This window comes from Nicotiana tabacum, chromosome 5, assembly GCF_000715075.1.
Source record: "Nicotiana tabacum cultivar K326 chromosome 5, ASM71507v2, whole genome shotgun sequence".
Lineage (NCBI taxonomy): Eukaryota > Viridiplantae > Streptophyta > Magnoliopsida > Solanales > Solanaceae > Nicotiana > Nicotiana tabacum.
Genome location: NC_134084.1, coordinates 150,803,150 through 150,875,238, shown reverse-complemented (window position 1 = coordinate 150,875,238; position 72,089 = coordinate 150,803,150). Strand labels below are relative to the sequence as shown.

At 37.8% G+C, this 72,089-nt stretch overlaps 1 protein-coding gene across 1 annotated transcript; it reads right to left on the bottom strand.

Annotated features, from left to right (window-relative positions):
* Positions 1–41,869: 41,869 nt before the first annotated feature.
* LOC107784587 (aspartate aminotransferase, mitochondrial-like) lies at positions 41,870–47,589 on the bottom strand. The gene is made up of 10 exons (XM_016605735.2): positions 47,104–47,589; positions 46,900–46,985; positions 45,269–45,475; positions 45,081–45,186; positions 44,033–44,137; positions 43,771–43,943; positions 43,102–43,261; positions 42,928–43,023; positions 42,769–42,863; positions 41,870–42,069 (listed from the first exon to the last, which is right to left on the bottom strand). The coding sequence occupies exons 1-10, from the start codon at positions 47,281–47,283 to the stop codon at positions 42,000–42,002; spliced, it is 1,278 nt and encodes a 425-aa protein (XP_016461221.1). The 5' UTR covers positions 47,284–47,589; the 3' UTR covers positions 41,870–41,999.
* Positions 47,590–72,089: the final 24,500 nt, after the last annotated feature.

Here is a 72,089-nt window from a genome sequence, read left to right as displayed (position 1 = left end):
GTTGCAATCAAAGCATTTTCTTTTTATGAAAATTTGAAAATCCCAAAATATTTTATTTTTTACATTTATCCTCCAGAACTACGCTTGGTCTGATTCATGCGGAGTCATGATACGTAGGCAATCTACATAGGATTCGACCATAACCAAAAGGGAAAAAGAAGAAAAGAAAGGAGAGAGAAAATAAGAAACTGTGGGAAAGAAACAATGGCAAAACAAGATAGAGAAATGAGAGAATAAAAACAAAGAGAAATCAAGCAGAGAAAGGCATGAGTGAAAAAGAAAAAAAAAGAGAAAAGAGATGTTGGAAATGGAAATAAGGAAAAGTCAGGATGACGCAAGCAACCGATCAAATGCATAATAGAAACAGTTAACTGCTTAGGTGCATTCATTTACCAAATGTGTGGTTGCCTATCTGTTAAACCCTGATCACTAACCAGTTTGTTGTTGTCGTCAAGTAACAGGCAGATGGTTAGTTTGTGTGGCATTCTGGAAACTCACCCATACAACACCCATTCCAAAAACAAATTGATCATGGCCAACCAAGAACTTGATGCGAGTGTCATCGATCCGTCGAGAGAGGTGGAAGAGTTGGATGTTAATTTGATGAAAGAAGAGATGTATAAGCTGAAACAGCAGATGGCCGAAATGTACCAGTCATGGGCAAAAGGGCAACCACCGCCAGCTTACCCTACCAACCCTGCCTTCATCCCGCCATTGACTCAGTATCAGGAACTCCTGCTACCGATTCGTCCCCAAGTTTTCCCATTTACCAGCACTACCAGAGTACCACTTCCCAAACACCACCAGCTCCACCACCCAAACCAGTTCCATTCCCTCCTCCACCAGCCACTCCTGTCTTCGTAGCACCCCCACCTGCTACGCTCCACAGATTCTCTAGCGAGCCTTTGTTCCAAGCCCATGATAACCATTATTACCCCCCGGAGCCCACTTTCAAGGCTCCAGAACCCTATTCCTACACTCCTCGTTTTGATCTCCCTGTGAAAACTGAAAAACCATCTAAAAATCCAGAATAGGAGGAGATGTTCAGGAAAGTTAAAAGCCTTGGAATAGTCATTCAGAGACATGCGGGGGTTGGGAGGTCAAGTAAGTGTGGCCTACAAATACCTATGTCTATTTCTAGATGTGCAATTGCCGGTAGGGTTTAAGATGCCCAAGTTTGATTTGTATGATGGGCACGGTGATCTAGTGGCGCATTTGAGAGGTTTTTGCAGTGAAATGAGGGGAGATGGTGGGAAAGACGAGCTGATAATAGCGTATTTCAGTCAGAGTCTGAGTGGTTCAGCGCTGGAATGGTATACTCGGCAGGATCATGGAAGATGGTACACATGGGATGATCTAGCCCAGGCATTTTCTTGTCACTTCTAGTACAATCTCGAGATTATTCCGGATCGTCTGTCTTTGACTAAACTTGAGAAAAATCACAATGAAAGTTTCAGAGAGTATGGTTTTCGTTGGAGAGAGCAAGCAGCGAGGGTTGACCTTCCAATGAAAGAAAGTGAAATGGTGGATTATTTCTGCAGGCTTTAGAGCCTACTTATTACGGACATCTGGTATCGGCTATAGGCAAGTCCTTCAATAAAGTGGTAAAAATGGGCGGTATGGTAGAAGAAGGGCTCAAGACAAACAAAATCATGAGCTATTCGGCGATCAAAGCAACCACCCAGGCCATTCAAAGTGGAACTGGGGGAGTAATTGGAAAGAAGAAGAAAAAGGATGTCGCAACAGTTGAGTCAAGAGCTTGGTTCGGGCCCAGGGGTTCACCTCACCACTACCATCAGCCTCGTCCCCACCACCAAACCTATGCCCATATCCCGTATATTCCACCCCAACACTACTACTCACCACCAGACCCCCATTTTTCTATCCGCCATGCCCAAACATACAGCCAACCTCCGACCCACGCACAATGGCGTGCGCCAGTGCCACAAAATACATAGCCAGCTCCACAAAATGTTTATCCACCCCCAAGAGCCTACCGAAACCCTAATGGATTAGGTTTCTGGCCTAACCAATCATTTAAGAACGAGAGGTTGTAGAAGAAGAAAACATTCACTCCATTGGGAGAATCCTATACCAGTTTGTTCCACAAGTTGCGACAATTGGGTATGCTGAGTCCGATCAAGCCAAAACTGCCAAATCCTCCCCCGAGGAATCTTGATCACTCCGTGAGTTACGAATATTGTTCTGGTACTCAAGGCACGACATAGAGAAATGCTGGGAATTGAAAACAGCTATTCAAGAGCTCATTGATACTAATTGGATTGAGGTCCAAGCTCCGGAGGCGCCCAATATCAACCAGAATCCGTTGTCGGCCCATCATGAGACAAATATGATCGAGATAGTGCATAGGGAGGGGAGCCTAAGAAGCCTTCACAGACCATCATGATGATTCGGTCCAGTGAAGTCAGGCCGGTTGAAAAGCCAACAAGTGAGAAATCAGTGATCAGGTTGAGCGGGGCAAATAGTGAACCATTTGCAGTAGTCAAGAAGGGGACCCCAAGTGATATGGCAGTAAAACAAGAAAGAGCAAAATTGGTTGTGCCAGGAATGGCGAACAAGCCTGTTGTAATTGTGGAGGGTGCCCGTATAGATCCTGTCATTATCAAGCCGGTAACTCAATTACCGATAGTCAACAACAAGGCGGTCCAGTGGAATTATGAACGAGTGACAGTGACTTACAAGGGGAAAGAGGTTAAAGAAGAAGTTTGTGAGACCATGGTTTTACTCGATCGGGGAGATGCTTTGCCCCCGAAGAGTTTAGAAAAGTTAAGATCTCCAAAGATAACCCGGTGCTAGTGAAGAAAGCTGTGACCGAGGAAGAAGCAGAGGAATTATTGAGAAAGATGAAACTGCAGGACTATTCCATTGTGGAGCAGTTAAGGAAGACGTCGGCTCAGATTTCACTATAATCATTATTAATCCATTCATACGAGCACCGACAGGCTTTGATGAAGTCCTGAATGAGGCCTACGTTCCTGACAAAATCTCAGTAAACCATTTGGAAAAGATAGCTAACAAGATATTGGACGTAAACAGAGTCAATTTTTCTGATGATGAGTTACCCGTGGAGGGTATTGAGCACAATAAAGCCCTCTATCTTACAGTGAAATGCGAAGATTCTGTGGTTACTCGGGTACTGGTCGACAATGGTTCTAGTGAGAACATTTGCCCTCTCTCCACTCTGAACAAGTTGAAGGTGGATGATGAAAGAATTCACAAGAACATTATCTGCGTTCGGGGATTCGACGGTGGGGAGAAAGATTCAGTCGGGGACATAGTGCTTGAGCTTATAATAGGGCCAGTTGAATTTACCATGGAGTTACAGGTGCTCGATGTGGTTGTTTCTTACAATCTTCTATTAGGTCGACCCTGGATTCATGCTGCCAAAGCAGTCCCGTCTACTCTGCATCCAATGATCAAGTTTGAATAGGATAGACAGGAGATTGTTGTGCATGGCGAAGATAATTTGTGTGTTCTTAGTGATGCCTTTGTTCCGTTCATAGAGTTTGAAGATGACAAGGGGCCATGGGTTTATCAGGTTTTTGACACGGTATCGGTAGAGAAAACTCCAGAAGGGAAGTGCGTTCCAACTCCTAGGGTAGCTGCTGCATCAGTCATGGTAGCCGTTGAAAGGTTGAAAAATGGTTTTGTACCGGGCAAGGGTTTGGGTGCATCTCTGCAAGGTATCGTACAGCCGGTGTCTCTCCCCAAAAACTTGGATACATTTGGTTTGGGGTTCAATCCCACAGTTGCGGAAATGAAAAGAGCTAGGAAATTGAAACAGAGGGCATGGGTCCTTCCAAAGACCATCCCACGCCTCTCCAGTTCATTTGTCAGGCCTGGAACCAAGAAACGCCTAGTAACAACAGTTCCTAGTTATGTGGTTGGTCCTGATAAAGAGTTTATTGAAAGGTTCGAGAAGTTATTCGACGATGTGAATATGGTGGAAGCTGGAGAGGGTTCTAGCAAGGTGGATGTGCAATTTGTTGGGCCTAGTGCAAAGATTAACAATTGAGAAGCTACTCCTCTCCCCACCAGGAAGGAGTTTTGGTAGTTTGCTTTGATTTTCTTTCAGTTTATCTGGATTATTCCAAGGTTGTAATTCAGATTCTATGTTCCATCCGTTTGGATGTATAAACCTTGTTATCTTTTAATTTCAATGAAATGCAATTTTCTTTTTTCTTCATTCCTGACAGTTTTATGTTTGTTTTCTTTTCTTCCTTGTACAGTTCTTTTTATGCTGGTTTCAATAACATGACATGCATGAGGAATCTTCGGCCCAGTCCTAAAAGCCAATCTAATTCTGAAATAGTAATTCAAGAAATAGAGCGTGATGATGAATCAGAATATGATGAGGATGAGGCCTTTGAAGAGATTAGTAAAGAATTAAGCCATTTTGAAGAAAAACTCAAGCCTAACCTAAGTGATACAGAAGTAATCAATTTAGGGGACCCAGATAATATCAGAGAAACTAAGATAAGTGTCCATCTTGAACCTCAACTCAGGGAGGAGATAATTAAAGCGTTGTTTGAGTACAAAGATATTTTTGCATGGTCATATGATGACATGTCGGGTCTAAGAACTGACTTGGTGGTGCACAAATTGCCCACTGACCCGGTATTCCCTCCTGTCAAGCAGAAGCTGAGGAAATTTAAAACTGATATGAGTGTGAAGATCAAAGAAGAGGTCACCAAGTAGTTCAATGCAAAAGTCATTTGGGTCACTCGGTATCCCACTTGGTTAGCCAATGTAGTACCTGTGCCGAAGAAGAATGGAAAGACCAGGGTATGTGTTGATTACCATGATCTCAACAAGGCGAGTCCCAAGGACAACTTTCCACTGCCAAATATTCACATTCTGATTGACAATTGCGCCAAACATGAGATTGGGTCTTTTGTGGATTGTTATGCGGACTATCATCGCATCCTAATGGATGAGGAAGATGCAGAGAAGACGGCATTCATCATGCCATGAGGAACATACTGCTGCAGGGTCATGCCTTTCGGTCTGAAAAATGCTGGGGCAACTTACATAAGGGCAATGACAACCATATTCCACAACATGATACACAAGGAGATCGAGGTTTATGTGGATGATGTAATCATAAAGTCTAGAAAGCAGTCTGATCATGTCAGAGATTTGAGAAAGTTCTTCCAAAGGCTTCGCAGGTACAATCTTAAGCTCAATCCTGCAAAATGTGCATTTGGTGTGCCATCTGAAAAATTATTGGGATTCATAGTCAACCGTTGAGGTATTGAATTGGACCCATAAAAGATCAAAGCTATACAAGAGTTGCCACCCCCAAGGAACAAAAATAAGGTGATGAGTTTATTAGGGAGGTTGAATTACATCAGTAGGTTTATTACTCAGCTTACGACAACTTGTGAGCCTATTTTCAAACTGTTGAAGAAGGATGCTATGGTCAAGTGGACAAACGAGTGTCAAGAAGCATTTGATAAGATACAAGGGTACTTGTCAAACCCACCTGTGTTGGTCCCACCAGAACCAGAGAGACCTTTGATTCTGTATTTGACGGTTTTGGACAATTCGTTTGGTTATGTGCTAGGTCAGCATGACATCACCGGCAGGAAGGAGCAGGCCATCTATTATCTCAACAAGAAGTTCACATCTTACGAGGTTAAGTACACTTACCTGGAAAGGACATGTTGCGCCCTAACTTGGGTGGCACAAAAGTTGAAGCATTATTTGTCATCTTACACTACTTACCTCATCTCTCATTTGGATCCACTAAAGTATATCTTTCAGAAGCCTATGCCCACAGGAAGGCTCGCAAAGTGGAAGATTTTGCTCACAGAATTTGACATCGTCTATGTGACCCGTACAACAATGAAAGCCCAGGCATTGGCCGACCATTTGGCTGAGAATCCGGTAGATGAAAAATATGAGCTGTTGAAGACTTACTTTCCTGATGAAGAGGTGATGCACATTGATGAGTTGGAACCAGTTGGAGAGCCAGGTTGGAAACATTTCTTTGATGGAGCTGCTAACATGAAAGGCGTCGGGATAGGGGCTATGTTATTTCTAAAACAGGGCATCACTACCCTGTTATGGCTCAGCTTCGTTTCTATTGCACTAACAACATGGCTGAGTACGAGGCATGTATTTTGGGTTTGAGGTTGGCTGCAGACATGGGTGTCCAGGAAGTCTTGGTCTTGGGAGACTCGGACCTTCTGGTGCACCAGATCCAAGGGGAATGAGAAACACGAGATTTAAAACTCATACCGTACCGGCAATGTTTGCATGATCTTTGTCAGCGGTTTCAATCAGTAGAGTTCAGGCATATTCCAAGGATCCATAATGAGGTTGCCGATGCTTTGGCTACTCTGGCATCAATGTTACATCACCCAGATAAGGCTTATGTGGACCCTTTGCATATTCAGGTCCATGATCAACATGCTTACTGTAATGTGGTGGAAGAATAACTTGGTGGTGAGCCTTGGTTTCATGATCTCAAGGAATATATCAGGATGAGGGTGTATCCAGTACAAGCCACAGGTGATCAAAAGAGAAAAATTCGGCGGTTGGCAAGCGAATTTTTCTTCAACGGAGGGGTTTTGTACAAAAGGACTCCAGATCTTGGATTGTTGAGATGCATACATGCTAGACATGCCACAACTATCATGACCGAAGTACATTTTGGAGTCTCTAGACCGCATATGAGTGGGTACGTTCTAGCAAAGAAAATTCTCCGAGCAGGTTATTATTCGCTCACTATGGAGCGAGATTGTATCAGCTTCGTGCGCAAGTGTCATCAATGCCAAGTTCACAGAGATTTGATTCACTCTCCACCATCTGAATTGCACACAATGTCTGTACCATGGCCTTTTGTTACGTGGGGCATGGATGTCATTGGACCAATTGAACCAGCAATATCCAATGGGCACAGGTTCATTCTGGTGGCCATTGATTATTTCACCAAGTGGGTTGAAGCTAAAACTTTCAAGTCCGTGACCAAGAAAGCAGTGGTCGATTTTGTGCACTCAAATATCATTTGCCGGTTCGGGACCCCGAAGGTAATCGTCACAGATAATGGTGCTAATCTCAACAGTCATTTGATGAAAGAGGTATGTCAACAGTTTAAGATTATGTATCGTAATTCCACCCTATATCGCCCCAAGGCGAATGGAGCAGTCGAGGCAGCCAACAAGAATATAAAGAAGATACTTCGGAAAATGGTGAAGGGTTCTAGACAGTGGCATGAAAAGTTGCCTTTTGCATTGCTGGGTTATCACACTACTGTTTGTACTTCATTAGGGGCGACTCCTTATTCACTGGTGTATGTCACTGAAGCAGTAATACTCGCGGACCTTGAAATCTCGTCTCTTCGGATTGTCGCTGAGGCCATAATTGACGATGATGAATGGGTCAAAACCCGCCCGGAACAATTGAGTTTGATCGATAAGAAAAGATTGGCAGTGGTGTGTAATGGTCAGTTGTATCAACAGAGGATGGAAAGAGCATATAACAAGAAGGTGCGTCCACGGAAGTTTGAAGTGGGTCAGAAAGCGTTGAAATGTATCCTTCCACATCAGGCTGAGGCAAAAGACAAGTTCGCCCCAAATTGGCAGGGACCATTCATCGTAACTAGAGTGTTGTCCAATAGTGCTCTGTATTTAACAGATATAGAGGGCAAGTGTGTAGAAATGGCTATCAATTCAGATGCAGTCAAAAGATATTATGTATGATTTCTTTGTTTAAATTGTATTTGTTTGTACTTGGCATATTTTGAAGATTGGAATGATGAAGGCATTTTTTTCTGCTATCTAAACACTTTATCCTTTGTTATCCCCTTGAGCCTTATTTATTTCCTTTCATACCCCTCTTAGAAAGACCTTCCGATCAGTCTTCGAGAAATGCCAAGTTAAGAAAGGAGAGGTAATTCATATCAGGGGCAACACTCTGGTCCAAGTAGAAAAATGTTGAAAATGAGAGAGTCTTATCGGTGAAAACCCTTACGAGCACCATAAGGCGACGGGAGCTGAGAGAAATCAAAAATGAGAGAGTCTTACGGGTGAAAACCCTTACGGGGCACCGTAAGGTGAAAGTGAGTTGAGAGAGGAACAAATGAGAGAGGCTTGTTGGTGAAAACCCTTCAGGGCATCGCTGACCGAACAAGGTCAAGGTTTTGGTGAAGAAACCAGGTCATGGAAATTTCGGGGAAACGAAATATGGCAACTGAAAGTTGATTGGTTGGACAAACTGGACCGATTAATTCAAAATGCATGTCATGATCATTGGTACCAGTTGTTCCACTCAGATAAGTCTCTTTCCCTTTTCCTTTTTAGCAAGTCATCCAGTTTTGGATCTTCTTTATCCTTAACTCTTAGGGTCATTGCATTTCAGTTCTTTTGGGTTTCATTTCTCTAAGATGTTTCAATGTCAATCTTGGTCAAGCAAATAAGAAAGGATTTCAAAGCTCACTACCAACTTCGAAAATTGCAAAACACAGTGTGGCCAGAACATACCAAAGATAGTATGATGTAAAATGGGATATAGAGTGCCAGCGAAAGTTCCATCGGCGGAATGATTTAGTAATTTCATGGGAGATGCATAGGTTCAGATAAAGGGGTCAGAGGTACAAAACAATGGTTCGGGTATAGAACACTCGGGTCATCTGAGGTCATGTGGGTTGAAAGTCAGTTAGAAAGTCAAGCGGTTCAGGGCCAATTCGGGGAAGCCAGTCAAAACAAACCACGGCAGCGGAGAGAACTTCAGCAAGAATGCCATAAACTAACCACCACATTTTAAACTGACAAGTTTTTCTTTGATTGAAACAGGGGCAGAAAGTTTCGTTGTTTCGGAGAAACCCTCCATAAGAAAAGGCAAGCACCAGACAGGTTTGACCGTAAACTCTCAGGACCTTCCTTGATAATGGGATTTAATTTGAAGTTCTCAGGACCCTCCTGGAAAATGGGACCTAGTTTAAAATTCAAAACAACCAATGAGTAGCAAAATCTAGCATAAATGTACCACAAAGAAATATAAGTTGGTTTCAAAGTTCGCATGTTTGAGATATGATTCAATTAGGAGTTTTCAAGACCTTCCTGAATAATGGGACTTAGCTTTAAGATTTCCATTAGATAACAAGATTTAGCGTAAGTTGTGCCGTAGGGTAGTATAATTCAGCCGAAAAGCTGTCACTCTTAAGATAAGACTTGATTTTTGATTTTCAGGACCCTCCTGGATAATGGGGTGTAGTTTAAGATCCTTTTAGATAACAAGATTTAGCGGAAGTCAAGAAGATATAATTCAGATTTAAAATTGTCATTTAACTAGGAGTTATCAGGACCCTCCTGGATAACGAGATCTAGCTTTCAAATTCTTAGTAATATTTGGTAACATGATTCAGTTTAACACTCACAGATGTGCCCAACTACCAAACTGGGGCAGAAATTTTCTTTGTTTGTCTATTTTTGTTGAAATCAGGCGCCTACTTGGAGAACAGGGAGAAGCATATTCAAGTTCAGCAATCAGGCGCCCACCTGGAGAGCACGGAAATACAATTCAAGTTCAGCAATCAGGCGCCCACCTAGAGAAGAGCAGGGGAATACAGTTCAAGTTCAACAATCAGGCGCCCACCTAAAGTGCACAGGAATACAATTCAAGTTCAACAGTCAGGCGCCCACCTGGAGAGCACGGGAATACAATTCAAGTTCAGCAGTCAGGCGCCCACCTGGAGAGCACAGGAATACAGTTCAAGTTTTGGCAATCAGGCATCCACCTGGAGATAAGGAAAGCATCTCAGATTATAATTCGAGTTCAGCAATCAGGCGTCCACCTGAAGAGAAGGGAAAGTGTCTCAGATCACAATTCAAGTCGGTAATAAAGGGATTTCATCTAGAAAATGCAAGTCAACAAAGCAGCATGAATTACAAGATCGAGTTTGAGGACATAGATATGACTTTTGTAATGCATAGATCATAGTTTAGTCTAGCTTCTTTTGTTTTGTCATGGTGTAATAAGGGGTTTAGTAAGCAGTAGCAGCAGCAGCAGCGACAGTGAAATCACAGCTTCATGATAGTCCCAGCTACCATAACTTTCCGAACTATACTGACCTTATTCCTTTATAGCCAAGGATATGTAGGCAACCTCGGAAGCAGGGTACGATCAAATCTTTCAAACAATACTTCCCACGGAGTATTCAAACGGGCAAAAATCGCTCGTATCCGCTCACTTTATCTTTGCACGAAAACTCTTTGTGTTTCCGAGCAAAGAGGAGCAGCTGTGAGCACGTGATTTTTGCCCAATATGAATCCACAAATTCAAAACAAATAATCTTTTCCATTATTTGCAATTTCGTAGATTTTTGTAGCATTTTTTGTTAACTATTTGCATTTGTCTGCGCATGTTTAATTTTGTTTAATTCATGAAACTACAAAAAATATATTGTATTTGCATTTAGGATTGAATTTTTATTTTTAGATTAATTGGTAAATAGTTCGTTTCATAAAAAATGGAAAAATCACAAAAATAACTCATTTCGCATGTTTTTTTTAGTTTTGAGTTTCGAATTTTGTAGTTTTTCTTTTAATTTAGTTTTTTATTAATTGTGGTAATTATTACTTAGAGTAATTAACTTAATTTAGTATAATTTGGGGTAAAGATTTAGTTTAGGTTTTATTTTATTTTATTTTTTTTAAAAAAAGGAATTTTGAAATAATTAGAAAAGCGAAAGAAAAAGGGAAATTTTGGACTTAGAGGTGATTTGGGCCTCAGATTTGCTGAGCCCAAACCCTTCTTCTTCTTTAAAAATTTGCTATCCCAGCTTCTTCACTTAGACCGAAACCACGCCCCAACCCACACCCGCCCGTTTTCCTTAAAACCAACCTGTTCCCAAAACTTTAACAAACAAAAGAGACCTAGAAGCTTAATCTCCAAATCCAAATTGGCGTAGCTACTGTTCACTCACCTTCCTCACCCAAATTAGACCCTAAATCACTAAAAATCTATGGCGAGTGAACACCAATCTCATACCTTGCATTTCCCCCTCTCCTCCTACCATATTACAACCGTTTCTGACAGATTCCCTCTCCCTCATATGCTCTTTTTGATTTATTGCGGATTTTTCACACTTCAGATGAAAATGAGAAAAAATGGGGAGCGTTAGATCAGATTCAAGTTGATCTATTCCCTCCATTTGTCCCATTTGCATCAAAAAAGGGATAAAAATCAGTTTGGGGAGAGGATTTCTTGGCGGGGAAGATTCCTGGAAAAGGGGAGGAGAAGTTTCGAGATCTTTGGGGGAAGTCTATATAAGGTAATACCCTTTTCTTGTAGGGGGATTTTTTGTAAAAAGGGGGGCTAGGGTTCTGAAAGTTCTTCTTCAGTTTTCTATTCTTGAATTTTCGTTGGCATTTTGAGAAAAATAAACAAAAAGGCAAGGGGTATAGTCTGAGTTTCGATTTTTGAGTTTTACTTTCATTTCGAGAAAAATCACAAAAAAAAAAAAAGATTTCTCAGAATTTTTTTTCATGATTCCTTGTTATAAAATGGGGCTCGATTGAAGTTAAGCTGGTATTTGTGTCGAGTGTTGAACCCTGGTGCTGGTTCCAAATTTCTGTCTGGGCTTCATGATTTCTGCTCAATATTGTTGCTGTTTGTTTTGATCTCCGCTGCTAGATTCACTTGTATTAGCGTTCAATTAAAGTTAATCAAAAGTGTTTGCCGATTCAGGTTCATCTTTAATCCTTCTGTTGTTTTCCTTTCGGGTGTTATCAAAGTATTGTAAGAACCATAACCAAATAAAGTATTAAAGTGGGTTGAATACAAATTGTTCTGGTGTTAGTTTTTTGTTCATGTCGTGATACGAGTTTGCTATGGAATTTCTGAGTTTGCTCCTTTGTTGTTGTCATTTTGAGCTTTTGTGGGATTGAATCAGTGAGTTCGAATCTAATTTCTTATTGATTTGTGACTAGCTGAGATTTTGGTAAAGTCTGTTGAGTTATGTCGATTTTCTCTGATGTATTGTAGCTGAAAACTTGGTTCGAGTCTGTTTGTTGCCATTGTTTGGAGTTGAAATTGAAGTTCGAGGTACAGTTGTGTGAAACTGAGTTGACCTTAAATTTCTGAAAATGTAACCAAGTTCAGATTGTTTTTCTTCTAAGAAAACAAAAGGGAAGTCTTGTGATTATTCATGAAAGTTCAAGGTTTCAACTGTTGGAATATAGTCCATGCTCATGTTAACAATGTGCTGTAATTCTGATTTGTTGGTCTAGAGCAAAGTCGTCATTTAGTATTCTATTCCTGGTGTTGTGTTCAGATCATACCATATTGGACATTACAAACTTATAGCTAGGATCTCATGTGACCTATATGTTCATGGACTGCTCTCATGTCGAAGGAATGTCCGTATATTCTCGAGTCATATCATTTTCCTACTTCTGTTGTGATACTAGAACATGAAGGTTTGACCTGATTCTTGTTTATGTTTAACATTTGAAATTAGGAGAACATTAAGTCTAGACTTTGGTATTCCCTGATGTTTACCTTACTCCCTATTTATTGTGTACGAACTGTGATGGAGTTATTGACTTAATGGTTCATCTAGTCCTTGTATGCTCCTTCTGCTGCACCTTGCTTGAGCCGTAAAGTTCAGGGGGTTAGTTAATAGTTCAGTAGACTGCTGTACTGGAAATGTGTAGTCGACCTAGAATGGCTTTCACTGTTAGCCGTAGTGTTCTGTTTGAGGATTCAGCACACAACTAGTCAATGGTTGTGCTAAGGCTGACTTCAAATTGATTTGTTCAAACATCTTAACAGTAATCAGTTTTGCTGGAAGTCCTCTTTGTGCTGATTATAAACTGTAGTTTTGTACATGTTTAGTTTCATTTACAAACAACAAGGGGCTAATATCCATTTGTGTGTGCTTTACTTCATGGCAAATTTAAAGAGGTAAGAGTTTGGGGCATCCCTGTTGGTATTCAGCAGTGATTAACTTATTTCGTGGAAAGATTTCAGTTTACTCTAGGGAAAAGGTCTTTGTTTAAAGGGTATTAGTGGGAATTTCGAATTTTTTGGGGTGTTAACATGAGCTCGTCTGTCTAATACTGGCAGTTAGTTGGATTCACTTGATATGTGGAACTCAATTTGAGCGATCATACTATTTAGGCGATAAGCATGGTATTGGTCTTTTGTTTCTCCGTCCCCCTTGGCTTGATGTTTTTTGTTAAATTGTGAATATTGCTTAGAGCATCATATGGCTCACTCTTGTCAATATAAGGTTCAATAAGCTTATTATACTCATTTCTCAGTAGGTTTAATGGGTCTTCTTTTGCGCCAGCTTAGTGTTAAGTAAGTTCTTGCTATAGCTATTTTATATTTCAGTGGTTTAGTTCATGTATCAAGTTTCATTGACTAAGTTCCTCGACTCTGTTCTGCTTGGTGGCGCTCGTTATTTGTTTCTTGGCACACATTCTGCATGGAAATTCGAGGTGTCCCGTGCCGAAACAAAAACTTAAAATGCATGGCCCTCGCTTAATTAATATTTTAATCCTTAGAAGTCGAGGCGTGCCATTTAGTTGAATTTTCATGGTCCTCGCAAACTTGAAAGTGTGTAGTTGCTTTAAGCGCGTTATTTTAATAATTTATCTTTCTAAACTCGGGTGCGCACTTATGTGATCCAAATCTAAATCTCAACAACGTTAGATAAAATATGTCGAGAGCCGCGAGTGCATTTATGTGACGTGGTTCGAGATGTATTTTAAACGACGTTGTAATTTTTCTTAAAAATAATTAAAGCAGTTATAAAGTTAGAATTGCACCATAGGCTAAAACATGGGTTAAAATCAAGTAAATTAGCCAAATATAACAGTTGAGCGACCGTGCTAGAACCACGAAACTCGGAAATGCCTAACACCTTCTCCCGGGTTAACAGAATTCCTTACCCATTTCTGTGTTCGTGGACTGTAACGCAGAGTCATTCTTTTCCTCGATTCGGGATTCTAAACCGGTGACTTGGGACACTATAAATTATCCCAAGTGGCGACTCTGAATTTGATTAAATAATCCCGTTTCGATTGTCACTTTAAAGTTGGAAAAACTCCTTTATACGCCCTTCCGGGGGTGTAGGTAAAAAAGGAGGTGTGATAAAGTATATATTTCCACACAAGCATTTTCATCTTTCTATAATATGAACCCTACTCCAACCCAAGAAACTAAGTACTGAAGCTAAAAAGCTAGCTCCTAAGTCCCCTAATCTTATCTCTCAGCAACTTCCCAAAATGGTCAGTAGTTGCAGTGACTTTCTCCAGAAATCTTTCCAAATTAAGCAAGATCAAGACACCAAGTTCTTTACCAACAAGCTTCTTTCCAAAGAAAACTCCAAACTAGCTAATGCCATTCCTTCTTTTAGGGTTTACTATGGTGATGTTCCAAGTTCTGTTCCTTTCATTTGGGAGTCTCAACCTGGAACTCCTAAACATTCACTTTCTCAAACTTCTTATAATTTGCCTCCTTTAACTCCTCCTCCTTCTTACTATTCCAATAACAATACAAACAAAAAACCAACTAGAAAAAATTCAAGATCCAAGCTTTTTCATGCATTAATCAAGAAACTAATCAATCCAAAGAAATCCCATTTTCCTCCATCTCCTTCTTCTTCATCATCTTCGTCGTCGTCGTTATCGTGGACGTCTTATTCTTCACATTCTTCACTTTCTGCTCCTGCAACACCTTCCAATAACTTCTATAGACGGCCGAGATTTTGTGGTAGAGGTTCACATTTTGATGAAGAAGTTTCCGGCAAGTTATCGACGGCTACATCAAAGTTGTGTTTTGGTATCAGCCGTAGATCTAGCTAATTAAGGTTCTGTGCTGCTGCTTAATTGCATGTTTACTATTTCTTCGCCTTTTTTTTTTTAAAAAAAAATTATCTTTTTTTGTTGTCGTATTTGCTGGTGTTAGTTTAGCTGTTGTATGCAAAAAATAATTAAATAAATAAAAATATATTCTTCAATAAAATATAAATAAAATTGTATCCAAAATTTGTACCAGTTTTAAGTTTTAACTAATTGGTTGCACAGTTCAATATATATCAAATTAGCAAACATCAATGTCATAAATGTTTATCAAAAGAATTAGTAATTAATTACAAATACTCATAAAAATTCAAACCCGCTCGTGAAGCAGCGTATAGAAGACAAAGTAATTAACAAAATAAAATATATAAAATGACTACTACACAGTTCAATATAATTTAATAACGAAGGTAAACTTATTTACGTTGATTTCGGCTCTCTCTCTTAAATGGTTAATATTCTATTGGTTTTAAAGGAACGAGTAGCGCACTAATCACACGATAAACTGAGGAAGTCGTCACTTTTAGTTGTTTTTTTGCTTTTGTTTCTAGTCCGGCGTACGCTATCCGTATTGGAGTCCGACTAAATTTGGATTCGCGCCAGAAGTCCTACTTTGAGGGGTAAAGCTCTCCTTAATAATAACGACTCCATACCCAAGACTCGAATCGAAGACCTCTGATAAGGATGAATGAGTACTTACCGCTCCACCGTAACAATTCAATTATGATATCATCAAGAGATACTATGTACAACTAAAAGATATTCGAACAAAAAAAAATTCCTCTATAGCTCATCAATTCCTCCATGGTCCTCGCAAAAAAAAAAATCGAGGAATATAATATTATTACTCTATAGCTCATCAATTTGGGTCTTTATTTTAATATGGTAGTGATATCTATTTTTTTCCAATAAAATCAAACAATTCTTAGGGATTCATTGTATCTTAATAAATGACCCTACCAAATTAGTAATAGCTGTCTACTATTTCTTCTATGCAACAAGCAGAAGACAACAGTCATGGATGAGTCAGTCTTTCCCTTTCATATATGATTATTAAATGCAAAGAAGGAGGTTAGTTGGAAGTTTCTATCGAAATAATAAATTTGTTTTTCTCAGATTTGCAAATTGGAATCTTTTAGCTGTGTGTTGTCCTTTTTAATTCTCAACCAATTGAATGTGCACTGTCGTATCAGCTTCTGGTTCCCATATTAGCCAAAATGAAGCTTTGTGTAAAATTTTGGAAGTAGGTGTCAAATTTAGAAGCTAATTGACATTTAAGTGTAGGGGATATTTACCAGAATAAAACTAAGTTTTTTATAAAAGGGTTTTTACACTAGCAATATTATTAGGGAGTGAATGTTGGAAGCAATATTCGGGGGCAGCCAATCACATACAGGGCCTAAAGCTAAAGTTTAATACGAGGCTTAAATTTTTAAACGAAAGTTATAAGATATATTTTTATTTGGAGTCTATTCTTTTAATTTTTGAGATATAAAGTTGTTAATAATTTTTTTTATAATCGATTTTCTCTAATAATTCTTGTTCGATTGATAATATAGCCAACTTATTTAATCTTTCTTAAGATATATTGTTGATCTTAGATAAGATTTTACAAAGCAATAGAAGTATAGAACTATTTGAAGCTTAAAAATAGTGTTGACCACTTGAACTAGTGAAATCTTGGAGAAAGAAATGAGTAAGAATATCAAGGAGAAATATAAAAAATATGTAGGATTTTCTGAAATATGAAGAGATTGGGAAAAAAAGAAAGATTGACTGGACAAATTAAGGAAAGAGAAAGCAAATTTTTTAATGAAGGAGTAAAAAATGAAAAACTAAAAGTTATGAAAACTATTCATCTACACATTTTTAAGTAAGTCAAAATTATTATTTTATTTATATATCTAAAAAAAATTCTTTTCTTTATATTAAAAAATCTAATTTTGTATTAAAAATATTAAATATTATTTTTTAAATATCTATGAACCTATTATTCTTTAAAAATGGGGCCTAAGACACAAACCTTACTCCACATAAGGTTGGAGTCGGCCCTGTCAGTATTTTAAAAAGCGTTTTCGGGGCAAGCTCTAGGGCGAAGGTACTGGCGAGGGGCGAGCTCCAACATTCCGGGCGTTCACCTAAGCGTAAGTCCCAACGTTCTAGGCATTCATTTCGGGTGTAAGTCTCGAGAACTTTTACAAATTTGAATCAGAATTGCTTAATAATATTTTTTAAAAATTTAAATATCCAAAAGTTAACTCATAATAAATTATCAAACTAAAAATCTCAAAAGTTCTTGCATTTCCCTTCTTTATGCTTCATTTTTTTCATGTCTTTCGTTTTATTCTTTTCTAAGTTAATTTTTAGTTTTAGAATTTCTTTTGGTATTGCTCTGTTTAGATATTTTTTTTGAAGACTCTAGGCTATTTGTATTATACAATCAGCATTTGTGATTTGTTTTCCAATTTTTAGATTTTAACAAAATAATTTTATATTATTATCATTTTTATTTTTTGAATTATCAGGAACTAGTATCTTTACGTCTTTTACTTTTTCAAGTAAAAAAAATATTTACATGGTCTGTACATATTAGCATATTTATAATTGATATATATCTATATATATAACATTAAAAATTAAAAGCTCATTACGCTTCACTACGTATTAGATAAAATGCTTTGCCTCTTACCCACACATTTTAAAACATTGATTGGAAGTTTCTATCGAAATAGTACTACTAATTGATAAATAGGTTCTCCTCATCATATCTACATATTAGAAATCATTTAGCTATGTGTAGACTGTAGTCCTTGTTGGTCCTCAGCCCATTGAAGTCGAACGAGGGAAGCTTCTCTCCTTATCAACAATTAATGTACATTATATGCTACGTGATGTGAGGATATATGTACACACAACCACCTTCTGCATATTCAATGCATTCGATCGTCCGTATTTGTATGCATGTGCAATATCATAAATAGAAGGGAAGCTTTTCTCCATAATATCCTCGACTTAAACTTCAAATTCTATTCTCTTTTAATTATCAACCAATTCATGTCCAAATGCTTGTCAATGGTAAATCTTAAAATTACATCATGTGACTTTTGAGTTGAGAGTGAATTTAAAAATATATATATTTGATTCTATTTATACTAATATTTTGCACATATAGATAGGATTTAATCAGAGGCGGACCTACACTTTGAGGGGTCACGGGCACCCAAAAACTTCGATAAAAACTCTATATATACTTGTAAATGTCTTCAAAACTAATCAGATATTAGCATAAGTTCTCGTACCAATCTTTGCGAACAGTAATAAATTTATATTAAATATTATAGTACCCCGCGATTTTCGAATCCTGAGTTCGTCTCCGGATCTAATTCAAAAGCGTTGAGTTTGTCGAACATGTGACCCCATAATCGGATCAATCACTGCTCTATGCTACGTGGTGTGAGTTAATTAATTTACACGTACAACAATCCACAACCTGGATTCAGTTCAGTTGATCTAAGCATGCATGTGAATTCTCATGTCAGCTTCAAGTTGCCTAGCTACCAGGGACGTACAAGGAAACTGACAAACCGCACCAACCAAATAATCTGAGTTAAACCGAGAAAAAAAATCCGATTATGGTTTGGTTTGATTTGGTTTGGTGTTGGAAAAAACAAAACCGGCCATAATTGGTTTGGTTTGATTTTAACTAAAGAAAGTCAAACCGAAACCAAACCAACTCGACATTACATATATAGAAATTTTAAATATATTTAATATATAAATATACTTATTGTGATGTAATTTATAAATATTTCTTAAAAATTTTCATAATTTTATTGTTTAAGGTATTATTTCAAGGTTGGACTTAGAACTTTTAAATGTTCCAATAAGTTTTATAGCCATTAACATTAGTAAATTAAATAATGCTAACAAAAGCTCAAATCAAAATCAAATCAATACTCATGCTAACAAAAGACATTCAATTCAATACTACGAACGGGAATGTATTGAATATCTTTTTTTTTTTTTTGCAATAATTTAGATAAAAATGCATAACCTATTTTTATTTTTCTTTAGCGTTTAGTCATGTAATTAATACTCCCTTATTAGTCTACTTATTTTAGCATGACTTAGTACTTTTAGATTATGTTTATTTTTATTATGGCTTTTTAATTAGAAATATTTATATTACATAATTTTATTGTCTTTATTGTTGAATATTTTAGGATAATGCCACGACACATCTCATATTTTGTATTATTTTCTTGGAAAATACTTTATATAGTTGTATCTTACTCGGATTAAAGAAATATTTTGAGCACAATTTGCATGTTTTGTTCTACGAAGATTTTACCGGGAAAAAAAAAACCGAAAAAATCCGAATAACTCGAAAATTCGAGAAAACCTGAGAAAAATAGAGAGTGAAAAATCCGAGTTTTATTGGTTTGGTTTGGTCTTTAGATTTAATAACCCGACACAATTGGTTTGGTTTGGTAAGTGTAAAATCCGAACCAACCCGGTCTATGTACACCCGTACTAGCTACTAGCCAACTGTAGAGTACTGTGTTTACCTCAAAAATACGAGTAACGATTAAATTTGATTTGTGATTTTAAAGATACGTGATTTAGTTCAATACCAATTAATAATCAAGAAATATAAAGTATAGATGAAGGAAATAAGTGAATCAAACCAATGTTACTTGACCAGTATCGACCTCGAGCTCAGTGACCTCGAGATGAACCAAGAACAATAAAGTAAGGGCAATAAAGATAAAAGACAATTCTGATGAATAATGAGCGAAAAAGTAAGATAGTATATTCTTTGCCAATGATTAGATGATGTTTACAAATGATTGGGGTCCCCTTTATATAGGAGGGGAGCCCTAAATAAGGTACATTTCCATTTACAGTAAAGAATCTTATTGGGACAGTTGTATAACCGCCTGGTACGAATTTGTACTAATTATTACAAATATATTCCGGAATTTACGCCATGATCTTGGGGATGTGGCGAGAATCTTGTCCTTCTATAATAAACTCACAATGGCACTATCTCGGAGTCAGTCATACTTGGCTGTGATATTCCTCGAGCATTTAGATCTTCGAGCCTCTTATTCTGCCTTCGAGCCCGGGCTTAGTCTTTATCGAATTTCTACTCTCGGTGCGACGTCTCGATCCTGCTAAATTGGGGGCACCTGATTTCACCGTATACAGATAGTCCCCGCATTTCTTAAAGTAAAATGATAAGAAACTATTTGATCTTCGATCTTTCGGAGCCTTGGATGATGACGTCATCCTCGTGACTTAGGTACTCAAAGTGACCGAAACGTCCCATCGGTTCGTTTTAACAAAACATTAAATGTGTGCCAGTAATGGTCAGCCACTAGCGTCATTGAACCATCACCGCCCATCTATAAATATAAGGTCTAATCTCTGAGAAAGCTTTATTTCAACCTTCAAACCACCTCTAAACCTCCTCTATACCTCTTCTCTTAATTTGTTTCCTTTTATTATCTACTTCTACCTCCTTCTTAGGGCCGAAAAAGGCCAAGCTCCGCCGTCTTCTGTATCTTGTAATCCAAAATCATGGCGAAAACTTCTAAAATAGTCCCTCAAAAAGAGAAAGCATCGTATTCTTCTACTTCCCGACCGGCCAAACTGGTGGTGCCGCCAGCTCTTCATGAAATCACTCCCGGTCCATGCGTGATAAAGAAGGATTTTAATGTTGAAAATCCTCCCGATATCCCAGGCCGATGCGAACATGTATCTCGATACATCAGTTCAATGTCAAAAAAATACCTCAAAGACATGAAGAAGGACTGCGGCTGGGGAGACGAGGTCGTGGTTTAGATCCCAGGCCCCGAGGAAAGCATTACTACCCACGTGGAATGGTTTTTAAGTGTTTACATTTACCCCTTCACACTAGGTCCCCTCGATCCAGTAGTGATCGATTTTTGCAAACGGTACGAGGTTACCCTCGACTAAATCCATCCCTCTTTTTGGTGCATCGTGATCATGCTACGCTATTTTTTGGTAAAGCCGAGGGATTGGAATTTACTCTCAACAATTTCATTTGGCTGTACTGGCCCCAGCTGTTTTGAGGGCTCATCAAGCAGCAACGTCAAACAAAGAAGGCCTTCTTTGCCAGCAACAATGAAGATAAAGATCGAGGTTGGATGAGCCGGTTTGTCAAAGTAAGGACTTCAGATGTCATCCCTGGGGACAAAATGCCATTCCCGGAGAGATGGAACTTTAACCGTAAGTGAAGTTCTTTTTCAAATACCCATTCATATTCTGCTCCATGCTTTATAATACCTTTACCCTTTCTGCAGCTATTGCTTGGATGCCCACAATATTCCTAACCTCGAGGACAGGGTCCGAAAGTTAGCTGCGACCTTCTCGTGTGATGAGCACAGATGGGGCGATTTAACGAGGGGTAAATGGGAGGCCAAATACCATGGTAAGTTCTCTTTCCAGGTTTTGATACTTTTCTTTTACTGGTGATATCATCTCGTTCATGTTTATTTGTGTAGGCATCAGAGATGTCTCCGAAATGAGGCCAAGCCCGCCTGGAGAAGGGGCCAAGTAACCGATTCCAAAATCGGGGAAAGACAACAAAAGAAAAAGGGCTTCGAAGCCCGAAGATACCCAGGATGAGGCGGCCCCTACTCGAAAGTCAAGGAAGAAGCCTGCCCACGTGGAGTTGGATTTTGGCACCCAATTCCTGGAGGATGAGGAGAATGAGGGTGAAGAGTTGGCGTTGATGGCCCGAACTAGGAAACCAGTCGAGGCCGCCAAACCATCTGAACCTGAAACTTTGCCTCCTGGTGAAGGAACTCCGAAGAAAAACCCGAGTAAAGCCCTCGAGTCCCCCGAGATTAATATCATTCCCCCTCCTTCAATAAATACACTGGAGGGTACAAGCGCTGAGATGGCCGAAGCTAACCAGAGCGCCCTGAGTGAGGAGCTCGGGGCCGCGACATGGGTCACTCACCTCCTCTACCAGCTTACTCCGAAGAGGCAATAAAAGATGTTTGGGCTCTGCCAACGCCCGACCCAAGCAGGGTTCTTGAAGAAAATCCTTTTCGGGATTGTTCACCGGGGTTGACAATGCTGTCGACCTTAATGATGCATCCACCCTCTTCGAAGAGGCTCAACATTTGTTCGCTCAGGTAAACACCAACTTCTATTGTTGTTAATTTCTTTTTCCCCCTTTTTTATGACTGACATATCTTTGTTTGTGTGTAGGCTGTCGTTAAGTTCATGGCCGAGCTGGGCCAGTATAAGGCTGAGCTCAAGAAAGCTTCGAGGGAAGAGAAGGCCCTGAGGCTTCTCTGCAGTCAAAAGGAGGAGGAGCTCAAGGATCTTCGAGGGAAGAGAAGGCCCTGAGGCTTCCCTCATATATTTTAAAATACATATATACTTTCAAAATAGTGCACGAGTATCAACCAGTATTTTTCCATAATTTTTGTAATTTTAAAAGGATTTTAATTAATTTATTCTAGCATTTTATTATCCAAATAATTACTAATTGCATCACAAATGGTTTTATGATAATTTTATTGCTTAATTTTATCATTTATATTTATACTAAGCTTTAATTATTTCATGAATAGCCATATGTACATGTAAGGATTATAATTACAATAACTTTGCAATAATAGTCCATATGTGCATAATTACCTTATTTCATAAAGAAAATAACCTTTTGTATTTTTATAATATTAAGTAATTATTTTAAGTTATTTTCATGCATAAAAATCATTTTTATCATTTAATTAACTATTTTTACAAATTATGTTATCAATTAATTGGGTATTTAACAAAATAGCCTCTTTAATTTTGTTTAATTTCAGACCTTAGCCCAAATTATTACCCCCAGCCCAATTAAAATCACAGCCCAATACCCTGACCCAATTTTTAAACCCACACAACCCCTCAGATCAAATCCTAGCCGTTGATCGTAAAAGATCAACGGTCCAGGATCATTTTCCTTTTCTAATTACCCATAACCCCCTCCCCCTTCCCCAAACCCTAGCCCGCCATCACCTGAACCCCTTTGATATATTGGGTTTCTCTTCGATCTATAGGGTTTCTCTTCGATTTTGGGCCTTATCTGGTCTCTTATCTCTACCGGTTATATGATTTATACGCTGTTTGATGTGAATCTCAAGAGACTCGAACCAAATTTGGTTCAAAGTCTCTCCGCTCTTGATTATTCCGTCTATGTTCACTCTGATACTTGTGAGTATGAGTATCTTCGTATTTTTGGGTTTCAAATCTCTGGTTCAAACCAGATTTGATTTGCTTCTATCCTTTTTATGAACTTAGCTATTTTTCTGGTTGAACCCATCTAGATCTCTTTAGATCTGAAACGATTTCTTGTTTGTTTGGTATTTCTCCTTAAAGATTTTCTATTCTTACTATTGTTATTGACCAATTTCGTTTACTCTAAAAGCTAGGGTTTTGATTTCTGAGAGATTTCTACGAAAAGGTTTTAGGACTTAAATGTTCTCATCTCTGACTTTCTTATTTACTCTTCGACTGATTTTTACTTGATTTAATCCAACTCCATGTATATGTCTTTGTGTTTTTAGGGTTTTGATTATTTGATTGCTTATCCTGCTGTCTTTTGCTCGTTTACCTTTAATCCTTTCAATTAAGTGTTAATTGATTTTATTACCCAAATTAGGGCTTGAATTTAGTACGCATATCCTTATTAAGATTTTACCTATTTACCTTATTTATGTGATTAATTATCCTTGCTACTGACCTGATTTTGTGTTCTGACTTTTAATTAACTTCTGGATATACTACTTACCTTATTTAGATCTCGATCTCGGCTGCTGATTTATTCTGTGTTAATTTAAGTGATACCTCCACGATTCTGCCTATTAATTGATTCCTGTTAAGCCCTAATAGATTGCTTGATTGATCTCTTTGCCTTATTGGTGTACCATTGATTCTCCTACCTTATTTGGTTTTACTCTACTATATGCTATAAAACCCTCCATTATTTTGATTTTCAAAGACACACTCTCAGACTCAGACACCTATACTTACAAGCACACACTGATACACACTTACACATTTACACAATTTAAGTTCTTTGATTTGTTGTACTGTCTAGCCGGCTGAAAGCCAAGGCTGGACTCTTGGATTTTATTCGTCTTCATCTTCCTGTTTGTTATCTCCTTAACTGGTATACCTCCATTTCTGTTATCATATTCTCTTCTATATGCTATGTAGTTAGACTTCAACATGATTATGTTTGCCCTATGCCTTCTTGTTTACTGCTCTCTTAACTAGTATGTCTCAACTTCTGTTACCATGTTCTATTCTATATGCTATGTAGTCAGTCTATTATAGACCTCAACATGTTCCTGTTTGATACATGATTCCTAGTCATCTTGTTCTCAACTGTTATGCCTCATTTATTGATGTTCCATGTGATTATATGATTAGTGTACTTCCAACTGCGATATGTTTCTGTTTGCCATGTGTTTCCTGCTTGCATTCTCCCTAACTAGTATGCCTCAAATCCTGATAATTGTCTTTGTTCTATGTGGTTATGTTATGGGCTTACCTTAGCATGTCTGGCCCTTGATATATGTTTATGGGCTTACATTAGCATGTCTGGCCCTTGATATATGTTTACTTCTTTTTAGACCAGAGAGCTTTAGTTCCTGCTATCATGTGTTATATGTTTGTTTGGTTAGTTATTTCAAACTCCAGCATACTTCTGTTCAATATATGTCTATATGAGTCTATCTAGTGATAGTTAATAAACTAAGTTATGTGAAACCCTATCTAAATCAGTTGTTTGTTCCATGTTCTGAACATGGTTGGATACTGCAAGCATGTAATGTGGCTAACTCTGTCCGTTAATTCAAGTGTCCTTGCTTTTTGTGATCACTGATATAAGTATCCAGTCTAAACAAAGACTAATCTTCCTGAATCATGTGCTGAGTATGAATCCTGTTTGTACGGCTCTGTTTGCAACCCTTGTAGCCTGAATCTATTTGCTTCTAAAATTAAACTATTTTCTAAAACTGTCCCCCTTACCTTCTATGTTCTGGTTTTCAAATTGCTACTCTTAGTCCTTTAGGTTCCTACCACCCCTAGTGTGAGCACTGCCTAGTGTCCCTGAGACTCCTTTGAACTCTAATACATTGGGGCTGGTTTTCTAACCCTTTATGAATTCTGTGTTGAGTACATGGCTCTAGTGTGAGCATTGCCCGGGGTCCTTGAGGTTCTTTGGGAACTTTGACACACTGGAAGTTTGGTTTAATGTACTATGAATGGATCCCTGCTAATGTTTCAAGACTGTTGTGTTGAAGACCTGGCTCTCAGGTTTATATCGGGCTTGCTAAAACTCCCTATAGTATAATGATTCTTATTGTGTAATTTATTCATATTGGCCTGTAATAATCTCTGTAATAAACAGATATGGGGTTATTAGTAAAAGCTGGGGGGTTTATTCTCATATCTTTTATTGAAATTGGGTAGAAATCCTGTCTATAGAACTTAACTATGTTGATTGCACTATGTGGATACTGTACTGTGATCCTGCCTGTAGGATTTTTATGATCGTTTGATTCTGTATTGCACATATGCATGTTAGAAACCCTGCTTATAGGATTTTATGTTTAATTGTGCGCATTAGAAATCCTGCTTATAGGATCTACATGTATTTTCAACTCAACGTGCACTAGTGACCATGTCCATAGGGTTCTGTTTGCTTGATTAACAAATTTTCCTGGCGGCGTGCTTAAGAATTCTGCCCACATGTGATTAATAGAAATCATGCCTATAGGTTTACAATTGTAGATATCATGCCTATAAGATTTCAAAATCAGTTTCTGCACTTAGAAATCATGCATATAAGGTTTTAAAATCAGTTTTCTACAACTTAGATATCATGACTATAGGGAATAAGTATAAAATCAGTCTTGACACTTAGACATCATGCCTATAGGAAGTAAGTGTTCAAAATCAGTTTCTGCACTTAGAAATCATGCCTATAGGAAATAAAGGAATCAATTTCTGCATTTAGAAAGCATGCCTATAGCATTTAAGATAAAATCAGCCTGCTAAAATCAGTAACTGGTTTATAGCTTAGATGCCATGTCTATAGGGTTCTGCCCAACTATTACTTAGGCAAGCTTGCAGGTTAATTAAATTCAGGGTCTAAAAACTATGATTGCTTGTTTGACATATGCCTGGATTCAGAGTATTAACGAAAATCAGTAGGCAACTAATAGGTACTTGTCTGCTCGCTTTAATAAAACTGTTGTATATTCTGTTTGTGCTCATTTAGATATCCTACCTATAGGATCCTAAAACCATTTAAAGTTGTTTGTTTGAACAGCGTGCATTTGTTTGTCTACTTGTGGAGGTTAATATAAACCCACTTAATTGCTCCTTATGTGACAGTCCTACTTGACTTTTGTTTGTCGCTTAGTTTTCTCCTTTTAAACAACATAGGTGAGTCTAAAACTACCTTAAATAGAGGTCTTAAACACCTCCAGGGCTAAAGGTAAGGGACGGGTAGTGCATGCATAAGGTGCGTACTGGATGTTATTAGAACGCTTAGGTAATAATTGAAAAGGGGAGGGTAATTGGGTAGTAAAGGAAATGATGACTTGTGCGCTAATGCTATATGTAGTACTCCAATTTGGGGACGATCATCAAGTATTGCACAGAAGTGATCCTATAGGCTAAAAAACCTAGGACCCCCTTTACTCCTAGTTTTAAAAGTAATATCTATTTTGTTTAAATTGCTTATAAGACTAATTCGCTTAAATTGAGTTTGGTCGGGACCCACTGTTGTGGACCTCGAGGGGTGCCTAACACCTTCCCCTCAAAGTAATTTCAAGCCCTTACCCAATCTCTGGTGATGTAAATTAGTTCATGAGTTATTTGCTCTAGGTGCCAACGCACCTTAATCCGTTAGGTGGCGACTCTTCAAATTTCATATCCAATTCCTAAAAGGAAAAGAGTTGTCCCAAAATGTCGAAACCCGGAATCCGCAAGGAAAAAGGGGGCACAACAGATTGGGCAGCTCTGGGGCGAGGTCGATCAAGTTAAGGTTGATTGCTACCGATGGAAAGAGAACATGGATCGGCTTGCTGCCGATAAGAAAGATGCTACAACCCAATTGGCCTCGGCTGAAACTTAACTCTGAGGCATTAAAGTGAAGAGTCTGGCCTAGGCCAAGAAAATTGAGGAGCTAGAGGTAGAGCTTTCCAAAGCCGGGGCCGAAGCTGCGCAAGCCAAGGCTGAAATTGAAAAAATGAAGGCTATGGTTGATAAGACCATCGTCGTATACTTAAGGGATGCCGAGGCTATTCAAGCGGGGTTGAGGGAGGCCTCCAACTGGGAAAAATAGAGTAATGATTTGGCCAAGTGCCAATCCCGGAGGGAGACTCTTGAAGAAATCCATGCCCAAGGTTTTGACCTTACTAAAGAAATAGCCCAAGCAAAGGCGCTAGAAACCGATGCCAGGTTTCTTGTTTCTTCAGATGATGAAGACGCTGTGAGTGGTTTCGAGGGCGGGGAAGGAGAAGATGGAGTCTCTGAGGAGGAGGTTCCCGAAGATAGAGCCCCCGAGGATACAGTTCCTGAGGATGTTGCTTCCGGGGATGTAGCCCTGAAATAGATTAGGTTATTCTTTGTTTTTGTTTTTGTGTAAGGGCCCCTCGGGGTCGTTATAAATATCTTTTGTAAACACCCCTTATGAATATAAAATGATCTCTTTGCTTCATCTTTGATTTGTATCAAATTCCGTCTTTGTCTTTATTGAAAGAAATTTGATGTTAAAACCTTTATGATTAGTCCGAGTACTGGCCTGAACTCAGAATATAATAAACCCTTAGGTTTTTTATTGATCAATACAATACCTTTTAAGGTTTTTTGTCAATCTTTGAGCTGAGCCTATATTGATTTGATGCGAGCTCGGGATGTCGGGACTCTTGAATCCGAGTTGGGTGAGAACAAGGTCTCGAACCTTATATATTTTGGCCCTTAGGCTCTTTTTATATCGGCCTTTAGGCTCTCTTAGGTGGGCCCTTGGGCTCTTTAAGTTGGGCCGATGTCGTGCCCCCTTTTTCCTTCCTTTTTTGATGGGTAGAGGTCCGGATTTTGACATTCACGGGGTGTAATGACTCATTTCCTTTTGAGAATTGGGTATTTGAAGAGTCACCACCTAACGGATTATGGTGCGTTAGGGCACCTAGAGCGATTAACTCTTGGGTTGGTTTGCATTACCAGAGATTAGGGTAAGGGCTCGAAGTAACCTCAAGAGGAAGGTGTTAGGCACCCCTCTTGGTCCACAACTGTGGGTCCCGACCGAACTTATATTCACAAATTAGTCCATTACAAGTAAACAGTTGAATCAAATAGGTTGCAAGTAAAGTACATTAGAATAACTCAAGTAGTAAGATAAAGGTTGAACAAGTTGCAAAACAAAGGTTTGAATAAAGCAAGAAGTTGGTAAAGAGGGGTCCTAGGTTGGTTATCCTATAGGATCACCCCACAAAATGTCCGGTAAACACTCCTCAATGAGGGGCTACACGTGAAATTAGCGGGTAGTCATCATATCTCATGTCTACCCTTCCCATCCCCTTATTGGTCATGCAAAGCGAGTGTGCGGTCAACGATTCCTATTGCATGCTACTACCCGTCCCTTCTTAATAGTCCCGGAGGGAATTAGGACCTCTACCTATAGGTGGTTCTAGACGTACCCCTAAGGTTTTAAAAGGCGAAAATTCTAAGGCGACAGTCAAAAGCATTTAGGACTTTCAACACATAAAGGGGGCAATTAAGAGGCTCAGAGTTTCCTCCTCAAACGAACACATAAGCATCACGACTCAAGCACAGTTAAGGTCTTTTATTAGACAATGTCCTAAATCAGGATATGTAAGTGAATAAGCAGAAGACAAACAACCTCTCTTAGACTCAGAAGCTATACCCTAGCAGTTGCCTATGGACTCTTTTTTTAAAGCCTATTAGGATCAGAAAACATTAAGCAATAGAGATAGTTTCAGAGATGCAGCTTTTGAAAACGCCCTAAGGGCTTGCCTACACGCGAATTACTGATGTCTATGTTAATGCAGAAACAAAACAAGTTTTGAAGTAGACTCCTTTAATACATATAGGCATGATATCTAATGAGATTGAGGTAGTTTCAAAGAACTTATTTCAGGAAATACTTAATACTTAATAAAACCAATTCAGAAATGAACTAGGCATAATCAAGTTGATTATTAGACTAAATTAGATTAATAGACAGAATTGCGAGCAGGTCTCCCTATAGGCATGATATCTAAGCGTAACACTGATTTTAACGATTAGCAGGTATGGCTACATATATAAATACTCATTGCAACTGAATTTGGATCTGGTCCTATAGGTATGACGTCTATTATTAAACTGATTTTAAGACATGATTGTTTAGAACCTATAAGCATGGTTTCTAAACATGGTAGAATGTAAAACCTTATAGACATGGTTTCTACTTGATTAGCAAACAATCTTAAAAGTGAAGCCCTATGGACATGATCTTTATCAATCAGATTAAAGAGTAGAGTTCTATGAGCATGTTTTCTATTTAGTAGAGCAAACAGACATTAAAAGTAAGGTCCTAGGAGTAGGATTTCTACCCGTATTACCAATAAAGTATGCATCTACTCACCCTTTTTTTTACTAAATATCCCAACATCTGTTTACAAATTATTACAGGCCAATGAATTACATAAGAAAAAATAAAAAATCAAGAAGCTATTCTATATGGAGCTTTCAGTTAGGCCTATGTTTCCCAAAACCTCTAATGGCCTCATATGCCTCAGTTCCATAGACAAATCAGAGTCTAGGTGCATCAAAATTCCCTAAAGATCTCAAGGATCTCGGGCAGTGCTTATACTTAGACTAAGTAACCAAAGATTGAACAAGTGCAGTGTGGAAAGGCCAGCCTCAGTATGCTAGAGTTTAGAGTAGCTAGCTAGACATAGTCACAACATCAGACATAAAGAACAGATTCGCATGCAAGGGTATAGGGATTTGGGAGATCCATGGTAGTAAACAAGTAAGAGATGATTAGTGTAGACATGCTCAGAAACAAACAGAAGGGGAAACATACTGATCTCAAGGGGAGGGGAAGACATGATATCATGATAATAATGTAACCCTTAACTACAAGTTTCACAAAAAAACCATAAATAGAAGCAAACTAGAAACAAGATGAATTAAAACAATAAAAAAATCATATTGTTGTTGGAACTTTGGATTGAAACTTGGACATACCAGTGAAGAGGATAGTAAGCAGAATGAAAGAACAAGAGAACACAAATGGTTAGCCTTGGCTTGCAGCCGGCTAACTTAGAGCAGTAGCAAGTAGCACAAGAGAGAGAGAGAGAGAGAGCAGAGATTTTTTTAAGTATGAGAGATAGTTTTTTGAACCCAAGAGTTTGTGTCCGTGTGTGTTAATGAGAAAGACTATATATAGTCTGAAACTAGGCAGAGTAATAAGGTAAGAATCAAAGTCAAGAAGTAATTATAGAACTAGGTATCAATTAGTATAAAATTAGTAGAAGTACTCCCTTAATTAAGGGAGTTAATTTCAAACGGTAAAGACATATAAGGTAAGAGATCACATAAGACATGGAATATAACACATAAGGAAATAATTTCAGCATAATGCAAGTATAGAACATGCAATTAAGGCCAGGTACATAATATTCCAATTAAGGAAATAACATAAGAGTCAGTCGACAGCATAATCGACCAAAAAATAAGGCAAGAAAAATGACTAAGAGATTGAAAATCAGTATAGAATATCACAAGGGATTACAAGGATATCAATCATAGGGAATCAAAGATTCCGATGGACAATAGTACTGATTTTGGGGAAATTACCATAAATTTCTATGAACAAACAAAATAAACACACAATAGGCAAGAAGAGGTAAAATTAGAAACCCTAATAGCACAGTAGGGTAAAAATCACACAAAATCAAGGATTCGTATAGAACATAGCACTAATTAGAGGAGTTAATAGAATAAACATAGTATAGGCGGGAGAAGCAAAAATTAGAAACCCTAATGGGCATAGTAGGGTAAGAAAATCACACAAAACTCAGGAATTCATGAGAAATAGCAAGCGTAACAAACAAATCATCAACTACAAATTCAGAACCCAGGATTAAGACCAAGAACTAGAGTTTTCACATAGACGAGTTGAAAAAGGAGTATAAACATAGAATCAGTCAAAGGATAGAGGTTTATACATAAAGAAAAATTGGTTTAAACAAGTGTAGAAGAAACTCCGAGAAACCCTAACTTTTAAAGAAAGTAAAAACAACCTAAAGTTGATGATTTTTCAAAAAGGTTTGAGAACAGTGTAGAACATAGAAGGAATAGGCTCGAATCGTTTAAAAATGGCCCAGATCTAAGAGATACAAACGAAAATTAGGGTTTCAAAGGAAACCCAAGTAGAGATAGAAGAACCTGCTTAGAATTACATAGATCGTAACAAATATAGTGTGATTTTGCCCAAAATCACACCGGAGAAGCCATGAAAAGCCAAAACAGCAACCATAGATACAAGTCGGCATGGCCCAGGGCCCTTGAAGGCCTCAGAGAGGATGAGCAAGGCGATGGAGGAACCATTGGAGGCTTGGGTTTGAAAGGTGGTCACCGAAGAAGACCGAAGAAGGAGGCGGCAGTTGAAGAGGGATTAGGGTTAGGTTAAGAGAAGAGAGGAGACGAGAGCATCTGAAGGCGGTGGGCTGTGAAGAATGGCTAGGGTTAGGCTGGTCTTAGGAATTAAATAGGAAAGGGGTCATGTAGACCGTTGATATAGGAGATCAACGGTCAGGATTTGACCGGGTAAATGGGTTTCGGGTTTGGGTAGGTGTTTATAGGGTCTGGATCGGGCTAATTGGGTATGAAATTGGGCTAGGGAATGGGTTCAATTTGGGCTACAATTGAAAGCCAAATCTGGCTATAATTTAAATAGTCACTTTTCCCTATTTAATTTATAATAAATAATAAATAATCTTTAAAAAATAATTCAATGTGCCAAAATGATTTAAAATATATAATTGTCATTTTAAAAATATAGGGACCAATTTTACGCACATAAAATATAATTATACACTAAATGGGCTAACATTGCAATTATATGCAATTTAGCTCGAAAAATACCAAATGCAATTATAAAAAATGCATAAAAATATATCAATCATATTTTGGCATAAATATAGAGATTAAATTAATAAATCATAATAAAAATAATTTGGAAAATAATTATTGGGGATTTTATGAATAAAAGGGAAGAAAATAAATCAATTTAAATCCTTACAAGTATGGAAAAATTATAAAAATATTGTGCATGCTTATATATGAATATATATGCTATTTGAAGGTATTTATGCATATTTAAAAATATATAGGAAAAAATTGGGTATCAACAGCCTATTCTGCCTCTAAAGCGGCTTAAAAAATTTCCCTCTTTTCGGTTAAAAGACTTAGTGAAATTTTTCTATGCCTTAAAATGTGTTTTTTGTACCCGTTGGGTTTTTTGAAGGTCCTACCGACCAGGACCTTATTTGTAATTCGTTTGTATAATGATAATCGAATACCTCTTGAGGTTTTTTCGAAGGCTGATGTTTATCGAAGTCTTTTATTCGAGGGCTGATTTTATCGAAGCCCCTTTATTTTTTGATTTTGCTGAGGGTTGCCTAATTTAACTGGTTTTTCAAAGTATTTGAAGGCCTATAATTTATGGCGGAAGTAGGAAGTCTCCGAGCCACATTATTTCGGTCGTAGCCTTTATATGACTGTAGTCTTTAATATGGTCGTAGCCTTCGGGTATGTCTCTTGGACTTGATTCCCGATAACCTTTCGAGCTTGTTCGAAAGATTAGTCCCCGAGTATGATGGCCTCGGCCTTTATATCGAGGGTATACCTCTTTGAGGTCTTATGAGTTCGAGTTTTGATGACTCGGATGTGTTGACTGTCGATGATAGTCCTCGGGTATTCGGGGTGTATATGTGTTTTGGCCCTTGGATAGTTTCTCGTAGAATTATAAGTGTAGATCCCGTATAATAGTAGACTTCTTTGAGAAACAATAGTGTTTTGACATAGAAAGAATGCTTCATTGAATAATGCGTACATGTTTTGTCGTCGGGGCTCGAATATACTATATGGACACGGTTCATCTGACCGTTTGACCCATTACAAAGTTCTCCTATTGAGGCCCTCTTTGGCGTAAAGTATTTTCCTCGAAAATATAACCTCCACGGGTGATGCCCCCAGTATTCGAGGTTGATTGAAAAGAAGCCTTAGATATTATTGCGTTCTCCTTAGGTAGAACATAGTTGTTGCCTCGTTAAAAACCTCGCCGGTAAAATCCATTCGGGACAAAATTTGATCTAAGGGAAAAAGAGTGCAACGCATGATTTAAAACCTAAGGCCTTCATGTAAAAAGGTGCCTTTTATACCTTTGATCAACCACCTGCAATGGGTTAGTTTCAAATTTAAATAGACAAAAAGAAAAATCATACCTTAGCAATAGTATCGTTTGAGTAGTGATACATTCCAATTGTTTGACAATTGCTCGCCTTCCATCGTGCCAAGTTTGTAAGATCCTTTGCTGACAACTCCGAGGACTCGGTACGGTCCTTCCCAATTCGGGCCTAGTTTTCCTTCATTCGGGTCTCGAGTATTGAGGGTGACTTTTCGTAGAACTAAGTTCCCGACTCCAAAGTATCAAAGGTCGGACCTTCTATTGTAGTATCTCTTGATTCTATGCTTTTGCGCAGCCATCCGAACAAGTGTTGCCTCTCGTTTTTCATCTAATAGCTCGAGACTAGTATTCATAGCCTCGTGATTTGACTCCTCCGATACATGTCGAAACCCGGCGCTGGGTTCTCCGACCTTGACAAGGATAAGGGCCTTGGAGCCATAAACTAAAGAGAACGGAGTAGCCCCTGTGCTAGACTTTGATGGTGTTCGATATTCCCAAAGGACCTCGTGTAGAACTTTTATCCATTTTCCCTTTGCATCATCCAACTTTTTCTTCAGGTTTTGAATGATAGTTTTGTTTGTTGATTCGGCCTGTCCATTTCCAGTTAGGTGGTATGGTGTTGATAATATACCCTTTATCTTGTGTGTTTTGAGGAACTCCGTCACCTTGCTGCCGATGAATTGTTTTCCATTGTTGCATACAATCTCGGTAGGTATCCCGAACCGACATATGATATGGTCCCAAATAAAGTCAATAACTTCCTTTTCTCTAACCTTCTCGAAGCCCTGTGCTTCTACCCATTTAGAAAAGTAATCAGTCATAAATAAAATAAATTTAGCTTTACCTGGGGCCGTTGGTAGGGGGCCGACTATATCGGTCCCCCATTTTATGAAAGGCCACGGGGATAGGACCGAGTGGAGCTGTTCTCCGGGCTGATGGATCATCGGTGCAAACCATTGGCACTTATCACATTTTTTGACAAACTCCTTAGTATGTTTTTCCATGATGTCCCAGTAATACCATGCTCTGATAATTTTGTGAACCAAAGACGTGGCGCCGGAGTGGTTCCCACAAGTACCTTCATGGATTTCTCATAGAACATAATCGGTATCCCCCGCCCTAAACATACCGCCAATGGCCCATCGAACGTTTTTCTGTATAATGTTTCATCCCCATCTAGTGTGAACATAGCAGCCTTGGTTCGTAGAGCCCTCGACTCTTTGTGATCCAATGGGAGCTTTCCATTTTTCAAATAATCGATATACTTATTTCTCCAATCCCAAATCAAGCTCGTGGAATTTATTTCGACATGACCTTCCTCGACCACGGATCTCAATAACTGAATGACAGTCCCCAGGATAACATCATCTTCTTTGACTGCCGATCCCAGATTTGCAAGTGCGTCGGCCTTACTATTTTTCTCTCGAGGCATATGATCCAAGGTCCATTCTTTGAAGCGGTGCAATGTAACCTGTAGTTTGTCTAAGTACCTCTATATTATATCTTCTCGAACCTCGAAACTCTTGTTTAATTGGTTCACTACCAATAGGGAGTCGCATTTGGCCTAGATGACCTCTGCCCCCAAGCTCTTAGCTAGCTTGTGACCTGCAATCATAGCCTCGTACTCGGCCTCATTGTTAGTCAATCTTGAGTTTTGATAGATTGTCTAATAGTACTACTTGTTGGTGGCTTCAAAACAATACCGAGTCCAGACCCTTTCACATTCGAGGCACCATCCATGGAAAGGGTCCATGCCCCCGATGATGTGCCCGATCCCAGCAGAAGTTCTTTTTCTACTTCGGGTACGAGTGTCGGCGTAAAATTGGCCACGAAGTCACCAAGATTTGGGACTTGATAGTTGTTCGGGGTTGATATTTGATATCGTACCCGCTTAGTTCGACTGCCCACTTGGCCAATTGACCCAACAATTTGGGCTTATGCAAGATATTTCGGAGAGGATAAGTGGTTAATACACATATGGGATGACATTGAAATATGGCTTTAACTTCCCAGATGCGCTGATTAATGCAAGTGCTACTTTTTCTAAGTGAGGGTATCTAGTTTCAGCATCTCCTAGAGTTCGACTTACATAATAAACAGGGTATTGCGTACCTTGCTCTTCTCTAACCAGTACCCCACTTACTGCTATCTCGGACACTACCAAATATAAGTAATGTTTTTCATCTACATTCAGGGTGTGAAGCAAAGGCGGGCTCGATAAGTATCGTTTCAATTCTTCTAAGGCTTGATAGCATTCCGGGGTCCATGCGAAATCCTTTTTCTTTTTGAGCAAGGAATAGAACATATGACTTTGATCTAATGACCTTGAAATGAACCGACCCAAGGCGGCTATTCGACCTGTTAGTCTTTGTACGACCTTCATATTATCCACAATAGTGATATCCTCGATGGCCTTGATTTTGTCGGGGTTAATTTCGATGCCTCGATTTGACACCATGAAGTCGAGGAACTTACCCGAGCGACTCCGAAGGCACATTTTTCCGGGTTAAGCTTCATGTTGAGATTTCGAATGTTTCCTGCAAATGAGTTAAATAGTCCTCTACGCGCAGGGACTTAACCAACATATCATCGATGTAAACTTCCATTGTTTTACCTATTTGTTCTTCGAACATTTTGTTAACTAGGCATTGATATGTGACTCCAACATTTTTTAGCCCGAAGGGCATTACGTTGTAATAGTAAGTTCCAAACTTAGTGATAAATGAGGTCTTTTCCGGATCCTTCGGGTTCATCTGAATTTGATTGTGCCCGGAGTAGGCGTCGAGAAAGGTTAGAATCTCATGGTCAGCCGTGGCATCGATCATACGATCGATGTTAGGCAGTGGAAAAGAGTCTTTTGGGCATGCTTTGTTCAAATCCTTGTAATCTATGCACATTCTAAGCTTGTTTCCTTTTTTGGGAACTACAAGTATGTTGGCTAACCATTCGGGGTATTTTAATTCCCGAATAGACCCTATTTTAAGAAGTTTGGTTACCTCGTCCTTTATGAACGCGTGCTTCACCTTGGACTAGGGCCTCCTTTTTTGCTTGAGTGGTTTGAACCTCGAGTCAAAGCTTAGCCGGTATGTTGTTATTTTCGGGGGAATTCTTGTCATATATAAATGGGACCAAGCAAAGCAATCCATATTATCAATAAGAAATTGAATGAGTTTTTTCTGAGTTCGGGGGTTAATCTCGTTCCCAAGTATACCTTTCTTTCGGGCATGTATTCGATCAATATGACTTGCTCCAGTTCCTCGATCGTTGACTTGGTTGCATCGGACTCTTCTGGAATGATGAAAGTTCGAGGAGTAAGGAAATCCTCTTCTTCTTCCTCGATTACCTATTCCTCTGGCTCAATCGAGACTGGGATCGGTGATTGCTATTTGGCCGCTGGCTTATCTTTGGTCCCCGATTTTTTTGAGGTCGAAGGCATTGGTGCCGGAGTCACTTCCTCGACTGCAAGCATCTCCTTTGCAGCATGTTGTTCTCCGCGGACCGTTTTCACCCCATCCTCTATTGGGAATTTCATCATCTGGTAAAGGGCCAAAGGTACTACCCTCATGCTATGGATCCATGGCCTCCCGAGAAGTGCATTATACCTCATATCGCCTTCGATGACATGGAATTTCTTATCTTGTATGGTCCCAGCTACGTTTACTGGTAGGATTATCTCCCCCTTTGTTGTTTCGCTCGCCATGTTGAAGCCATTTAGGAAACGGGATGCAGGTATAATCTGATCCTGTAGGCCGAGCTGCTCTACGACCCTCGATCTGATTATGTTTTTCGAGCTACCTGGATCCACTAGAACACATTTAACTTGAATTTCATTTAAAAGGATAGAAATTACCAGGGCATCGTTGTGCGGTTAAGATATGCCTTCTGCTTCCTCATCGTAGAATGATAGGGCGTCCTCAGGCACATAGCTCCGAGTCCATTTTTCTTTGGTGATCGACACTTTGGTACATTTGAATATAGGTTTTTGTGGGACATCGACACCACCGACGATCATGTGGATCACATGTTGTGATTCTTCCTATTCGTTTTTTCTGCTTACATCTCTCTCCCTAAAGTGATTCTTAGCTCGATCACTGAGAAATTCTCGAAGGTGACCCTCGTTGAACAACCGAGCTCCCTCCTCCCTTACCTGCCTCCAGTCTTCGGTTCTATGGCCATGTGTGCCATGATACTTGGACATTAAGTTTGGATTCCTTTGAGAAGGAATGGTTTGTATAGGCCTGGGCCACTTGGTATCCTTGATCCTTCCAATAGCTGACACGATCCCTGATGCATCTATACTGAAATTATACTCTGACAATCGAGGTGCCTCCGCGGGTCAGTATGTTTATCGAACCCGCTCTTACTCATGAGTCCCCGAGAGCTTTGACCTCGATTGTTTCTCCGATCATTACGAGAAGCGTTACGACCTGAGACATTGTTTCTCTGATCGACATATGGCCGATACCGTTCTTTGTTGAATCTAGATTCCCTATCTGTATCCCTCGGGGGCTTAACTGCCAGCCTGTTAGGATGAACTGAGCCCGAGGGGGCTCTCAACTGGTCTTCCTCGACCCTAATCTTTGGCTTATAATGGTTATGTATGTCCGACCATGTCACAGCTGGATACTCGATCAGATTTTGCTTTAATTGTAGAGATGCAATTGAACTCCTTTCATTCAAACCCTGCATAAAAGCTTGTACTGTCCAGTCATCCGAGACCGGTGGTAATTCCATACGCTCCATCTGAAACCTAGATACGAACTCCCTCAACATCTCATCGTTCCTTTGTTTTATCTTGAAGATGTCTGATTTCCTCGTTGCCACCTTTATGGCCCCGACATGTGCTTTTACGAATGCGTCTGCTAATATAGCAAACGAATCAATAGAGTTAGGAGGCAAGTTGTGATACCAAATCATAGCTTCTTTTCGACAGTGTTACTCCAAACTTTTTCAACAAAACTGATTCGATCCCATCGTCATTCAAGTCATTTCCTTTGATCTCGCAAGTGCATGAAGTAATATGCTCATTAGGGTCAATTTTCCCATTGTATTTGGGTATATCGGGCATGCGAAACTTCTTAGGAATGGGCATCAGAGTCGCACTTGGGGGGAATGATTTTTGTATGAACTTTTTAGCATCTAAACCTTTCAAGACTGGAGGTGCCCCTGTATTTGATCAACACGGGAGTTATAAGTCTCCACCTTTTTGTCATTGTCTTCAATCTTCTTTTCCCCGGACTCGATCCTCTTGGTGATCTCTTCGAGCATTCTCATAATGGTTGGGTCAGTCCCCGAATCATTTCCGTTCGACCTCTCAACACGCCGAGTGTTTTCTAGTTCAGCTATATTCGAAGTCTTATTCTAACTTTGAAGTTGAGCGATGGCGATTTGTTGAGCTTGCAGCATCTCGAATATCACTTGGAGGCTGATTCCCCCATATCTCATTCCTTGTGCTCCTTGGCCACCAGATCGGGCTTCCCTACGTATACTCCCTCCAGGGTCCGTGCCTAAATACGCGTTTAGAGCAATGCGTGAACTAATATCAACTGGTTCCATATTTGGCACTTTCCCAAGGTTTAGTGGTGGTACACCGACCCTATATTATTGTTTTCTCCAAGACCTTCGTTGTCATAAACATGCACGTTTTGCGAGCTAGACATGTTTCAGCTTGAGAATCAAAATTCTTGAAAGAAAAAGTGTAAAAATAACGTGTGTTATGAGAATCAATAATGAAATAATCACTATTATCTTTAGCCCCACGGTGGGCACCAAACTGTTTACCTTGAAAATACGAGTAACAATTAAATTTGATTTGTGGTTTTAAAGATACGTGATTTAGTTCAATATCAATTAATAATCAAGAAATATGAAGTATAGATGAAGGAAATAAGTGAATCAAACCAGTGTTACTTGACCAGTATCGACCTCGAGCTCAGTGACGTTGAGATGAACCAAGAACAGTAAAGTAAGGGTAATAAAGATAAAGGACAATTATGATGAACAATGAGCGAAAAAGTAAGATAGCATATTTTTTGCCAATGATTAGATGATGTTTACAAATGATTGGGGTCCCCTTTATATAGGAGGGGAGCCCTAAATAAGGTATATTTTCATTTACAGTAAAGAATCTTATTGGGACAACTGTATAACCGCCTGGTACAGATTTGTACTAATTCGTACAAATCTATTACGGAATTCACGCCATGATCTTGGGGACGCGGCGAGAATCTTGTCCTTCTGTAACAAACTCACAACGGCACTATCTCTGAGACGGTCATACTTGGCTCCGATATTCCTCGAGCATTTAGGTCTTCGAGCCTCTTATTCTGTCTTCGAATCCGGGCTTGGTCTTTATCGAATTTCTACCCTCGGTGCGACGTCTCGAGCCTACTAAATCGGGGCACCTGATTTCACCGTATACATACCGAATATAGGTGTCAGATTTTGAACCCATATTCTTAGGAATCAGCCCCTCCTGAAATTAAACTTTCTCAATTTCCATTGCATATGGTTCAATTCTGAATTACTATTTCATAGTGTAAGTTTTGATGGTAAGCCTTTGAATGCATGTTATTCCAATACACCGAAAAAGGCGGTCCGATGCACAAACATCCCGTATCCACGTAAATTCGATCAGGAGCATTAGGCATAGGCACCTTATCTCAAGCGGTATCATGTGACACCGTGTTGTCAAATTTTTTCGTAAATATGTATATATAAATCATAAGAAAAATGAAAATATTTAATATAAATATAAAAAACGATACAACTAGTCACTATAATGATTTATTTATTTGTTCACTTCTTCACATATTGATGCCGCTTATAAATATTCATTAATTTGACTAATTTTAGAAGGAATTAAATCGATTAGATTAATTTATATTAAAAACTTAGATACACAAAAGTTATACAAGAAGTGGTATAAATTAGCGAATACTTCATATAAAAAGAAGAAAGATAAATTTTAAAATATTGATTAAATTTCACTTAGTTTGAATTTCGTGAAGAAAAGGTATCAAACATTTAGGAATAGAAGCAGATATTTCATCTATCTTGTCTTTTTATTTCAAAGAAAGATCTAACAAATATTTCCGTAAGCTAAATCGTATTGAAATGTACACAACATAACATTTGTTACTCTTATATACTCCTAACTTACATTAATTAGACAACCTACCTCGAAGAAATAAACCAAAATCCTTATAAAAATAATTCCCCCGTCTTTATTTGATTAAAACCCTTATGACAAAAGAAGAATATGAAAAGGATCCATAACAACCTAAAAGGTTCTCTGGACCCCCTAAGTTTTAATAATATTTTTTCTTAAATTCTAAATCATTGGCAATCTTCTATGGCGTAATTGAGTTGGCAATAACTATAATATGATCTGGTTATCTTTGAAATCTATGAGATGATTTGTAAATGGTCAATTTTCTTAAGTAATTCTCTTTCACAATTTTCCTTTTTTTTTGGTTCTATTAATAATAATGCGCAATTAATTATTTTGGTTTATGCAGAGGCGAAAAGGATAAAGGAGCATTTCTTTGGATCTTCAAATAGTATTTAGTGGAACTACAAAAATTAAAGGAGGTGGGCACCCCATAAAATTCCTTCAAGATCTAATTTTTTTCTTCTAAATAACAACTCAATTTTTTGTTACAAATATTATCACAAACTTGTTCCAAGAAAGTAATTTAAAAATTAAAAAAAACATTTATAGTCAGAAAGAGGAACAAGAAAGAATTGATTAGTACTAGATTTTATTGATGAAAAAAAGCAAATTGTTCTTGAAAATTTAAATTGGTTTCCCCCTTGTTCCAATTCAAGTGCCTTAATAGTATTTGCATCTTTAGCCGCTATTTATTACTCCTTCCGTTCCAATTTATGTGTACCTATTTCCTTTTTGGTCCGTTCTAAAAAGAATGAATCCTTTCTAAATTTGGAAACAATTTAGCTTAAACTTACAATTCTAACCTTAATGAGAAGCTTTTATAACCACACAAACTCTCTGGGCCCCTTTTTAACTTGTTTAGGACCACAAATTCCAAAAGCCTTCATTTTTTCTTAAATTTCGTGCCCAGTCAAACAGATTCACATAAATTGAAACGGAGGGAGTATTAGACATTGATTTTTGTGCATATGATCTCAAAAAGAATTGAGCATAAAATTTGCTAAACTACAAATTTTGAAATGCTTTGGATCAATGCACTTGCAATGCTGTTAACAACCAGAGAACTTCTCATTTCATACTTCAACAGAAATTTTGCACAAAAGCCCTTAACTTTCTCTTGATCTTTGCTTAATAAACATCCCGGAGAAAAAAAATATATGGTAAATATTACTCAGGAAAGAAGACCTTACCGAGGAATCAGATACAACCAAACCTTACCAAAATATTTTGGTTGCTATAGTGAAGCGCTACATATATTATAACATTACATGAAAAATTAGTTCCAAAGAAAACTTGACCGTTATAATGAAGTTTTGTTATAGAGGATGGATGTTATAAATAAGTCTGACTGTATATTGATATGAAAGGTTTCTTCAGACTTTTATTAAGATAGATAATCTAATCTACAAATTGCTTTTCAACCAATTGCCAAAACTGGTTCAACATTTAAGCTAACTAATATCTACACTTTGGTAACTTTATGGATTGCACTTGCCAAGTATTCCACATTGCTGCTTGTTACCCCTGCCATGCTACCAATGGATAATGCATCAGTCATTTCAATTGCAAAAGCATAAAAATGGAGATCAGAAAATCTTTTGTTCTTTCTGTTTACTTTCTTTTAATTTTTCTTTTTGTATGTTTATGGTAGAATTCAAAACCAATACTCTATTGTAACTTCCCACATGAAAGTAGTTTTAGAGAAATAAACCACTTGAGAAATTTCTTGGAGAACCTGTCACCACAGGCGGAACTAGGTAGAGTACAGGGGGTTCAAACCGACCCCCTTCGTCAGAAAATCACACGATATAAATAGAGTAAAAATGATCTTTTTTGGTTATATGTGAGTTGTTGAATCCCCTTGATATGAAGAAAAATTCACGTATAGTAGTAAAGGGGGTTCAAAATTGCTTTAGGTCATATGTTCAACTGTGACATCCTAGAATGTTTTTGAATCCCCTTGTATAAATTTCTAGTTCCGCAAAATGGTCATGACTACAAATGAGTTATCTTAGTGGTCTTTGAGAGCTTCTGCTGTTTCAACCTACTATGTGTGATTATATGAAGAGGAGAATGGAGGGAGAAGGGGATGGGTTGTTTTACTTCCCTTGTGGTTCTTAAATTGGGCAGGTAAAGATATATACTTCCTCATTTTCGGGCCGCACAATACAATCTGCAGTGTCATGTATATTGATATTAGTATGTAAATTCAAGAAATCTGATTTAAGTACCTGATGCGTCCATCATTAGTCATGTATATATGGAAATCCCTCTGCAATCGGTCAACCTCTTTAGGGGATAAACCAGAGAAGTAAAACATTCCGACCTGAAATTTCGATATTTAGCAGCTGCATTTGATATACCCGGTTGCAAAAAAGACTTAAGAATACCTGCTTGGTTATATGTTCCCAGTTTGCAGACGAATTCAATTCTTCAAGAGTTCGACGTAATGTGATTCTCATTCTGATCATGCGATCAGCCATGACCTTAAACAAAAGATATAATCAGTAAAGAGTAAGGAAATGGAATGGTAATTAGAACCTAGTAATACGAACATCAATTACCTTAATTTCCTCTTCCCAAAGTGCCTTTAAATCAGCATCGTTCAAGATTGTAGATACTAATAGTGGGCCGTGAAGAGGAGAGCTACTGTACATTGCCCTGACAATCTGCTGGAACTGACTCTTGATTGCAGTGGCTTGCTTTTCATCCCTGGAGACAATACTGGTTTCCACAAAAAGAAAAAAAAGAGGAAGCGAGAGGATGGGAAGTTTGAGAATTGGAGACTAATCAAGAAACCATGAAAGAAACAAACCAAACTATCGACATAAAGAATCAAATATTTTTCACTTCCCTTGTAGCAAGACAAGAACGCACCAATTAGTCATTGTTTAACGCATGCAAAAATCACACAGGTTAATGGAAAAGGTCAAGTTTCAGTTTAATTCATTGAAAGTCTAGTAACTAACGTGATTCCTGGTCATTTTGTGGGCTACTAAGCGCTAAAGTGGATTCAGGATTATACTAAGAATGGACAAGTTTTTTTTTGGAGACTAAGAATGGACAAGTTAAAGTTACTTTGTTTGTTGGTTCTCTTTTTAATATTCAGTAGTTTTTCTTTCCTTTGTTCGTTAACTGGATTGAGTAGATTGTCTAACCGATGAACGTGTAGTATTATTTCGATGTTGTTCAAAATGAGGAGTTGTAAAACACAGTAGCTTGAAGTGGTCTACCTGACACAACCTACTCGGTGTCCGTATAATCCCATGTTTTTGGAAAAAGACTGGGCACAGCCCAATAGATGTCCGTCTTCAAGAAATATCCGAATAGCAGTAGCATCTTTCTCAAGGTCGCCGCTAGAAATTCCTTGATAAGCCATATCAAAAAAAGGAAAATGATTCTTGATCTGAAATCAATTTTCACAAGAGATACCACATAAGATAGACTAGAAAAGTAAAATAAGAGAAAGAAAAAAGAATAAATTATTTCACTAACCTTGAATAGGTGAGAGATTTCTTTCCACTGCTCATAGTTGGGGTCGACGCCAGTTGGATTATGAGCACAAGGATGAAGTAAGAAAAAGGAACGATCTGAAGCATTCTGTGAGATTATCAAATGAATAGGGTCAGGAATAGTATTCTAAACTCCTTAAGAGGAAAGTTAACAAAAGCAGAGTTTGCCTTCAGATATTGTAACCACATACAACAGTTTCGCAAAATGAGTATCCGTATATGACATAATGAATATTATTGCATGGCTGCAAGGGAATTTTCTCTATTACATTTTTCAGGTAGGAGGATCATATACATCATTGTTTCTAATATTCTTTGCTAATTGGTTGTTTTATCTTCACTGTTCCTTGAGCCGAGGGTCTATCGGAAACAGTGTCTCTATCTCTATGAGGTAGGGGTAAGGTCTGCGTACACACTACCCTCCCCAAACCTCATTTATGAGATCAAACTAGGTTTGTTGTTGTTGTTATATTGTTGAGGATCATATACAAAGTTACTTTCTGACATGATTATTCAGCAAAGAATTTATTGGCTATGTTGCTCGGACGACACTCTAAAAATGTTGTCGCTCGTGTCGGATCCTCCAAAAAATGCGCTTACTTTTGGACAAGGGCGAAGCTACATGTCTTAAAGGGTGGTCAACTGACCATCCTTAGTCACAAAATTATACTGCGGATGTAGAACATTAAGTTTTAGAAGTATAAAACATATATTGAACACTCTTCGTTGGAGAAAGTTTTTTACTTTTTTCAAGTTTGAACACTCTTGAGGAAATTCATGGCTTCGCTAATGCTTTTGGAGGATCCGACACGCACCCAATAATATTTTTGAAGAGTCCGAGCAACATAGTTATTGGTTACATCTAAATAGCTCAGCAACATAATCCATCTTTTACAAAGGTACACAATCTCATATGTGCAGGAAAAGGGTGTAAAGTCATGTAAGGATGTAAGAATTAGCAGTACAGTTAAGCAAATATTTCACAACAAAATTTGAGAAAACTCATCTTATCCTCCAGCGTAAAACCGAACCTTGATATCATTCATGAGGGCTTGAAATTGCAATCCTTTTGTATCAGGATCATAATAGTGGTAGGTACTTGTACAAACTTCAGAATCCCTCCAAATGTCATTGTGGCTAAAAAGAACACACTTCAATCACATTACAAATTTATCACGACGTGGCATGAACACGAATTATAAACATGAAAAGCATTTACTTGGACCAAGTTGGCATTGGTAGAAACATTCGTGAGTCAGGATAGAAGCGCCTTTGGAATTCAGCAAACAGACGGCATGCACCAGTCCCTGAAAGAGCTGGAACTCCAGCAAACCTGCTTTCTCTAACAACATCAGAGTCATATCCATAAGCCAATTTCACACAGTCCTGCACGAACTTTGACTTTGTTGTTGCTTTAGTTGATTCCCTGCCAAGACCGGCCCAATATTAGACCAAGCGACATGTTAACAAGAGAGAGAAACGTGAAAATGGAACTGCGGTCCCATATCCAATGTAAGCTTTAAAAGAAAATTGACTGTTCAAAAGCACAACACAGAACTACACGCCGGTATATGAACGAGAAAAACAATGGTCATGGTTGCAGTGAAATAGGATGAATCCAGAAAACGTTCCTCATTGAATATTTTGCAAATATCGTGAAAGTATTTTAGCACTCAACCAAAAAATGTTAAAAGGTAACGAGTGAGGTAATCCAAGAACCTTATAAAACACTTTGGATGCTTTTATACATCGAATGTGGGACATTTTGGGCATAAATATTGTTCCACTCTTTGCAAATACTGAATCCAGTAGTTTGGCAATTGCAAATACTGAATTCCATAATTTAGACTTCGAGTAAAATATTGAAACACTGGGTTGAAAGTGTATTTTAAGTGAAGTACTGCTTTGCACTTACAAATCTTCAATTGTTTTCTAAGTGAAGTTCATTCCAATCAATAGGTCAACTCCACGGATTTTTTTCAACTTCAACTCAAACATTGTCCCACACCTAAGTAGTAAGAAAAAACTGAAGTACATATGAGCGCGGACATTGCCCAACCTCTTCAGTAAAAGCAATACGTATCGATCCCAAACTAGTTGGTTTTAGCTATATACAACAACAACATACTCAGTGTGATCCCCGAGTGGGGTCTGGGGAGGGTGGGTGTAGAATACTTAATAGTTGTCCTGCGCCACCTAAAAACCTTTTTAGCCGTTTTATTTCAATACACAATAATATTCTCATCCCCTTCAATCCTAAAGATATAGACTAAATAATGAGCAATATTAGTCGTCCAACAGCTGAAAAAATAGATGAAATATAAATATCGCTGCAATAACTTGAAAAGCCTTCCCATATGTTGTTTTACTGAACTCCTTCCCTTCCTTGAAGGGACATGCCCCTCCCCCCCCCCCCAACCCACCCTTTTAAAAGGGCAGTACCTGATTCAAATAACCAAATGGCCCCTCCATTAAACTTATTAGTTTGTCACCTTTGGCTTCCTAAGAGCTTTTCCTAGACTAAATTTCTAGTTAAAATGCTTTCACTTTTCAATGAAAAAAATTAACAAGTTGTTCATGTAATTTCCAATAAGAATTTAGAAAATTAAGCAAGAGACAAATTTGAGTAATTAGATAAGGGAATTCTCCAAAATATGATCTGATTAAATCAAAACTCATGAACTTCGAGCAGACTCATTAAACCAAAGTTAGAGCAACATCACCCCGCATTCAGGTAGGGTCCACGGAAGGGATATAATATAGGCAGTGTACGGCTAGAACCATTGCTCCAAGGCTCCCGCCAATGCGAAACAATAAGGTCAAAAAATTTATTAAAAAAATATTACTCACAAAAACTCGCAGTCTGATATCTTTTCCATAGCTTTTTTAACACATTCAAGAGTAACTGGTTTTCCTTCATCATCTCTATAAGCTCCCTAAGAACAAAAAAGTGTGACAAAATAAAATAATCATCAATCCAGAAGGAGAAAAATGCTAATGAATAAAGTTAAAAAAAGAAAAAAAGAAAAAAAAAAGAAATAGAAAGAACATTACCACACCAAGATTGAGCTTTAAAGGACTTGGGTCAAAGAGGAAAGACTCAGTGACACTAGTGATTGGATCCTTAGGAACTGGTTGTACATGGTCCCACCATCCCATATTGTTTTTGCCATTTGTTGCTACTGAGGTTGACATCCTTCTTTTACTGAATCTAACAACATATCTGCTCCACATGTTGATTCTCTTGCTCTGTTCTTTTCTTGAATTGAGATAGACACAGAGTTTAGGAAATTAAAGCCTCTATTGAGTTGGGATTGTAAAATCAGGAAAAAAGAATGCAAAACTTCAAGTTGGTATTTTTACAGAGGAAAAAATTGAGTAGTAGATATAATATGATATGTTATGAGATATGTTATTGGAATGCTAGGGAAAGAAGACATTGAAAGCTCTGGTTTGCTACTCTTCCAATGGGCTGTCTTCTCTGCCAGTTTCTTCTCTTTGTCAAAAAGGAGACTTGGCTCTTTAACTTTTAATAAGTTAAATATATGCAGAGTACTAAGATTATTTATACTTTTAAATAAATGATGATGAGAGTTTTAACTAGGTTGTTCAAATATCCGATTAATGGTTGGTGAACATATTAAAAAAAATTAATTAATGATTTATTGATTTGGAAGCGAATTACTTAATTTCTTTATTAGATAAATTATTAATTAATTAAGAATTATTATATTTATATTTTTATCCTTATGTATGTTAAGTATCTAACTAGTTTGTAGCATTTTACCATAATTACTTTGTAGTATTTTAAAGAATGAAGATGCTACTTTTGTCAACTATATCGGAGTAAAGAGAGATTGAAGAGAAAATATGAACTGAAGAAGACTTGGAGAGAAAAACTAACTAATTCTCATTTCTTCTGCAAACGTTAGTACTGTACAGAGTGAAGTATATATACAATATCTTTAACTAACACTTCTAACTAACTTGTTTTACATAAATAGACATAGCCACTCCATTAACTAACTAGCTAGCTGTCACATATACAAATACAATCAACTTACACTTTCAATACTCCCGCTTAAGCTGATGCTATGAATATATTCTTGACTCCAAGTTGATTCAACAGAACTTCATGTTGTGCTTTTCCAAGGCTTTTAGTCAGTAGGTCTGCCAGTTGATCCTTTGTTGAGAGATGATGAGTTTTGATTACTCCTTTGACTTAGTTTTTGCCTTACAAAATGATAGTCAATGTCTATATGTTTGGTCCTTTCATGGAATATTGGATTTTGCTGCTATTTGAATGGCAGCTTTGCTGTCACAGAACAGATCAACAGGTTGTTGCGCTTCAATTCCAAGTTCCTTGAACAGCCCTATTAACCAAGTAACTTCAGCTACACATGATGGCATGCTTCTGAATTCAGCTTCAGCTGAACTTCTAACTACAGTGTCCTGCTTCTTGGATTTCCATGACACCAAAGCCTTTGTAAATTGCACTAGGTAGCCAGTGATAGATCTCTGGTCTATAGACATGAACCCCAATCAGAGTCACAGAAGGCTTGTAGTTGTTTAGTTTCAATTGATGGCATTAACAGTCCCAGGCCTGGTGATGCTTTAAGATATCTAACAATCCTTAGGGCAGCCTCCATGTGGGATTGTTTTGGAGCATGCATATACTGACTTAGCACCTGTACTCCAAATGAGATATCTGGCCTAGTCATGGTCAGATATAGAAGTCTCCCTACCAGTCTTTGATACTCTCCAACATCTTCTAGTATTGGATCTCATGAGCTACATCTTTGTTGAATGCTCTTTCAAACTCTATTGAAGTAAGTTTCTGATTACATTCAAGTGGAGTTCCAGCTGTTTTAGCTCCTCCTAGGCCAAGCTCAGAAATCAGCTCCAAGGAATACTTTCTTTGACACATATGTATACCTTTGCTTGATCTGGCAAATTCAATGCCTAAGAAGAACTTTAATTCACCTAGGTCTTTCATTTTGAACTTTTTCTGAAGATCTCCCCTGGTTTTTACCAACAGATCATTGTTAGTTCCTGTGATAATCAAATTATCTACATATATAAGAATCACAACTATGTCACTTCCTTGATGTTGTGTGAAGAGTGAATAGTCAAAATGACTCTGGACAAAATCAAGTTGTTGCAGAGCTTCAGTAAGCTTGAGATTCCACTGTCTTGGTGCTTGTTTCAGGTCATACAGTGATTTCTGGAGTTTGCAGACTTGATTAGTCTTCCCCTGTCTAGCAAACCCTTATGGAATAATCATATAAACCTCCTCCAAAAGATCTCTTTGCAAGAAGGCATTCTGAACATCCATTTGATAGATGAACCAATATCTTGAGACTGCCACAGCTATCACTGATCTAACAGTAACCATTTTGGCAATTGGTGAAAAAGTTTCTTTGTAGTCCATACCAGCTTGTTGACTGTAACCCTTGGCTACTAGTCTTGCCTTGTACCTTTTCACTTCTTCTGATGACTTATACTTGACTTTGAACACCCATTTGCACCCAATAGTTGCTTTAACCTTAGGGAGATCAATAATTGTCCAAGTGTTGTTGTCTTCTAGTATTGCAATCTCTAGTTCCATGGCTTCAATCTACTTTGGATCTGTGGCTGCTTCCCTATAACTAGTATGCTCTATAATGGATGAGTAGGAGTTTAAGGCAGTCTTATATGGTGAAGCTAGATGATCACAGCAGATGTAAGAAGAGAGAGGATAGGCGTAGTTAGATTTTTGTGTGGAGATAAAGCCTTGCATCCATAGAGGTTGCTTGACAGTTCTAGTGAATTTTCTAAGTGGTTCAGACGGAGAAAAAGGTTCAGTAAAGAAGGTAAATTGGTGGTAAGTTCTTCTAGGATGGTATTGCTAGGTGAAAGGGTTATACTAATAGAAGGTGGTGAATTCAAGTGATTTTCTGTTATCCATTCATCTTGTATGGTTTGGGAGGTTGTTGTGCTATTGGGAGAGGTATTGAGACTGTTCCTCGAAGTGTCAGTGTCAGGAATAGGCTCTAGCACTGAAAATAAGGATAGAGTAGAAGGAGTAAAGTGTTTAAAAGGAAACAAATCTTCTCTGAACACCATATTTCTACTTGCAAAGAATGATCTACCATGTAGATCATAAAGTTTGTATCCTTTTTTAGTAGAAGAATACCCTATAAAGGCAGCAGGAATGGCATCTTATCAGTGATATTGGGATTTGATGCATAGGAAAGACAACCAAAGGTTTTTAAATGATCAAGTTTAGGAGGGTGTGAGTACAGCCTTTGAAAAAAAGATTTATAATGTAGGGTGGCTGAAGGTAACCTGTTAAGCAGATATACAACAGTATCAACACACACTCCCCAAAACTTCAGAGGCATAACTCCTTGAAACCTTAAGGATCTGGCTATATTTAGAATAGATATGTGTTTTCTCTCTACTACACCATTTTGCTAAGGTGTATAAACACAAGATCTTTGGTGCTTTCTTTGATCAACTCATCAAACTGAGAATTAAAAAACTCGCAGCCATTGTCTGTTCTTAATGTTTGAACATTAGAATTGAACATATTCTTCACTAAAGCTAAAAACTACTTCATAGAGACAAAAGTTTCAGCTTTATTGTTCAATAGAAAAATTCAAGTATACCTAGAAAAATCATCCACTAATATTAGAAAATATCTCTTCCCATCATGTGTAGGTACTCTAAAGGACCCCATACATCCCCATGCACAAGCTGGAAAGGCTTATTTGAACTAGTAGTGCTAATAGGAAATGAAAGTTTAGACTGTTTCCCTAATGGACATACAGGACAGTGATGATTTTTGTCTATTTTGCAATGTTTCAAAAACTCTATTTTTCTGAGCATATCTAAAGGAGCATGGCCTAGTCTATTATGCCATACAGATAGTGGTACATTAGTAGACATAGAGTAGCACTTTTCTTTATTGTCAAACTCTTGTAGTTGTAGTTGTAGTTGAGTAAGTGGTGCTGTAGGAGTTGGAGATAACTTCAGATAGTACAGTCCACAATCTTCTCTACCAATCCCCCTCTCCTGCTCACTGAAGAGGTCCTAGAATAGGTGAAAATCAGGAAAGAATGCCACACAATACTTCAGTTCCTTTGTCAACTTTGACACAGACAAAAGGTTAAACTTGAAGTCAGGAATATGTAACACATTTTGTATATCCTGATTTTTGAGTATACTAGATGTTCTTGTATTTGATATTGACACCACATTGTCATTTTGAAGATACACATTTCCACCGTTCAAACTAGACTCCTTGTCTAATTTAGTCAATAGCTTAGAATTTTCTACCATATGGGTAGTAGCTCCAGTATCAATTATCCACCTATCATCGACTATACTGGATAGGAAAGCAAATATACCTACTGCTACTGGTTGAGCAGAGCTTGTTGCTTCTTCATTTACTTTACCAAGCATATGTAGGATTTGTTGATACTGTTCTAGAGTAAAATATGGTGCAGAGGGAGGTGAAGTTGCTGGATGAGGCTGAGGTTGACTCCTCTCCCTATGATTTCTTCCACTATTATTACCTGCAAAGTTAGCTGCTGAAAATACATCATGACTTCCATTAGTAGGCATTAGTGTTCTTGAATCACCAGTGTTTCCTGCAAAGTTAACTGTAGGAAATGCATTTCCTTTCTTCTTATGCTTAAAATCCACCTAATTTGAAACAATTCTCTCTGGTATGCCCCTTATAGTTGCAGTAGTCACAGACTAGGTTAAAATTTTTCTTTGGCCTTTGTTGAAATCCACCTCTAGCAGACACAAAAGCAGTGAGGTCAGGATTCTCTATAGGAACACTTGTATGTGCAATTGCCCTCTGGCTTTCCCTCTCCATCATCATAGAGTAGGCCTTGTTAACAGAGGGAGCTGGTATCATCATGAGCAATTGGCTTCTAGCTTGCTCATGAGACTCATTTAGCCCCATAAGGAACTGTAGGAGTTTCAGCCTTTCCATAAACACAACAAATTCACGCGATTTCTCACAGTCACATCCAGGAATTGGGGCTAGACTATCAAACTCTGCCCACAACTGTCTCAATTTTGAGAAATAAGAAGAGATCGAGCTAGTACCTTGATTAATTGTGGCAATGTTCTTATGGATCTGGAAAATTCTAGAGAGATCAGTTTTATCAAACCTCTCTTTTAGGTCATTCCACACAACACTCGCATTTCAAGAGTAAACAATTCCACTAAGCAATTCAGGCGATACATAATTCATTATCCATGGCAGCACTATGGCGTTGCATCTGTCCCATAGATTTACCAGATTTGGACCAAACTTTCCTCGCCTACAGGTACCATCGATGAACCCTAACTTGTTCTGACCTAAAATAGCAATTCTCATTGCCCGACTCTACACTGAGCAATTTTCTAGACCTCGTAGTTGCAGTGAGATTAGGATTGCACCGGAATTGTCATTTGAGTTCAAAAATAAGGATGATTGTGACTTAGTTTCTCAGGAGCTTCATTATCAACCTCCGCCATTGTTGTGCTTCAACTATAGAGACAGAGCTTGTGTAATTGAAGCAATTGAGCTTGAATTCAGCAGTCACACCGATTTGCGATCTAGATTCGAGCAGTAGGCTTTGATACCATATCAACTTTATCAGAGTAAAGAGAGATTGAAGAGAGAATATGAACAGAAGAAGACTTGGAGAGAAAAACTAACCGATTCTCATTTCTTCTGCAAACGTTAGTAATGTACAGAGTGAAGTATATATACAGTATCTTTAACTAACACATCTAACTAACTTACTTTACATAAATAGTCATAGCCACTTCATTAACTAACTAGCCAGCTGCCACATATACAAATAAATCAGCTTACATTTCCAACAACTTTATGATTGGAGAGTGGAATCAGTTGGAATTAAGACAAAATCGTGGGAGAAGATCGACGAGTACAATCTCAGTCATCACTAGTTTTATGAGTTCAACTTGTTACATTCATTTTGCATTTCCAATAACGTTCCGAGTCTTTTGGATACGCTACAAATAAGAATTGTATTGTTGTACCTTTCCTTATTTGTATACTTTTGGTTTTTGCTAAATTTCAGGAGTTAATGATAAAGCATTGTAATTGCAAAATTTTGGTCTTTATTCAGGGAAAAATATATATATATATATATATATTTAACCGATAAATGGTCTGATAATTGCTAATTCGATATCGAACCGCTCGATATCTTATCGATTGGTTAGCGAACTAGTATATTTAAAAGTCGATAACCGATACACTGAAGTGTAAATATCTGCTTGATCCACCCAATAAACATCCCTAGTTTTAAATGTCTTTTTATTTGAATAAATGATGGTGAGAGTTTCGGTAAATCATGTCATTAAGAATATAAAAAATATATAAAAATTTATTATTTCAAAAAGTGTATCATTCATTTAGCGACAGATCAAAAAGAAAATTAACATAATTTACGAAAAAGAGAATATTAAATAGTACAATTAGATAAAGTAGTCTGAGTACATAAAATATTATTTTTTGTAATATGTAATTCCTAATTTATCTGCCTTTAAATTGTTTAAAACAAAGAAAGGAGGAATTGGGAAAAAAGGAGAGGAAGACTTAGCTTTCGGTCCCAAAGTCTCATGCCTCTTTGCGCTGAGAAACTTTCGGAAATCACTATGTTTTAGTGGTTATTAGCTAGTTGTAGCTCCATTTACTATATTACTTCCTATAGCTATATTTTCAAATTTTTTAGAGTGTATTCGATGTATTTAAGCTATTGTATTCATGAATACAGTAGCATTTCTAGGCGTAAAACAGGGGATTACAGCTAGACAGATCTTTGTATTCGAGTGTATTCGACTGTGTTCATGGCGTAAAACATGAGATTACAGCTGGACAGATTATTGTATTCGACTGTATTCACGGCGTAAAACAGGGGATTACACTGTTTTTAAACGGAAAGTGAATCAATTAACATAATAGAATCATAATATAACTCAACAAACTCAATTATAACACACAAATTTTGTATTTTCAGTTATAAAAAAGATTCTCAACCGAAAAACACCCCAAAAACATAGCAATCTTCAGAGAAATTATATAATACATCTGAATAAATAAATTATATTAATTAAAAAAACATATGAATACATTCATGGAATATAACGAGATAGTGAATACAATGAAATACATAGAATACATCGAGATACATTGAAATATATTAACAAAAAATTCAAGTTGCTCAGCCTCCAACTCCGTTGTCTTTGTTCAAGAACAACCCTAATGTCGTCTCGTTGAAGAAGCATCAGTATCCAGCTTCCTCGCTCGCCGTCACCGTTGCCTCCGGTTGCTAACGATTAGCACGTAATTACCGGATTAAAGACAAAGCATGTGATGAAGGGGAGAAGACGAAACTTAGAAGCCGCTCTAATAGAATGCCTCCATCGACGGATTCTTCTCCATCTTCGGAGGAGAAGTCGTGTTCTCCGCCGCTTATCAAAAGTAGAAGCAACATAAGCCGAAGTCTAGTGCCTTCATCTTCAGCCTTGATCCGGCGAAGGAGAAGACCTCGGGAAGTAGAGAGAGAGAGATAATAGATATGAGGTAGGGGATAAGAGAAATTCGAGGGAATCTGAAAGAGAAAAATAATACAAAGCTTATTTTATGGCTTAAGGGTAGGAGGTCATCACATATAGATATTTGGCTATAAAAAATAAAAAGGTAGCTATGCAATATAATTTTTTAAAAGAGTATTTATTTAAAATAAATAAGATATCAACTTTTGCTATGGGAGGTAACTAATTCTTTTACATTTGCATTTTACAATTTGTAATTTGCTTTAAAATTGACTAAAATTCTATTCATTGTAAATTTAATAAATTATTGCACGTTCAACGTAATTTAAAAATTCAAATTAATTAGCTTTTTTAGACTACTAAGTCATCTGTTCAAGTGAATATTTATTTTTTATTGCAAAAAAAGTGCCTATTTTATTTACCTTTGATTTCGAGGGAACTAAAAATGTCCCATGGTTTTAGTCTTAGTCGTCATGTTCCAGTGGGCCGTGTTATAGCTCATGTAATGGCCTATTTACCCTTTTGCTTCAAAGAAGTAAGAACCAAGAAACCGTTATCAAGAGTCAATGGGGCAAGTGCACATATAACCATTCTCATGGATAATATTTAGAGATTATTTAATATTTATTTTTGTTCAGAAATTTAAAATTTAAAATCTTAACTTCAGGATATTTTTGTCCCAAAAATTTGAACTGAAAAATTGAAATTCAGGACGTACTGATTAATTTTTAAATAGTAGCCCTTTAGAATGACTATTTGGAGTCATTTCTACATTGTCAATACCTTAAAGGGATTTTTTCATTCCTATACACTATTGGAAACTTTATTACCCTAAATGTTCATGTTTAGAGCGAAGATCCCTACCTACACAAGTTTTGTTTACAAAATATATACATTCCATCTTAAAAGGCTCACAATCCATTATTAGTGCCTTCAATTAAGGGATTTAGTTACACCCTTTACCTTTTTTTTTTTTTTTTTTTTCTGTTCTTCTCTTTCCTTATTTTTCTGATGCACTATACTAATCTTTTCCTGATGCTGGGCTTCACCAATGGTAATTACTGCATCTTCAGCCTAAGATTTTGCTCATCTCCTTTGTAATTTTACAACTACAATAATTTTGTAAAATTATTATTGTTAGTTAAATACCTCAAGGTTAATCGCACGATCAACAAATTTCAACTCATCAACGTAAAGTTGGACAGTTAGCTGAGAGAGCAATATAAAGGATAATAAGAAAGTAGTTAAAGTCTGTTAATGGTTGGTCCATAGCTATAGATATTGTTTTTCTTATATTCAATGCACTCATTTTCTTTCACTAATTCAATTCATTTTAAGCTTTCTATTTCTAGTGCAAGCATTTGCAATTTTAAAAAAATATACTTGGTAATTCATCACTAAGATCCTTAATGAAATGATCCTAGATATTCGTAGAAGAGCACTATTCCTAATTCAACGGTTAATCATGGTTAAATGATATGCATTTTCATTTAATTAATTATTTAATTAGATGTAAACACTCGATCTGAATAAGTATTTACAATCGTTAAAATGACTAAATATTAGCCGACTAAATTTTTTGCTAAAATGTGTTGGTCCTTCGCTCTAATTATCTGTGTTTCCTTGAGTATTATATAATTAATCTTGGTCAAACTCTAGTTTTATATAATAACATTCAAATAATCTCACCATCATTCTAAGTGATATTACAAACTTCTACCATATTTAATCAATAATGACCCTTAAGTATTATTTTATTTATGTTGATTAAACTCTAATTTTAATATAATAACATTCATATAATCTCACCGTCTATCTGAATGAAACTTCTTCGATATTTAATCAATAATGACACTGTTAGGGTGCCGCTTATGTATTTGGCAAATTATTCTAAAAATAGTTAAATAACATACAAGTTAAATGCAAATTTTATACAAAATTTATACAATATGTCTTTTGTATATTATTTATCTGATTTATATATATTAAAAACAAATTTCATACAATTAATTATATATTATACAATTTATCTACAACTTATCTACAACTTTCACACATTATTTTTACCCAACTAAATACAATTACAATAACATACAAATTAAATATAAAATTTACACAAAATTTATACAATATGTTTTTTGTATATTTGGTATCTGATTTATACATAGTAAAAATAAATTTCATACAACTAATTATATATTATACAACTTATATACAATTTTCATATATTATTTCTACTCAGTTATATACAACTACAATATCATACAACTTAAATATAATTTTTATACAATGTTGTTCAACTTTCATACAATAGTTAAATAAATAAATAAATAATATATAAACAATAGAATAAATTTTTTCTACAATTTTACTACAATTTCGTAAATATAATGTATATCAAGTCTTGTTCTTCTTCGAGTTTCAATCTGAAATTCAGCCAAAATCAAGTCTAATCTTCACCAAAACCCCTCAAAATTGAGATATAAACTCCAAACCATATTCCCAATTGTTTGCAACAACACCCAATCCAAACAAATAATGATTTTTGAAAACCCAAATTCGAATTCAAAGCTTCAAAGCTTTTTAATGGCTGTCAATAGTGGAATTGTTGCTCTCTTTTCCGTTGCTTTACATTACTGAAATTATGGATTGAGAGATAGAGAGAGACGTAGAAAGAATTCCCAATTCTTTGCAACAACATCCAATTCAAACAAATAATGTTTTTTGAAAATCCAAATTCGAATTTAAAGCTTTAAAGCTTTTTAATGGTTGTCAATGGTGGAATTGCTGCTCTCTTGTGCAAGATACGTGGGGGAGAGAGGGGTGGGATGTGGAGAGAGAAACGTGGGGGAAAGTGGAAGATACGTTAGAGTGATTTTAGGATACTAATTATTATCATTAATTCCCTTAAAATGTACATAAATGATAATTGGGTATAAAATGTAATTATAGTAAAACTTGAGTAGGGAGAATAATATAGTTTTATATAGTGTATAGGAATATAAAAATTTATACCTCTCAAATCACATGCTCTCTCTTGTGTTGAGCCTGCTCTTTCATGCTCCAGGCCCACCCTCAATCTTGTTGAGCCTGATTTCTCTCTTTGTACATCAAGTTCATTCGTCGATCTTCTAAAACAGAAAAAAAAGTTGCATAAAAAGTTTTCAATATAAATGGAAATCCTATAACAGAGTTACACATGCAGGAATGTGTTAGAAAATACACTTGTCCCTCGTTAATTGTATAAGAGTTTCCACGGGATAACTATGTTCTAGGCCATTCCATTAAGTGTTGGGTTGAATATTCAAATTCTTTCACAAAACTAACCCTAACTGTTTATATGTTTCTTTTTCTTCTTATATATGACGCACAAAAAGATGTTTCTGTTGGACCGACAGCAGAATAGTGTTCACTGGCCTCATTTGCCCGTCCTGAAAAATAGCCATTGTCCTTAGTTTCAGTCTTTTAGATTTCACGTGTGAATTTTCACGATATTATCGTGGAGTTTCACTTGTGGAATTCTCCAGAACAATGCCATCTTTCAATTAAAGGGGCTGAAAATTAGCTGTTTGGTGAATTTTTCCCAAGAAAATATGTACCCCCTCGATTCCAATTTCAGACGCGATTTTTTTTCAATTTCAGTCGCTTATGCCTAAAATTGAATCTGAAATGGCTAAACTTACTAACATTTAAAAAAATTCGGTCATGCCTTAAATGTGGAGGATTTTTCGGAAACAACCACTTTACTCCTTCAAGGGTAGCGGTAAGATCTGTGTATATATATACTATCCTTCCTAGACTTCACTAATAAAATTTTACGGAGTTATTATTATTGTTGTAGGTCATGCCTTAAATAGGGTTCCAAAAATCGGCTATCTGTGCACTTTTCCTCAACTCCTTTTGGTCCCCGCCTAAACTCGTGTCGATCCCCAATATTTTTCCCAACTTATATGAGCGTTCACTTCATATGGCTCTCGTAAAACACCGCCCTAGCAGCTAAATTGATTTTTCAACAAGAATTCCATTTGTACATTAAGAGTATCTTTACTTTTAATTAAATGGTAATAAGGTTTCCAATCTCTTCTTCGCATGAATATTCCTGCAAATTAATGTTAGGCATATAATTTTGCATGTTAAGTTATTAAGGGCTTTAACAGTTTAACTAATACATTATAGGTGTGTTTGGTACGAAGGAAAATATTTTCCTGAAAAATAAAGGATTTTATCATTTATTTTTCCATCTTTGATTGATGAGTAAAAAACTATTTCGGCAAAATATTTTTTAATATTTGGTTAATGAGTAAAAAATATTTTTTTTGAAAAAATATATAATTTACGCAAACACTATGGGTTGAGGGAGGGGGAGGAGGGTGTGGGTTGGTGGGGGTGGAGTGGAGGGGTTGAGGGGTGGGTGGGTGGGATTGGGCGAGGGGGTTGGGGTGGGCATGGGTGGTGGGTGGGGGTTGGTAGGGATGAAGAATAGAATAGAGAAGGTTGAAAAAGAGTTTTGAAAAATATTTTCTCTCCATTTGGCAGGGAAAATGTTTTCCTCCATTTGACATAAAATGTGTTCATGAGAAAATTATTTTTTAAAATATTTTAGTCAACCAAACATAAAAATTTAAAAAATATTTCCTTCTTGAGTTTTCCTGTCTCTCTCCTCACCTTCTCTTTCTTCTCCCTTGGCATGGATATACAAATAAAGATGAATCATTTGCTTTAAAATTGAGTCATGGATATATTATGTTTCCACATCTAATTTTGAGACATAATTGCTTATTGTACGTTGAGAATAAAAATACCTCAACTCCAGTTTTTATTTGCTATTTTTCCTTTTCTGTTATCTTCTTTATTGGAGTTTGGATTTTTTGAGATCGATATTTGTACGGAGTGTAGAAATTAGAGAAGAAAGGGATAATCTTTTTGTATTCAGTTCATGAATCAATCGTATAATGGTTGCCTTTTATACTGATTAAGGCACAACTAAGACTCTCTAACAAATAAGAATAGATACAAAGGAATAGTCCTACACTTATCACGATACATAATTCTATCAATAATACAAAGTGACCTTATCATAATATAACTACTATATCTACAGAATCTTTCTCAATCTTTCTCTATGCTTAGCCATTCTCTCCAACACAGAGATGCAATATTGAATTAATACAAAATACTCATTTGTTATGTATAAATAAGACACTAGACTATCCCATCAGGGACTACGCTTCAAGAAAATTCCTCTTGTTTGGCCTAATTAACGTGTTTTGGTTTGGATCAAATCTTACTCAATTTTTACTAAATAAAGATAGACCAAAGGCTGGGGACTGACACGAATTTAAGCCAGGACCAAGAGGAGTTGGATCATTACTAGAGAACTAATTCATAATTCAAACATGTTTTTTTCGGAAGAATTCAAAAATAATCACTTTTCAATCCCTACAATAGTTGCCACTATCATGGAGTTTCAAATTCCACAAGTGAAACTCCACCATAATGTCATAAAGTTTTTGTGAAATCTGAAATTCCAGGACAATAACTATTTTACAAAAATATGGGCAAAAAGTGGCAAATAAACGCAATTTCTACTATTTTTAGCGGGGTATTATCATTTTTAATCCTTGTCAGAAACTATTTACATTTGATAGCCGAAAAAGTGTATAAAATTTGTATTATATATATATATATATATATAAACTACATTTTCTTGACTATTTAGTTGATCTACATATTCATTTCTGCTAGCTAAAATATCTTTTTAATTCTATCATGCGATTTGCACAAAAATCTAAATATAGAAATATTTCTCTTATTAAATGCACTACTATTTACCATTGAAATTGATATCCAAGTGTTCAGGAAGAACCAAATCATCTTTTATTGGATGCTCTTCTTCATTTTCGACACAAAGCAAGAAGACACCGAATACTGGATCTGTTCTTACTTTATATTTCTTGTCAGTTGAATCCTTTTCGTTTGATGCTAAAAGTATAACTGTGGCAAGCTAGCTTTTATAGTCTCTACTTTTGTCGTTTTTGGAACTACTGGTAGTACTTGGCAAAAATCACCTCCCAAACCACTAATTTGTCACCAAACGGTTCATTGATATCTAATATATCTCTAGAACTCTAGGTAATTATTTAGATCGTTTGACACTTAGCCATAAGTGTTTCATCCCATATTATCAATTTTGCTTTCCTTATAATTTTAGCACTGTAAGCACGTGATTTTTGACCCTCCCCGGAAATTTTTACGTTCTTAAGCTTAAATATCTAATTTAGGACTAGTATAGCCATTTTAACTATTTTTACTTTATTTCGTTGCAAAAAGAAAAATTTCAAAAAAATATATATATAAATTTTAGTTTATGTATCTCTCATAAATTTGAAAAATACAAAAAAATTGCACTTTATTCTTGTACTTTATATAATTTCGAAAATTACAAAAAAAAATAAATAAAATATAGTTCTATTAAGGTTTTATAGTCATTTTAACTTTGAAAAATACAAAAATATTACCTCATATTTTATCTTAATATTTAAAACGAAAATTACAAAAAAAATAGTTTCATTAATATTTTGTAGCTATTTTAAATCTTGAAAAAAAATATTTAAAAAGATATAGTTTTGTTTAAATACTAGTCTTATTTTTGGTAGTTATTTTGCTTACATAGGACTAGTTAAGCAACGTGTTCCTATTTCTCGAGTCCGGGCAAAAGAATAATATTCGGGTTTAAACTACCCGGTTTTAGGCCTAATTTTCGGACCTAGCCCATAATAAACCGTGTCCAGGACACGTGGGGAACCCCACCACGCGTGGGGACATATGCCTCGAACCCCACCACGCGTGGGGCTCATTTTCATGGGCATTGTATTACAAAAGCACGGGCAAACACATGGGACCAAGGACAAAAAACTTTAGGAAAAATTGGAAAAGGACAGACTTTTTGGAAAATTTGAAATACTACTGTTCTTCTTCCTACTTAAAAAAAAGAAGAAGCAGAAACCTAGAGAGGAAAGCCCTTCGACCACCGGACTTCCCCCAGCGTCCCAAACCCAAACGACCACTGTTCCTCCGTCTTCTCTAAAAAACCAAAAAAAAAACCTACTGAAAAAAGGAAGAACGAACGAGGGACTTTTTTTTGAAAATTTTTGGAAAAGATCACTGTGGATCTATCTTCTTCCTCAGAAGAAGAAAACCAAACCCTACCCTTAAAAAACCTCCATTCCCGACTTCCCCCATGGCCTTCTTCCTCACCACAAAAACCCTAGCAAAAACCTAGGAGCCCTCCCCGTCAACCAAACAACCCGTCAGCCACCTTCCCCGTCGTAGCCCCAGTCTCGTCGACCACCTGCCCCGACGCCATAACCACCATCAATGACTACTGTCCACCTCCATAAAACCAACCAGTTCCAACCAACGACAAAAGAACCACCTCCATCGTCGAACCCCTTCCTCCGCCGCGTCTAGCCTCCGTCAAGCAGCAACTGCTGCTACTTTTCCATCGCGTCATAGCTGCCTCCTCGCCGGAACTCGAGCAGCTGTTGCTGCGTTGTCAAGCTCTCCACCATGTCCGACGACCATAACCCAGAACCAACCACTCTCTCACGTCCGAGCTCCAGCCATTAACCACTGCCCAAATGACCCTCCATAACCTGTTTCCTCCTCATATCCAAACGACTCCTTCGGTTTATCTTCACGTGCATGCTTCGTCGAGAAAATCCAGCAGCAGCCGATATCTCGTGCGTTGATAGTTTTGGACGAGCTCTCTGCCTCCCTCGAGGTCGTCGTTGTTCAGTGAGGTCCGGCTTGAGTTCCGTCGGAGTCGTGTTTGCCGTTCTGAGGTGGTCGAGGTTCGTTTTTCTAATATTTGTTTGAGTTGTTATCGGTTACTATCGTGTCCGAGCTTGAATACATGTTATGTTGAAGATTTTGCTTAAATCCGTCGAGTTTTAGTTTTATGCTTATGTCATTGCTATCTCGAATGGGCATGCTAGACGAAAGTTGTACAAAAGTTTTCATGTTCGTGACTAGTTTGCCGAATGGGTAGTCGGATCGATGTAATAAGCTCTGTTGTAATTTTATTAGTCATTGTTCAGTTGTTCATCATATGGTTTAGTTCTAAATGTAGGTTCACGTTTATAATTTTATTAGTCATTATTCAGTTGTTCATCATATGGTTTAGTTCTAAATGTAGGCTCATGTTTAATTGTAATTCGTCAAAGCTTGAGATACTCTTCATTAGCCATGTACCCTACTAGCTTCCATTGTTCGATTAATAAATTAGGATTTCTTTTTTAGAAACGAACTTAATAGAAAATATAGTCGTTGTAGGTTTACCCTTTAAAATAAAAACGAGACTAGCTTCGCCAAAAAAATAAAAAATGTATAGATTGTGGAGCCCTCACAAAATATATGTATTAAATACTTAGATTCCGGGGCGGGCCGTTCAGTAAATTTCACGGCCCCACCCAAAATAATAATGCGCTAGTTGCTTTAGGCGCGCCTTTAATAATGTTATCTCCCTAAACTCGGGTGCACATTTATGTGACCCAAATCCAAATCTCAACGGAGTCGAAATGTGTCTCTAGTCACGGGCGCATTGATTGTGGCGTGGCCCGGGATGCATTTCCATGACGTTGCAAATTCTTTTAAAAAAAAAATAAGAATGAGATGAGCCTTGCCGAATAAAAATACAAATTGCGGGGCCCTCAGTAAATACTTGTTTAAAATTACTTAGAATTCAGGAGGGTCGTTTAGCGAATTCCGCGGCCTCCGCAAAATAATAACGCGATAGTCTCTTTAGGCGCGTGTTTAATAATTTACTTCCTTAAACTCGGGTGCACATTGATGTGCAAATCCAAATCTCAACGGAGTCAAAGGGTGTCGACGACCACGGGTACATTGATTGTAACGCGGTTCGAGATACATTTTCACAACGTTGCAAGTCCTACAAAAATAACAGTAAATGATAAAAGCGGTTAAAAGTTAAATTTTGCACATAAGTTCACACTTGTATAAAATCAGATAATCAAGCCGAATATAACAGTTTAGCGACCGTGCTAGAACCATGGAACTCGGGAATGCCTAACACCTTCTCCCGGGTTAACAGAATTCCTTATCCGGATTTCTGGTACGCAGACTGTAATATAGAGTCATTCTTTTCCTCGATTCGGGATTAAAATTGGTGACTTGGGACACCCTAAATCTCCCAAGTGGCGACTCTGAAAGAAAAAAATAAATCCCGTTTCGATTGTCCTTTAAATTGGAATAAACTCCCCTCGCGCCCCCTCGGGCGCGGAAAAAGGAGGTGTGACAGCTCTGGCGACTCTGCTGGGGATGAAAAACCCAGAACCACTGGTTCAGGGTTAAGAATTCGAGCTTAGAGTAATTGTTATTATTTGGCTTTATTTATTATCTGATTATTACATGTTTTGAGCCTAATGTGCTAAATGCTGCTTTTACCGCTTTGATATTATTTGAACTGTATATAAACTGTGCCGAAACCTTTCTCTTCTTACCTCCGGGGATGTGCTTACTGGTTGAGACTCCCTATTCTGTTAGTGTCATACCCTAAATAAAAGAGGCTCGGAAAGTTTCTAAGCCGGCTGGCCTTTTGGTTCCCGGAAAGGAGCTCCTTCCTCAGCTCGAGTTGTCCGCTCGGGTACACTGTCTAGAACACCGACCCAGGTTTTTGAATCTAGTATAACAAAGCCACATGCCGAATCCCTAGTAGGAACGTTTATTTGCATCATGTGCATTTTACTTAAGGGACTCAACATAGGGGTTGAGTCCGTCTAGGACAAGCAACCTGAAAATAATAGACAATCTTTCGGCATCCTATGTGCTACATGTTGTATTTAGTCAAGGGCGTATGGGTCATTTGGTCATTTCCAGCATGATGTTATTTTAATCAAAGCATGGGGAACATTTGTGGAATCCAAGAAGCCTTGGAATTCCCTATGTCCCCCACGCTTGCTTTTTGGGAAAGCACATGGGGAACATTTGTGGAATCCAAGAAGTCTTGGAATTCCCATATGTCCCCCACGCTTCATATGTTGGGAAAAGCGCATGGGGAGCATTTGCGGAATCCAAGAAGTCTTGGAAATCATTATGTCTCCCATGCCACATTTTTGAAAGAAATAATAAATAAAAAATAAAAATACAAATAAAAACAAAGCATGAAAATTCAAAAAAAGATTTTGTATGTTGTCATCATTTTCCACATATAAGAAAATCGTGGAAAAGGAGAAAATAACAGCATAGAAGTCCGAGTAGAGTCGAAACTCTGCCGAAATTTTGAAAATGAAAAAATGTCTTGTTAGTTTGTTATATTAAAAGCAAAGGAAAAATAAAAAAGGGGGTCATCATCGTTCTGTCTGTTTTTTTTTAAAAAATATTAAAGAAAATAGTTTGTTTTGCCATTAAATGAAAATGAAAAAGAGTTTGGTTTTTTTTTAAAAAATGTTTTATTTTATTTTATTTCGCTTGTCTATGAAAATGCCAGAAATAAAAATAAAAAGAGTCCGGCGTTGAATGTGATTTTATTATTTGTTCCAAAAATAAGTATATATATAATCCAAAAAAAATTTCAAAAGAAAGTTCAAAATTCAAAAAGATAAAATAGATAAATATAAAATCCGAAAATATTTTGATTCTTCTTTAGAAAATTCAAAGTTCAAAAAAAAAAACATTTTAGAAGCATTTCTTATATTGAAGGTAAAATTCAAAAATATTTTCATCTTTTCTTTAGAATAAAAAAAAACGAAAATTCAAAAAATATTAGTCTTTCTTTTAAAAAGAAAATCAATCAAAAATAATATTTCCTCGCTTCTTTTAAAGTAGTTCTTTTAAACGAAAATTCAAAAAAAGGGGTTAGTTCATCTGCTTATTATTATTTGCCTACTTATTCTTATTTGACCGAACTACGCGAGTTTGATTCTCACCGGATGTGAGATACGTAGGCAACCCTCATCGGGTCCAACCCCACCTTCTCAAAAAAGAAGGAATGTTTTATGTTTTTCGTTAATTCGTTTGTTTGTTATAAATAAAAATAATAGAATAATAGTCTATTTGATTGTTGTGAAAATAATAATAATAAAAAAATATAGAAAATGGAAAAGGGTCCTCTCAAAAACAGTTTATTTGCCCGAACTACGCAAGGTCTGATTCATGCGGGGGCATGATACGTAGGCAATCTCCATAAGATTCGACCACAACAAAAAAAAATAAAAAATAAAAATAATAAGAAAAAGAAAATACGAATAGAATAAATATAGGGGTTCCCAAAGTACTTCAAAGGGGCAAATAAGCAAGCCGGGATGACGCATGTTGTTTGAAGCAAAGCATGTTAGAAACGGTTAACTGCCTAGGGGCATTGCATCCTCAATGTGTTGTTATCAATTCTGTTACACTCTAAACGCTAACAAGTTTGTTGTTTTCCGAATCTCAAACAGTTAGTTGTTAAAGAATTCTGGCAACACACCCTTACCAAACTAGATCCAAAGGACCGATAACAACAAGCATGACTACTTCAGAGAATAGTACTGAGGAAGAAAGGCCGATGAGCCAGTTGTTAAAGGAAGCGATGGGAAAGATAGAAAGGATGGGACTAAATATGAATGCAATGCAGCTAGCTCTAGCCAAAGCACAAAAGAGCCCTGAGCCATTGGGGTACATGCCGGAATACCCTCACTCCGGCCCTTCAACAAGCCTCCCAAATCCCCGTTACCATCAAGAAAGAAGCCCTCATGATTCCCAGGCTCCACCACCCCATCAACCTCTCCCCACACCCGATATTCCCACTTTTGTGGGACCCACATCAGCCCCCTTGCACAGAACGACCAGTGAGCCATTGTTTCAGGCTCACGATACGCAATACTATCCCCCTGAGCCTGCATTCCATGCCCCCGAACCACATGCTTACAATCCACACTTGGAGGTACCGGCAGAGATCGAAAAACCGTTTAAAGCCCCTGAACAGGATGAGGTGTTGAGAAAGTTCAAAAGCCTGGAGCAGTCCTTCAGGAACCTGCACGGTTTGGGCAACCAGGTCAGCGTGGCCTACAAGGATCTATGCCCTTTCCCGGACGTCCAACTCCCGGCTGGGTTCAAGATGCCTAAATTTGATTTATATGAAGGGCACGGTGATCCCATGGCGCATTTGCGGGGATTCTGTAGCAAAATGAGAGGGGCAGGTGGCAAAGATGAGCTGCTGATAGCTTATTTCGGCCAAAGTCTGAGTGGATCGGCACTAGAATGGTATACCAGGCAGGATTCCAGCAGATGGTATACTTGGGATGATCTGGCGCAGGCTTTCGCAGGTCATTTCCAGTACAATCTCGAGATAGTCCCTGACCGTCTCACATTGCTGAGGACTGAAAAGAAGCCCGGGGAAAGTTTTCGTGAGTTTGGTTTCCGCTGGAGAGAACAAGCGGCCAGAGTTGATCCTCCCATGAAAGAGGGAGAAATGGTGGACTACTTCTTGCAAACACTTGATCCAACTTACTTTGGTCACTTGGTGACAACGGTTGGGAAATCCTTCAATGAAGTGGTAAAGATAGGGGTCATGATAGAGGAGGGCCTAAGGTCTGACAAAATCCTAAATTACTCAGCGCTCAAGGCAACGACCCAAGCTATTCAGAGCGGCGCGGGAGGTGTGCTCGAGGTCGCATCAGTCGAAGCAGGTACTGGGTCCAAATTCAGAGGTCCTTCCCCTCACTACCAGCCCAGGCCCCACACTCCATACAACCTTCCACAACCCTACTATCCACCATCAGAGCCACTCTTTTCAGACCATCATGCCCAAGCCTGCCCCCGAGCTCCATATAATCCGCCTCAATATTATCCTCCGAACAAGGTCCGGTCGCAGGGTCAACCATCAGGTCACCCCCGCTGGCGGGAGCCAGCACCACGTAATGCATTCTTGCCTTCACAACGTTTTCAAGCACCCAACGACCCTAGAAAACAGGGGCATGGGGGAAAACAAAGGCAAGGAAACAATTTCACGCCAATTGGGGAGTCCTACGCGAGTTTGTTTGAAAAGCTAAAGCTTTCAGGACTGATTGAGCCGCTCCTTGGCTATACTCCAGATCCATATGCAAAAGGGTTCAATCCTGCTGTACGATGCATGTACCACTCTAATGTCCAAGGACATAGCATTGAAGATTGTCGTTCTTTGAAAAAGGAAATCGAAAGAATGATTCAGGAAGGGGCAATTGTGATCGACGACAGTGACAGGGAGCAGGCGAATCATCTTGAGAACTTGTTGATTGATGTTGATAATACTGAAGTTGGGGATGGTCTTGGCAATGTTGATATAGAGCTCAATGGCTAAAATGTCATGCTTTGCAGTTGGAAGATACTCCATTTTGGGTCAGCCGGAGATGCCGTGCTTGGATAGTTGGAAAGACACTCCATTTTGGGTCAACCGGAGAGGATCTTTGATGGTCTATTTTGTTGTCATTTCCGTTGTTCGGATTATTAGGATTGTAATTCGGATTTGTTTTGTCAATGTCTTTCCGCGTATCTTTCCGTTTTGTCATAGCGGTTTGTTTAAGTTTTGTCCAAGTTGTTTAGGATTTTATTCCGGTTTGCTTTGTTTTTTAAAACCATTTGTTCAGTCCAATGCAAAAAATTCAGTCTTTGATTATTCCCAGTCATCTTTCTGTTTAGTCATTATGTCATTCTTATTCAGCACCGATTCTAGTGACATGACATGCGCACACAGTTTGGGCCTAGTCTTTAAAGTTAATCATAAAACCCCAGAAAGGCGATCAGACCATTTAAAGAAAATAAGGACGGTTTGAGATTATTCAGAGCCCGAGTCATGTGGAACTGGGGCGAGTTAAACACAAAGAAAACCGTTAAAGAAAGATTCGCCTAAATTGGCATGAGGGTCGTTCATAATAATGAGAATGAGAGTGTCGCCCAACGTTGCTTTAGAAGTGACAAATGAACAAACAGATGTTGAATCTAATTGTCAAGTCCAGCACCATCAGAAGAGACTACAAATTTAAATCGTGTTGTTTGCATTTGGCATATTTTGAAGACTGGAATGACGAAGGCATTTTGTTCTGCTACCCAAACACTTTATCCTTCGTTAGCCCTTTGCGCCTTATTTATTTTCTTTCATACCCCTCGTTCGGAATTAGTAGCAACGAATAAAATACGCAAGCATGGCAGGTAAGAGAAAAGAAAGAAAAGAAAACAACAAAATGGAAAAAGAAGAATAAAAGAAAAAGAGAGAAAGAGAAAAAAAAACGACAAAAAGAAAGGAGAAATGAGAAAGGAAAAGAAGAAAGAAAAGAAAAGTGATAACAAAAAAAAAAAAAAAAAGAAGAAGAAGAAAGTCAAATAGAAAAGAGGAATTGGGAACTACGTTTGACCTGATTCCTCAAAGAGGATACGTAGGCGCTTCACGACTCGGTCATAGTTTTGAAAATGAAAAAAAAAACAATTAAAATATCCCCAAGCAAGAAACTGGGGCAGATGTTGCGTTTGATGTAAATAAATCTAATTCCGAAGGTTGTAATTAATAACCCAAAATGAATGCATTTTTGAGCCTTTAATACCCTTTCTTTCTAGCCCAATCCAAAAACCCACATTACGGTCCAAAGAAAGACCTTCCGATCAGTCTTCAAAAGATGCCAAGTCAGACAAATGAAGAATCTTACCGGCGAACATAACATTCTGTTCCACAGCAGAAAGGACTCTAATCTCCAGCAGAAAGAGTCGTACCGGCGACACTCCAAATCCCCAGCTGGAAAGTGATACAAATGAGAGAGTCTTATCGGTGAAAACCTTCACAGGCACCATAAGGCGATGAAAGCTGAGAGAAAACCAAAATGAGAGAGACTTGATAGTGAAAACCCTTCGGGCACTACAAGTCGAATAAGATTGAGAATCAGAGGGGGAATCGCCAATGGAAGATCTTGAAAGATGATTAACGGTAGGGGATAGGCCACATACGCATGTCATGGCCATTAGAGTCGGTATCTGCGTTTGATAGGTTTTTATTTATAGTTTCTTTTATAAAAGAGTCATCGTGTCCTTTGTCTTTTATTTTGTTTCTGTTGTTTTTCTCCTTTCACAAAAAATTTCCCCAATAGAGTCTGTCCGGTCAGAACAAGTATGAAATGACTTCAAAAATATGCCATCAGCTTTCCAAAATGAGATCTGACTAGTACATCCAAGTGGTATAGTCAGCGAGGAACAAGCGCGAGGCCAGTGTCAAAATATATATCCCCAGCAAAAGGCCCGTGAACAGAGCAAGGAGAGCAGTGAGCATGATTTGGCAAACTCCATACTAGACTAAGAGGTCGGGGAAATGCCAGTTTCCAAGCTATGCCACAAAAGAAGAGGGATATCCCCCAGGAGGAAGGGATTATCCCCAACACATAATTTCATCCCCAACAAGTTGTGCAACGCAAAGCAAGGAAGGAAAAAGGAAAAGCCATCCCGTTGGGAGTATCACAACCAACCATCATGTTTTAAACTAACAAATTTTGTTTGATTTGAAACAGGTAAAGGAAATGGCATTGAGGCAGAAACGCATGCCACAAGGGATATTATCAAACTGGGGCAGAAAATTTTCCTTCCATTTAGAAAATTTTCTGGAAGTCAGGTACCCCCAGCTGATAACATTTTACCCCCCAACAGGTAAGTAAATAATCCCCACCAAGTTTTCCAGGTAAGACATTTTCAAGTCTTAAGGATATTTTGGGTTTATCCGCCCTCGAATAGGATATGTTGGGTTTATCCGCCCTCGAATAGGATCTGTCGGGTTCATCCGCCCTCAAATAGGATATGTCGGGTTCATCCGCCCTCAAATAGGATATGTCGGGTTCATCCGCCCTCAAATAGGATATTTTGGGTTCATCCGCCCTCGAATAGGATATGCTGGGTTCATCCGCCCTCAAACAGGATATGTCGGGTTCATCCGCCCTCAAATAGGATATTTTGGGTTCATCCGCCCGCAAATAGGATATTTTGGGTTCGTCCGCCCTCAAATAGGACATGTCGGGTTCATCCGCCCTCAAATAGGATCTTATTTTCAAAGTTATTGTTCGATAGGCGCCCACCTAAATAACGAGAGGAATACATTTTGTCTTTTCATTTCTGTTCTAGGTCACCCACCAGTATAATGCGGGAATACATTTCTGTCTTTTCATTTCTGTTCTAGGTCACCCACCAGTATAATGCGGGAATACATTTCTGTCTTTTCATTTCTGTTCTAGGTCACCCACCAGTATAATGCGGGCATATCATTTTTCATATCTTTACAACCAGGCGCCCACCTGTATAACGAGAGGAATACATTTCAGTCTTTTTTTTACTTTCAAGTGTTGAAATTGGGAGCCCGCCCAGATAATAGAGGCATACATTCAGTCTTTTATTTTAAGTGTTGAAATTGGGAGCCCGCCCAGATAACAGAGGCATACATTCAGTCTTTTATTTCAAGTGTTGAAATTGGGAGCCCGCCCAGATAATAGAGGCATACATTCCACGTCTTTACCCATAGGAGATGCATTTCCTCCTAAGTTTTAGTTTTACCCATAGGGGATGCATTTCCTCCTAGGTTTGTTCAGTTTTACCCATAGGAAATGCATTTCCTCCTAAGTTCAGTTTTACCATTAGGAGACGCACTTCCTAAGAATAGGTTCACCAATAGGAGACGCACTTCCTAAGTTGATTTCACCAATAGGAGACGCACTTCCTAAAAATATTTCACCAGTAGGAGACGCACTTCCTAAGATAAGTTTCACCAGTAGGAGACGCACTTCCTAAGCAAGTTTTATCAGTAGGAGACGCACTTCCTAAGAGCAAGTTTTATCAGTAGGAGACGCACTTCCTAAGATAAGTTTCACCGTAGGAGACGCACTTCCTAAGCAAGTTTCACCAGTAGGAGACGCACTTCCTAAGCAAGTTTTATCATTAGGAGACGCACTTCCTAAGATCAGTTTCACCATAGGAGACGCACTTCCTAAGTTTCAGTTTCACCAATAGGAGACGCACTTCCTAAGCAAGTTTCACCATAGGAGACGCACTTCCTAAAGTTCAGTTTCACCATAGGAGACGCACTTCCTAAGTTCAGTTTCACCATAGGAGACGCACTTCCTAAGTTCATTTCACCCATAGGAGACGCACTTCCTAAGTTTAGTTCTACCAATAGGAGACGCACTTCCTAAGTTCAGTTTTACCATTAGGAGACGCACTTCCTAAGAATAGGTTCACCAATAGGAGACGCACTTCCTAAGCAAGTTTCACCAATAGGAGACGCACTTCCTAAGCAAGTTTCACCAATAGGAGACGCACTTCCTAAGTTAATTCCACCGATAGGAGACGCACTTCCTAAGATAAGTTTCACCAATAGGAGACGCACTTCCTAAGTTAATTTCACCGATAGGAGACGCACTTCCTAAGTTTATTTCACCAATAGGAGACGCACTTCCTAAGTTTCAGTTTCACCA

What these genes read in the sequence shown, in the direction of transcription:
- LOC107784587 (XM_016605735.2), bottom strand. Translation starts at nt 47,283, where the DNA reads ATGTGGAGCAGATATGTTGTTAGATTCAGTAAAAGAAGGATGTCAACC. An exon ending in CCCTCATGAATGATATCAAG is followed by an intron (nt 44,138 to 45,080) that starts GTTCGGTTTTAC and finishes ATAATCTCACAG; the next exon opens with AATGCTTCAGATCGTTCCTT. An exon ending in GGGAACATATAACCAAGCAG is followed by an intron (nt 42,864 to 42,927) that starts GTATTCTTAAGT and finishes TCGAAATTTCAG; the next exon opens with GTCGGAATGTTTTACTTCTC.